This window comes from Caretta caretta, chromosome 1 (assembly GCF_965140235.1).
Source record: "Caretta caretta isolate rCarCar2 chromosome 1, rCarCar1.hap1, whole genome shotgun sequence".
In the NCBI taxonomy this organism is placed as follows: Eukaryota; Metazoa; Chordata; order Testudines; family Cheloniidae; genus Caretta; species Caretta caretta.
Window position 1 is genome coordinate 33,907,333 of NC_134206.1, and position 72,089 is coordinate 33,979,421.

The 72,089-nt window shown below is 42.3% G+C and overlaps 2 protein-coding genes across 2 annotated transcripts; both read right to left on the bottom strand.

Annotated features, from left to right (window-relative positions):
• Positions 1-20,940: 20,940 nt before the first annotated feature.
• On the bottom strand, positions 20,941-29,683 carry LOC142071620 (stromelysin-1-like). The gene is made up of 10 exons (XM_075127027.1): positions 29,540-29,683; positions 28,233-28,477; positions 27,972-28,120; positions 26,836-26,961; positions 26,182-26,343; positions 25,838-25,994; positions 23,988-24,121; positions 23,252-23,411; positions 21,691-21,791; positions 20,941-21,194 (listed from the first exon to the last, which is right to left on the bottom strand). Exons 1-10 carry the CDS (start codon positions 29,636-29,638, stop codon positions 21,094-21,096), a joined length of 1,434 nt encoding a protein of 477 aa, XP_074983128.1. The 5' UTR covers positions 29,639-29,683; the 3' UTR covers positions 20,941-21,093.
• A 4,711-nt stretch (positions 29,684-34,394) lies between these two features.
• On the bottom strand, positions 34,395-43,486 carry LOC125633993 (stromelysin-1). Its single transcript, XM_048844090.2, has 10 exons — positions 43,373-43,486; positions 42,970-43,214; positions 42,503-42,651; positions 42,283-42,408; positions 39,755-39,916; positions 38,761-38,905; positions 37,551-37,684; positions 36,787-36,946; positions 34,924-35,027; positions 34,395-34,733 (listed from the first exon to the last, which is right to left on the bottom strand). Exons 1-10 carry the CDS (start codon positions 43,478-43,480, stop codon positions 34,630-34,632), a joined length of 1,437 nt encoding a protein of 478 aa, XP_048700047.2. The 5' UTR covers positions 43,481-43,486; the 3' UTR covers positions 34,395-34,629.
• Positions 43,487-72,089: the final 28,603 nt, after the last annotated feature.

Below are 72,089 nucleotides of genomic sequence, written 5' to 3' on the forward strand. Positions count from 1 at the left end.
TGTGCTTCCCTTAGTGCCTGGCTAAGATTGGGACTTCCAAGATGGCAGAAGGAGAGGGGAGCCTGCGACTGTGCTGAAAGTGGAGTTAGAAAGTGCTAAATGAAATTCAACTAATCATTAAGAAACATATTGTAGATAGCTGAGTAAATAAAATTACTTAACCAATATGTGTTTTACTCACTTAATAGTACTGTTCTCACAGGAAGAAGAACATCCATATTTTACAATGTATTTTTAAAAAATTATAACCCTCATGCTTCAGGACATATGGCAGTCCCTAGCTGTCTGAAATTAGGAAGAAATTTATCTTATGTGCAACTTATTCCATAAATGAGACATGAATCACTACTTTGATTTGATGTAGTAATTCCTACGTCTTATGTTTATAAGTAGAACTGGTAGAATACTGCAAATTCAGTGAGTGTTCCCTCAAATGCTGAATGACTGTTCATTTTCACTAAGGCCGGTTGAAAACTTCCATCTAAACTATTTTTCAATGGAAAACTGGCCTTTCAATTACATAACATTTTTAATGGAAAGCGATTTTTGACAGAAAGTGGCTCTTGGCTACAAATTCAGTTTTTCTGACCAAAAAAAAAAAAAAAAAAAGAGAAAAGAAGAAATTTGCATTGGGAAAAAGCTCCTATTTTGCAATCAGCTCTAATTTCAACCATTTGTTATTTATTATTTGCTAGCATTAGTGTGAAAGGGTTTCACTCCTATCCGGGAGGAACGGCTACTCTTTTTATGAATACTCATAGCGCATGCAAAGAAAAGTATGCATGTAAACAAGAATGTTAACTATTTATTCATCATCTGTTATTCATTACTCTCTCATTTTAGAAATTACAAATGCAGTTTTGAGGGCAACTATATCACAGAAACATCATCTGCAGCCCAGTATTGTAGAATTAGGCTCTGGGCAACTAGGTTTGCCTGAATTAGCTACTTTTGTTGCTTTTCTGTGGAATCTTCTTCTCCTATTGCTTTATGTCTGTCCAGTGCTTAAATCCCATCACTGTTCTGCTCTCCAACTGAATCAAGTTTAAGCTACTTGTTCTTCTTTTCATGGCTCTGAACATCTTTGTTTCACCTTATGACGGGTTCTGTCACAGAGCTCCCCTTGGGACAGTCACCTGATGTGCTGAGACTAACTCTGAGCTCATTTTCTCTGCCAATTTGGGCCTCCAGAATCCTGCCTTGTTGAGCCAGACATGCAAGCTTGCTGCAACACAGATCCAGGGTCTGAACCATACCCCCAAAACTGCAGACTTAACTGAAAACAATTTAAGGAGTGCTCCTTACTCCACCCAAATACCCAGCTCCCAGTGGGATCCAAACCCCAAATAAATCCCTTTGACTCTGTATAAAGCTTATACAGGATAAACTCATAAATTGTTCACCCTCTATAACACTGATAGAGAGATATGCACAGCTGTTTGATCCCACAGGTATTAATCACTTACTCCAGGTTATTAATAAACAAAAGTGATTTTATTAAGTATAGAAAGTAGGATTTAAGTGGTTCCAAGTAATAACAGACAGAACAAGGTAAGTTACTAAGTAAAATAAATCAAAATACGCAAGGTTAACTTAATACACAGTAAGGATCTAGTTACAAATACCAACTTCTCACCCTAGATGTTATCTCAGGTACAGTCCTTTTCGGACCAATGTTGTAGTTTATGGCCTGGGTCCAGCAATCACTCACACCCCCGTAATTACAGTCCTTTGTTCCAGTTTCTCTCAGGCATCTTTTTGGGGTGGAGAGGCCATCTCTTGAGCCAGCTGAAGACAAAATGGAGAGGCTTTCAGGGCCTTTTATATTCTCTCTTGTGGGTGGAAACCCCACTGTTCGTCTGTGCAAAATCACAGCAACAAGATGGAGTTTGTAGCCACCTGGGCAAGTCACATGTCCATGAATGATTCAGCTTTTTGCAGGCCAACACCATTGTTTACATGTTAATTTGAACATTCCCAGGAAAGCTCAGATGTGGATTGGCATCTCCTAAAGTCCATTGTTAGTTAAGTACTCCCAATTACTTAAATAATCCTTTCACAATATATAGGCCAAACCTTCCCTATGTGTTTTCTACAGCAAACACTTTAAATACAAGCATAGAGCCAACACTCATAACTTCAGATATAAAAATGATAGATGCATACAAGTATGCATACATGCATACAAAGCCCTGGCTGGGATGATTTAACTGGGAATTGGTCCTGCTTTGAGCAGGGGGTTGGACTAGATGACCTTCTGGGGTCCCTTCCAACCCTTATATTCTATGATTCTATGATTCTATGATTCTAAGTAGGATGAATATATTCAGTAGATCATAACCTTTGCAAATATATGTTACATGGCATATCTAACGTAAAGCATATTCCAGTTATGTCATATTTCCACTCAGAAGCATATTTCCATAAACAGTGCAATGTCACACACCTTAATTGGAAAATGAATGTGTAATATGTAGGTGACTATACAGCATCAAGCTCTCCACTTATGTTGCCATTTTGTTTTCAAGTTTTAAAATGTGGATTCTCTTAGGAATTAATTCTGGGCTGTAAATCTTCCTGAGTTTAGAAGGAGTAATGCAGCTCCACTGTAGGACAAAAAGGATGCCATGAAGTTCAGAGAAGCAGAGCTCAGCAGATGGCCATGGAGAGAAATCTGGGTCTTGGGTGGGCTGGGAAGGGGAGAGGTTTGAGTATGACTAATGGATTGATGAGAGAGGGGGTATATTGGCTCCACAGAAATTTTCCAGTGTGCCATGGATGGTAATGCAGCCTATGGCAATGTGGCTGCTCCATTCTCTGCTTTATACCTTAAGTCTCCATGTAAGTTCCCTGTGCACAGTCCATTTACTCAGCTTGTGCTTGGGAGCAGAGTGTAGCTCTTGAGAAGTGGCAATGATCACAAGACACAGGAAGTGGTAGCACAAATATAAAATACTTTATGGGTAATCGAAAGTCCAGCCTATAATAATACAATAATTTACATTATGACAGTATTATAACATTCTGTAGTTATTCAGACAGAACTCCCAGAGGATCAGGCCAGAGAACAGTACAATTTTTTTGATTTTTTAAGATGTATTAATAGATTAATAACACTGCATATAAAACAATTGCAACACGCAAGAAGGAAATCAATGGAATTAATTAGCAATTAAACCAGCTATTGCTTTTCATGACACTGACAACTCTCTTGATGTTAGGATCAAACTGGAACTGTCTTGTTCCTTGGAAGAAATAGATATATCCTAGAAATAAAAATAAATTGAATGTTATATTTTATAGGTGAAATGTTTTCCAACAAATATTTCTATAAAGCAAAATATAACATTGACAGTACCTACATATTCATTTGTGTTAATTTCTGATCTTAGTACAGTAGTGAAAATATGAATAATGATTGTCTTTTAAAGATTTCTTCAACCTAGAGAAGCACAAATATTCTAGCATAGTAAACTGTTTTTAAAGGTTTGTTTTACTTACTACCATGCTGGAAAGCAGCATCAATTTTTTTGCTAATTCCTCGGAAGTCATTGATTATCTTCTTTGGATAACCCTGATCCATGGACCGACTGTTTTCATCGTATCTGAACAGAAGAAATATATTTATAATGTATGGTAAATAAATGACATTTAAAAAGTCGAAAACAAACCCTGACACATAAATGAGTCTATTCTTGGTAGAAAATCCATTAAGAATGAGCTAAACTAACTGAACTCTTAAAATCCTTGCTATTATGTTTTCAGGTTTGCGTGCATATGAGAGAGTCTAGAGGTGGAAATTCTGGCCCCATTAAACTCAGTGGCAAAACTTCCATTGAGCTTTCACCTCAGGAGTGTGTGTGTGCACGTGTATAGGAGTTTTGGCTGAATGGGCAGGGACAGGCAGGAACTGCATGTGTGGTAAAGATAAGCTAGAGACTGAGCTGGTGAGTTTGCTGGGCAGTTTTGCAAGGCTGCCCCAAAGGAATAAAACTCTTCTTGCCTATATACAGCTTTGGCCACCACATCCTAGCCAATCAGTGTTTCCTGGGAAAGTGGAGCTCCAGCATGGGGAAGCAGAAGCCCTGTATGTGTAACTCTGAAATCATATTTGTCTTAATGTCAACTGCTCAACAGATATATAATTTATTAATTAAAAGTCATCTGTATCTTTGAGGGGTTTACTGTTATATTATGCAGGGGTGGCACCAGCTCCCAGTGGAGGGGCTGAGGTGAGCCAAACAGAAAATTGCCTCAAGGCCCTGCCCCCTCCGTGGCACTGCCCTGGGGCCTGGTCAGAGGCTGGAAGCCAGAGCTGGGCAGTGCAGGGTGCTGGCTGCTCGCAACTGATAAGAGCTGCCCAGGCAGGGAACCCAGCTCGGGGGCTGGCAGAGCCCTGGGAGAACAGCAACTGTGGGGGGCTGGAAACAGAAGCCCAGGCCAGAGCGGTTCAGTCTGGGCTTCTGTGGGGTAGCCCTGGATCCTCCACCTGCCATGTGCAGCGTGCCCCAGCAGGCAGGGACATGGGCTGGGGACTGCTCTCAGGCACCCCAGTACCCCTCCAGGGCTTACTTCTCCGCTGCTGCTGGAGCTGGGCACCCGGCTAGCAGCTACCACTCTCTCCACTGTGCCTTCAGAGCTGGATGGCTGGAGAGCAGCAGCAGCTACGGGGTGGCTGCCGGGGAATAAAGGCAAATTTTGGAGTGGCAAGCCCCCACTCCCGCCCTTCCAGCGCTGCTCCTGATATTGGGATTCCAAGAGCTCCATTCAACTGAATTCTAAATTGTTTTCAGAGGAGAAGCCAAAGAGCCATTGCAATGTGATGCAGGCATTAGTTCAGCGAGGTAGTTTATTGTAAAAGTTTACTGAGCTCCTATGAAATATAAACAAACCGTAACCACAAACTACTGCATAATCAAACCCATTTGACTGTTCACACCGAAGGAACAAAAATCCAGTATATTAATAGTTCTGTTAGCTTGAAGTTTGAGAGACCCAGGAGTACAATTTCAGAACCTTACATCCTTTGCGTAATTCTTAAAGAACTGACTAGGTTTCTACAGGTTTTGTGTCTCATCCTCTAGAATGTAATTACATCCCTGCCACAGATTTCTACCGGATGATTGGGAAAAACCTATAGAAGAAACGTTAGTGTTTTCTATCAGACTCCCTAGGTTTTAAAACTAACTTCCATCAAACCCTATTCAGTTTTGTGGAATCCAATTTGTTTAATCCCTATTACATGTTATTTTATGTTTCCATATTAACCCTCCAAGCCTAAAGAGAGAAATATACCTTAACTCTGTTGAACATTAAATCTTACCTCCAGTACTTGTCACCTGCAAAGAAGTATGTTTTCCCTGAATTCTTATCACTGAAAGCTGCATTAATTCTCTTAACATTTTTTGGGAAGCCAAAGTCATAGGTGCTTTTTGGGTGGTTATACACGAAGTCATTCCCACTGAGGACCCAATATTTGTTCTCTACAAAGAAAAAATAGAAGTAAAGCTTTCACCAGCAGCTTCTGCTCATACTAAACAACATCTGATCATGACTTCTGGCTTAGTACTTTCATTACAATGATGATAACAAAGCAACTTCATTTTCAACAGACATGTACAGCTGAGATTTCATTCTGCCCTTTACTTCCAGTAAAATAAGGAATGGCACTGATCGTTGTATTTTAAACATAGTGTAAAGCCCAGAGGAGATGTCCTTCATGTTTCTGAATTAGACCTTGGAGCAATGAGTCCAAGAAGAACCCTTCCCGTACACTTATACACTTTATACATTTTGGGAGAAGACTCCTTGAATTCTACAAATTGTTAAGTAATCCACCAAGAATTGTTTACTGGGATGCAGAAGATTAACAATACTTGGGTTGTGTTCAGATACTTTGGTGATGGAGGTGTATACATGTCTAAATAGATGTATATACAGAACCTTAACTATTAATAAGTGCACGTCTTATCTAAATGATCAGGTGATCTTATTTATAAAACCCTGTTCTTTTCTCTTTCTCCCCTCCCCACTTAAGAGTATAGTTACTAGAGCTGGTTGAACTATTTCAAACAGACAGCTATTTTCATCAACAAACGGCCTTTTTTACTAAAACAAAATTTTTCACAAACGAGTGTCAGCATTAGCAACATTTTGGGTAGGGAATGGGGATTGTGGAAAATTTTGTAACCCTTTTGATATTCTTGTCAAAATTTGTAACACAAATAGTATTGAAATACTTCTTAAAATGTTTGCTTACCAAAAGTGGTCTCTTTTGAACACTTCCAAAGAAAAACAGTTTTGAAATTTTTCACTCAAATAGGTTTTCATTTTTTAACCACCTCCAGTAATTACCCTCATCTGTATGTCCTGTCTTCACCTAGATTCTAAGATTCTAAGATCTCTGGAGGTCTCTGGAGGTCTTTTGTTCCCTGTGTTCCCTAAGGTGCCTAACAGACGTTTGGATGTGGCATCAATAATTAACTAATTCACCAATACTCTGCTGAATGCTTTTCAAAACAGCTGCTAGTTATTTGACTTAATACTGACAATTTGTATCTTACTTCAAGGCCAGAAGTGATCTAGTCCGCAGCAGATTAATAGCCGTATGTTATGTCCTATGGTAAAACTAGATTTGAAGGAAAAGTGAAGCCATTTTCATATCTTGCTTTTCAGAACATTTACATTAAATAGATAAGCGACCTTTAATTTCACTATTCACACATTTTGGGGGCTTTTGTAACTTGAACATTTGAGTTGTTTTATGCAGTGTCATCTAAGGAGAATTGCACGTTCTGTGGAGCAAAGTATTCCCAGTAAATTCATATATCAGAAGAACTAACACATTTCGGATTCCATTACCTTTAAAAAGAAAAACTTGATCCCTTTCAACATTTTCATAAGCAGCTTGAATTCCAGATGGCAGATTTGGCCAGAATAAAGAAATGAAATTGAGGTCGACCTCTGTCATCTGAGGATGCTTGTGCCAGAAATACTGGTTTAAATAAAATTGGCATATTATAAATTGTTCCTGCACATGCCATAAATGTAATACAAAGGTGAAGTGTGTCTAATTCTGTCTCCCTTTAGTGTTTGATCCACAGTGAGAAAAAGAGTCTGCTATGACTGATACCTACTAGAGCTAATCTTTTAGCTAATGAGCTACAATGTGGTGGGGTCATGACAAAGTAGAGTTCCAGTGTGTCACATAAACATACCAGTTGCAAAACATGAGTTTGCAGCTGCCCTCTTTTTAACTGAATGTAGAGTGGTAACAAACCTATCATTCCACTGATTACAGCGGCAGAGTAGTTGGAATAGAATCTAGGGGACAGTCCTGATTCACCTTCACCAGCCTTAGCCACTAGACCACTAACATTTAAGTTCCTCTCCTCTGATCAGAGCTGCGTATAGCAGAATCTGGGTCAGAGTTCCCATTGAAAAGAATTAGAATTCCTTAGAAACTACAGTAATGGTTGGCTGACAGCTTGTGCCTCACGCTCTCAAAGAAACTGCGGAATCACCTGATCAAGATCCTCTACAGCAAACAGGGAAAGATTAAGAATGAGCTCTCAAAAATGGATACTCTCATAAAGAACCAACCTTCCACACAAACTTCCTCGTGGCTGGATTTTACTAAAACTAGACAAGCCATTTACAACGCACACTTTGCTTCTCTACAAAAGAAAAAAGACACTAAACTTTCTAAACTACTACATGCTACAAGGGGCCACAGCACTGGTTCCCTCACCCCACCTAGCAATATTGTTAACCTATCCAACTATACTCTCAGCCCAGCAGAAGCAGCTGTTCTATCTCGGGGCCTCTCCTTCTGCCCCTCCACCCCCACGAACATGATACAGTTCTGTGGTGACCTAGAATCCTATTTTCGACGTCTCCGTCTCAAGGAATATTTCCAAAATACCTCTGAACAACATACTAATCCACAGAGGTCTCCCTGCCAACACTACAGAAAGAGGGATTCTAGATGGACTCCTCCTGAAGGTCGAAACAGCAGACTAGACTTCTACATAGAGTGCTTCCGCCGACGTGCACGGGCTGAAATTGTGGAAAAGCAGCATCACTTGCCCCATAACCTCAGCCATGCGGAACGCAATGCCATCCACAGCCTCAGAAACAACTCTGACATCATAATCAAAAAGGCTGACAAAGGAGGTGCTGTTGTCATCATGAATAGGTCGGAATATGAACAAGAGGCTGCTCGGCAGCTCTCCAACATGAGTTTCTACAAGCCATTACCCTATGATCCCACTGAGAGTTACCAAAAGCAACTACAGCATTTGCTCAAGAAACTTCCTGAAAAAGCACAAGATCAAATCCGCACAGACACACCCCTGGAACCCCGACCTGGGATATTCTATCTACTACCCAAGATCCACAAACCTGGAAATCCTGGGCGCCCCATCATCTCAGGCATTGGCACCCTGACAGCAGGATTGTCTGGCTATGTAGACTCCCTCCTCAGGCCCTACGCTACCAGCACTCCCAGCTACCTTCGAGACACCACTGACTTCCTGAGGAAACTTCAATCCATCGGTGATCTTCCTGATAACACCATCCTGGCTACTATGGATGTAGAAGCCCTCTACACCAACATTCCACACAAAGATGGACTACAAGCCGTCAAGAACACTATCCCCGATAATGTCACGGCTAACCTGGTGGCTGAACTTTGTGACTTTGTCCTTACCCATAACTATTTCACATTTGGGGACAATGTATACCTTCAGATCAGCGGCACTGCTATGGGTACCCGCATGGCCCCACAGTATGCCAACATTTTTATGGCTGATTTAGAACAACGCTTCCTCAGCTCTCGTCCCCTAAAGCCCCTACTCTACTTGCGCTATATTGATGACATCTTCATCATCTGGACCCATGGAAAAGAAGCCCTTGAGGAATTCCACCATGATTTCAACAATTTCCATCCCACCACCAACCTCAGCCTGGTCCAGTCCACACAAGAGATCCACTTCCTGGACACTACAGTGCTAATAAACAATGGCCACATAAACACCACCCTATACCGGAAACCTACTGACCGCTATTCCTACCTGCATGCCTCCAGCTTTCACCCTGACCACACCACACGATCCATCGTCTACAGCCAAGCTCTGCGATACAACCGCATTTGCTCCAACCCCTCAGACAGAGACAAACACCTACAAGATCTCTGTCAAGCTTTCTTACAACTACAATACCCACCTGCAGAAGTAAAGAAACAGATTGATAGAGCCAGAAGAGTTCCCAGAAGTTACCTACTACAGGACAGGCCTAACAAAGAAAATAACAGAACGCCACTAGCCGTCACCTTCAGCCCCCAACTAAAACCCCTCCAACGCATTATTAAGGATCTACAACCTATCCTAAAGGATGACCCAACACTCTCACAAGTCTTGGGAGACAGGCCAGTCCTTGCCTACAGACAGCCCCGCAACCTGAAGCAAATACTCACCAACAACCACATACCACACAACAGAACCACTAACCCAGGAACTTATCCTTGCAACAAAGCCCGTTGCCAATTGTGCCCACATATCTATTCAGGGGACACCATCACAGGGCCTAATAACATCAGCCACACTATCAGAGGCTCGTTCACCTGCACATCCACCAATGTGATATATGCCATCATGTGCCAGCAATGCCCCTCTGCCATGTACATTGGTCAAACTGGACAGTCTCTACGTAAAAGAATAAATGGACACAAATCAGATGTCAAGAATTATAACATTCATAAACCAGTCGGAGAACACTTCAATCTCTCTGGTCACGCAATCACAGACATGAAGGTCGCTATCTTAAAACAAAAAAACTTCAAATCCAGACTCCAGCGAGAAACTGCTGAATTGGAATTCATTTGCAAATTGGATACTATTAATTTAGGCTTAAATAGAGACTGGGAGTGGCTAAGTCATTATGCCAGGTAGCCTGTTTCCTCTTGTTTTTTCCTACCCCCCCCCCCCCAGATGTTCTGGTTTAACTTGGATTTAAACCTGGAGAATGGTCAGTTTAGATGAGCTATTACCAGCAGGAGAGTGAGTTTGTGTGTGTATGGGGGTGGGGGGGATGTGAGAAAACCTGGATCTATGCAGGAAATAGCCCGACTTGATTATGTAAAGAGTTGTCACTTTGGATGGGCTAGCACCAGCAGGAGAGTGAATTTGTGTGGGGGGGTGGAGGGTGAGAAAACCTGGATTTGTGCTGGAAATGGCCCACCTGTTGATCACTTTAGATAAGCTATTACCAGCAGGACAGTGGGGTGGGAGGAGGTATTGTTTCATGATTTCTGTGTGTATATAAAGTCTGCTGCAGTTTCCACGGTAAACATCTGATGAAGTGAGCTGTAGCTCACGAAAGCTCATGCTCAAATAAATTGGTTAGTCTCTAAGGTGCCACAAGTACTCCTTTTCTTTTTGCGAATACAGACTAACACGGCTGTTCCTCTGAAACCAGTACAATGGTTGGTGCCCTATAGCCATCTCACCATTTGATGCAGCCACTTTGGAAACAGCTAAAGCATTTTGTTATGCCTGAGAGAAATGTTAGGTAAAGCTAGGCACCCATCGTCAGAGAATTTGGTCCTCCTTTTGTATGTGATTTTTATTGTTAGTGCTTTGTCATAAATATAAAGGGAAGGGTAAACCCCTTTAAAATCCCTCCTGGCCAGAGGAAAAATCCTCTCACCTGTAAAGGGTTAAGAAGCTAAAGGTAACCTCGCTGGCACCTGACCAAAATGACCAATGAGGAGACAAGATACTTTCAAAAGCTGGGAGGAGGGAGAGAAACAAAAGGGTCTGTGTGTCTGTCTATATGCTGCTTTGCCAGGGATAGAACAGGAATGGAGTCTTAGAACTTTTAGTAAGTAATCTAGCTAGGTATGCGTTAGGTTATGATTTCTTTAAATGGCTGAGAAAAGAATTGTGCTGAATAGAATGACTATTTCTGTCTGTGTGTCTTTTTTGTAACTTAAGGTTTTCCCTAGAGGGATTCTCTATGTTTTGAATCTAATTACCCTGTAAGGTACCTACCATCCTGATTTTACAGGGATGATTCCTTTACTTCTATTTACTTCTATTTCTATTAAAAGTCTTCTTGTAAGAAAACTGAATGCTTTTTCATTGTTCTCAGATCCAAGGGTTTGGGTCTGGTCACCTATGCAAATTGGTGAAGATTTTTACCAAACCTTTCCCAGGAAGTGGGGTGCAAGGGTTGGGAGGATTTTGGGGGGAAAGACGTGTCCAAACTACATTTCCCAGTAAACCCAGTTAGAGTTTGGTTGTGGCAGTGATTATTCCAAGGACAAAAGATAAAATTAATTTGTACCTTGTGGAAGTTTTAACCTAAGCTGGTAAAAGTAAGCTTAGGAGGTTTTCACGCAGGTCCCCACATCTGTACCCTAGAGTTCAGAGTTGGGGAGGAACCTTGACAGTGCTACATTTCTAAATTACTGTTTCCCCTCATGTCTCATGGGAATTAAATGATCAGAAATATTGTTTCCTTTTAAGTACTGCAGTTCAAAGGGGGCAGAGGGGTAAGAAAACCTGGATTTGTGCTGGAAATGGCCCAACTTGATTATCATACACATTGTAAGGAGAGTGATCACCTTAGATAAGCTATTACCAGCAGAAGAGTGGGGTGGGGGGAGGTATTTTTTCATGCTTTGTGTGTATAAAAAGATCTTCTACACTTTCCACAGTATGCATCCGATGAGGTGAGCTGTAGCTCACGAAAGCTTATGCTCAAATAAATTGGTTAGTCTCTAAGGTGCCACAAGTACTCCTTTTCTTTTTTCAGTTCAAAGAAGTAACTCAGAAGTTCTTTGCTGTTATCTGCCCTTAAAGAACAGCAGTTCTCCACGCATGGTAGCGACGGCATCAAAAGTCAATTTTGGATCACAAGTTACTGGCGTTGTGGGTCCGGTTGGTTGAACGGGGTTATCTGACTGTCCTACATGAAGATTAAAGAAAAATTGGCATTATATTATATGGAGAAATACAGCTGAAAACCAACATTATGAAGGACTTGGTGGACACACAAAACCTTCTCCTGAAAAACTGTGGTGGTGGTCATTAATCATAGAATATCAGGGTTGGAAGGGACCTAAGGAGGTCATCTAGTCCAACCCCCTGCTCAAAGCAGGACCGATCCCCAATTAAATCATCCCAGCCAGGGCTTTGTCAAGCCTGACCTTAAAAACTTCTAAGGAAGGAGATTCCACCACCTCCCTAGGTAACGCATTCCAGTGTTTTACCACCCTCCTAGTGAAAAAGTTTTTCCTAATATCCAACCTAAATCTCCCCCACTGCAACTTGAGACCATTACTCCTTGTTCTGTCATCTGCTACCACTGAGAACAGTCTAGATCCATCCTCTTTGGAACCCCCTTTCAGGTAGTTGAAAGCAGCTATCAAATCCCCCCTCACTCTTCTCTTCCGTAGACTAAACATCCCCAGTTCCCTCAGCCTTTCCTCATAACTCATGTGTTCCAGTCCCCTAATCATTTTTGTTGCCCTCCGCTGGACGTTTTCCAATTTTTCCACATCCTTCTTGTAGTATGGGGCCCAAAACTGGACACAGTACTCCAGATGAGGCCTCACCAGTGTCGAATAGAGGGGAACGATCACGTCCCTCGATCTGCTGGCAATGCCCCTACTTATACATCCCAAAATGCCATTGGCCTTCTTGGCAACAAGGGCACACTGTTGACTCATATCCAGCTTCTCGTCCACTGTAACCCCTAGGTCCTTTTCTGAAGAACTGTTGCTGAGCCATTCGGTCCCTAGTCTGTAGCGGTGCATTGGATTCTTCCCTCCTAAGTGCAGGACTCTGCACTTGTCCTTGTAGAACCTCATCAGAGGTTCCCTAATCAAACTAAATCTCTCTGTATCTTTTTGCATTCTAGCCACTGCAGACTAATACATCTTCTGTGAGGTAAACTATGAGAAACTGGCACAGGAAGTTGCAGAAATAGGGAAGCAACAAATGACAGATCTTCTTTTCAGCCAGACATATCTTCAGTCTCAAGATTCATCATCCAAAGAAACACAATTTTTGATTATTCTTGTTTCATCATCAATTTCAGGAACCAACAAACAGTGGTACGTATATCAGACACAACTCCCATGACATGATATGTTCAAAGTTGTCATGCTCAAAGCCAATGGAACTCTGGCATCGACTTCAGTGCCCTTAAATAGCAGCAAACATTGTGCTCGAAATAAAAAAAAAAAAATATTAGGTGGAGGGATAGCTCAGTGGTTTGAGCATTGGCCTGCTAAACCCAGGGTTGTGAGTTCAATCCTTGAGGGGGGCATTTAGGGATCTGGGGCAAAAATTGGGGATTGGTCCTGCTTTGAGCAGGGAGTTGGACTAGATGACCTCCTGAGGTCCCTTCCAACCCTGATACTCTATGAATGTTCTATCTATGCTCTTATTCATCCACTTTGGGCTGAAAAAGCTGTCCTTGTTTATCTAGTCTAGTCCTGTTTATGAAAAAGAGACTTTTCCATAAACACTTCTCCTTCTTGTGTTTTATACAGGCTATTGTATTTTTAGCTTTGCTCAGCTACCCCATGGGTAACAGTGCTTTGCCTTCTTCCTTTCTTTTATCATTTTGTCTTTATTTGGTTTTTGAAGGAAAACTAAACACATTTAAAAACACACATACATGCAGCACAAAGGACAGCCAAATATGAATGAAAAATAATGTCAGTTATTAACTTACAGGGTATTAGCAAATCATGGTGCATCCCAGATTGCATGAAAAGACCCATACATATGAGATTTTGGCACACGATTCCTGGGTAAACATCAGCTCAGGCCAGATTTTAAAATATTATGAACAAAAGGATCATGACCAATGCAAAGGGAGAGAAGGAGACATGAATATTTTCCACAAGGCCCTAAATAGGTGATTTTTTTTCATGCAGTTTTCACAGCTCACTTAAATGTTTCCAGTAGCGCTATAGATTCTGAATATGTCACCCTTACTCACAATGAGCAGCATTTTACCATACAGGTAGTCTCAGTGAAAACTGTTACATTACTAGGGCAGTAAGGTACTGCTGAGGATGAGTAAGAGTAGCAGAGTTGGACCCATAAAGAATAGCTCACGTAACCAGAATAACTAGAGGGGATTTGCATTTTTCATTTCCTAAGCATTCTCCGTTTTCCCACTAATATTACAATCAAGAACCATTTTATATGGTTAACTTTCCACCAGTAACTCTTATTCCATATGCCACATTTATATCCTATTATATCTGCATACCTTTTCATATGAATGACTTTCACAGACTTCGTTTGTCTGCTATATGCAGGATATTACACCATGCTACAAAATGCTACACATGCATATCCGAGGTTGTAGAAAATGTTATATAATAATAATGCAGTATTTCAGAAACAGGGTGTGATGAAAGACTGTGTTATGATGCATACAAACACTGGATGGATTTGTGGTTGCTCATTATGGAACTTGTCTTCCAGCTTGCTCTTGTTCAAGTCCCATTCTCAACTGGGCAGAAAGCAGGGCTGGCCCGAAAACATTTTATGAAATGTTTTGAAGTTTTGAAATAGGTGGAACAAAACAGACCTTTCAAAATTAAAAACAGAACAAAACAAAAGCAAGAGAGAGACCTACTCAAGAACAGCCAATACACTGATATTTAGGCACTCCCCAGTGATGTGGGAGACACAAGTTCAAGTCTGTGCACTACCCAGTTCAGAGCGGGACCTTAAACCCACATCAGAGGTGAGTGCCGCAACCTCTGGACTATTGCCTCTTCTGGAGTGGGGCTTTCTCTCTCTCATTGAAACTAATACATTTCCACACAAAGTTTGTCTTCAATGAATCAGCATTTTCCACTGATTAAAACATTTAATCAAAACATTTATGACCATCCTGAGCAGAATTTCACTTAGTCTGTCCCCAGACAGTTCAGAGTCCCCTCTCCATATTTAACATTGATCTTACCTGAGACATACATTTCCTCATTTACAAAATGGCACCTCTGTTATGCATATCTAGGGCACAGCTCTTTAACTGGACCCATTCTTGCTGCATTAGCTTCTTATTCTTGATACGTTAGGACCCCATCTACATTGGAGCTCAAAATTGTTTGAATCTGCAGGCTACTTTCCTTTGTTCCTTATTTGTAACTGATAAAATCTTTAAATGTTCTAGTGATTTTCATCCCCAAAGGGCTGGACCCAGGGCCTCTTCCTCTCAGGGGATCCTGCCCTCCCCCTCTCCCACCTCCCTAGCCCCCCGACAAAACAAGTCAGGAAAAATTCCTCAAGGGCACCCACGTTGGGGTTTCCTCCTTCTGCGGGTTTTCCTTCATGAGGGGGCAATTTGGCCAGTAGTTTTTCCATTTATACCATTTTTAGTACTATGAAAATTAAGAACAATAATTTGCAATTCAAAGAGCTGGTTTTAACAATTTCAGCATTTGCTGTGGCAAGAGCTATAGTCAGTTATACTTTTCCACCAGTAGGTGGCACTAGCAAGTTCTGTATTTGTTCTAAGAGGACAATTTGTACCTTTATGTGCAAACATCTTGCACTGCCATTTGTACCCTAACGGGGTCTGCTTTTCATCTCTTCTGAAGCAATAAAAAGTAATGTCTTCATGCAAAATAATGTTATGCTGAAACAAGCTCTTTTGCTAATGAGTCACTTTTTTATGCACAAAGTTGAACACAAAAGCCATACACTGTGCTATTGTACATCAGTGTTGTATATCATGCTTTCTTTAACCGCTAGAAAATTCACATTGGGGCCCTGCACATTTTGATACTAACTTGAGAAAAAGGAGGCCTCCCCATGAAATTTGTCTCTTTAAGACTTCATACAAGCTCTTGATGTGTGTTATCGTAAATGAGGTGATAGCTAATGTTGGACATTTTCTTTAACCAAACAGTGTAGATTCTGCTTTAGGAGAATTATCAATCAATCAATCAATCAGATAAAACAAACAAAATGCCCAGTTTCACCACAAAAGTCATGACTTCTGTGACGTCAGCTCAGGACATCAGCAGAGCCAGGAGGCTCATATTCCCTCAATTCAGAGAGGTGAGGAGAGGGCAGGGGAGGAGGGATAAATGCTGAGTTAGTATAATTAGTCAGTTGTATTTAAACAGTAACACTCTGACAGGTGATAGATGGGGCCAGCTCCTGAGTTACATCTCAGTGACTTGCCCAGTCTCAGACGTAACGTCATCAACTGAAATCAGTTGGACTCTATTTTAAGGATAGGCAAAGGAGTGCCACTTTTAGAAGCCAATAAACTGTTTCCTGAGTACAAAAACAATATGGGACAGATTAATCATTCTTGCAGGCACACTGCTCTGTGCCAGCCTGGACTGCTGAATCCCAGGCTGGAATTTACCTGGGAAGGGAAGACTGGTTGGGATCCCCTGGTGCAGTTTCCATCAGAGTCATACACTTTGTTTGCCACTCCGCTTCACAGATATCCCCCGATTTGTATAGATTCCAGGGAATCTACAGGAAATATGAGCCACACTCTTTATCTATTACTCCCTCTGGAATACCCACTGCATCAAAAAGAAGATCACTGCCATCTCTCTGAGATCTGGATAACCTTCTGTGAGCCTGCATCTACACTTACTGATGTGATACCTCCTTTCCTTACGTCCCTAACCCGAAATCATCCCCAAAGAACTACAATAGGGGCCACTTGACTCCTCCCATCCCTCCTCCACTCCATATGACTCTAACCTCCTGACAGCTTCTCCAGTCAACATCTCTGCACCTTTCCCTTCCACATCCTCAAAGCCCTTCCTGAGCTGGTCTGCAAAGCTGAAATTTTATGTGTTGTTTAGGAAAATATAAAGCATTGTAAGATGTTGACATTTAACTTGTTGTCATTAGGCTTCAGAGTTAATCTCTATTGAGCCAAATGACAGCAATATATTATCTTTTAGAGCTACTGCTTCTGCCCATAATTATATTCAGACAGGTCTGCACTGGGTTCCATCTGGAAGGTCTTCTTCACCAGCAGCAAGGCCAGAAAAGGAATTTTAATTACAACTTAAATCCTATAGACAGTGAAGGGGCCACCAAACCATTCATGAACGGCATATTGGCCAATACTGACTCAACCAGACACATTCCTTCTATAGGGGAGAATATACAGTGTGAATCCCTGACCCACTCAGGTCAATGGCAAATCTTCCATTAACTTCAGCGGGGCCAGCATTTCATCCTTAATGGTGAGTACTTTTGAAAATCAAAATGGTTACTCAATTTATGTTCTAGTTTTCTTTTTTCTTGCTTCTATGATGAATGTAGACATAATTTAACATTGCCATGAACAGATGCATTTGATTGTCAGCACAATCGACAAAGGAAAAATACTATTTTATGTTGGGTTTTTAAAATTGTTTTGGTTGTTGCAGTAAATCATCATTGCAAGTTAGTGTTTGAATGGACAAAGGTGCAAAATAAGACCAACCTTTTTAATAGTGCGGGTGTTTTATCCCTGGAACAGTTTACCAAGGAAAGCGGTCAATGCACCCTCCGCTGGAGTCTTTAATTCAATGACTGGATGTCTTTATCAAAGGTATGGCCTACTTCAGCCACAAGTTATTGTGCCTAATAGTGCTCAGTTACGTAGTAGGAAACATAATTCCCTCCACTGCAGCATAAACTGGGTAAAATGTTATGGCCTGTGTTATGCAGGAGGTCAAACTAGATGATCACAGTGGTTTTGCATCCAAGGATCGCATTAGCCCTTTTGGCCAAAACATCCCACTGGGAGCTCATGTTCATTTCCCCAAATCTTTTTTAAAGTCACTGCTTTCTCAGATAAAGTCCTTGGAATATAGACTACATTCTTTGTTCCAACATGTATAGCTTTACATTTAGCCATATTAAAACACATATTGTTTGCTTCCTCCCTGCTTACTAAGCGAGCCAGATCACTCTGAATCAGTGACTCGTTCCCTTGATAATTTACCACTCTCCCAATATTGGTGTCATCTGCAAACTTAATCAGAGATGGTTCTATGTTTTCTTATAGCTCAGTGGTTTGAGCTTTGGCCTGCTAAACCCAGGGTTGTGAGTTCAATTCTTGAGGGGGCCATTGAGGGATCTGGGACAAAAACTGGGGATTGGTCCTGCTTTGAGCGGGGGTTGGACTAGATAACCTCCTGAGGTCCCTTCCAACCGTGTTGTTCTATGATTGATAAAAACAGTTAAATAGCACAGGAGCAAGAACTGATCACTGAAAGACCTCACTAGCAACACACCTGCTCAGTGATAATTCCCCATTTACAATTACATTTTGAGATTTATCAAGCTTTTAATCCATGCCATGTTAATTTTATCATTCTACTTTGTTAATCAAAATGTCATGTGGTGCCAAGTCAAATGCCTTAGAGTTGTCTAGAGAGACAAGGTGGGTGAGGTAATATCTTTTATTGGGTCAACTTCTGTTGGTGAGAGACCCAAGCGTTTGAGTTTACACAGAGCTCTTCTTCGGGTTTGGGAAATGTACTCAGAGTGTAACAGCTAAATACGAGGTGGAACAAATTATTTAATGTAAGTAGTTAACACATATTTGAAGTGACCATTCAAGGTGAAGTGGCCGGTTAACACCTCTGTAGTCATAGGGGGAAAAGGGAGGGGGGAAAAAAAAGCTGCAGGGGGGACACTAGTGTGTTATGGATTGTTGTAATAAACTATAAATCCTATGTGTCTCTATTCAGTCCGTGATTTTTAGTGTCAGCCAAAGTTATGACAGGTTCATTTTTTGAAAATGTTGTGCAGGTTTCCTTTGAGCCGGGTGAGGACTGATAGGTCAGATACAGAGTGATTACCTTGTGAAATGTGTTCACCCACAGGTGATAGGTGTTCTTTGCTTTTATCATTTTCCTGTGTGGGTTCATTCAGGAGTGTAGTGATTTCTTGATTTCACCCATATAGTTGTTATTGGGGCATTTAGTGCACTGGATGAGGTATACCACATGTTGTGATAGGCTTGTGTAGGACCCTGGATCTTAAAATGTGTATTGTGGGGGCGGAGGGGTGTTGATCATTGTAGAAGTGGAGATGTGTCTACAGGTTTTGCATCTGTTGTTCTGGTGCCACGTTGAGCTGGTGTGTCTTGGTCTGTGGGGAGCTTGATGATGAGCTTGGAGAGGTTGGAGGGCTGTTTGAAGGCCAGACGTGGGAGTTCAGGAAAGGTTTCCTTCAGGATGTGGTCTCCATCGAGTATGGGTGGTAACTGTTTGATGATACCCATATGGGTTCCAGGCCTTGTCTACACTGCCACTTTACAGCGCTGAAACTTTCTCACTCAGGGGTGTGAAAAAACACCCCCCTGAGCGATGCAAGTTTCAATGCTGTAAAGTGGCAGTGTAGACAGTGCACGAGCACTGGGCACCGTGCTCCCAGCACGGGTAGCTACTCCCCTCATGGGGGTAGGTTTTTTATAGCGCTGGGACAGCTCTCTCCCAGTGGTGCCATGGCTACACAGCCATGTTAAAGCACTTCTGCGGCAACGCTTTAACGTTGGCAGTGAAGACATACCCCCAGTGTGGGGTGGTTGGTGACAACTAGGGGTGTGCAGTTGGAGAGGCTAAGTATATTACATCAACATAATTACCTTTATCGACCAAATTAGTAATCTCATCAAAATGAGGTATCAAATTAGTTCGATAGTGTCTATTTTCCGTAAACCCATGTTGACTGGCATTAATTCTATTACACTCCTTTAATTCTTTATTAACCTAGTCCCATGTCAGCCGCTCCATCAGCTTGCCTGGGATCAATGTCAGACTGAGAGGACTATGATTATCCAGGTCATCCCATTTATCCTTTTTAAATATTGGCACTTCTTGAGGCTTTCTTTCAGTCTTCTGAAACCGTTAGTGTTCCAAGACTTATTGAAAATCAGCATTCATGGGCCAGTGACCACCTCAACCAGCTCTTTTAAAACTCTTGGATGCAAGTTATCTGGGCCCACTGATTTAAAATGTTTAACTTTAGTAGGTGCTGTTTAACATTCTCCTGAGATACTAGTGTAATGGAAAGAGTGTTATTATATGTTAGGACTACATTATCTGTTTTTTCCCAAATATAGAACATACATTTTGACTGAACACTTCTGCCTTTTCTGCATTCGTATTGATAATTCTACCTATCTAGTAATGGGCCAATACCATTGTTAGGATTTCTTTAGTTCCTAATATATTTTTTAAAACTCCTTATTGTCCTTAAGTTTGCTGATCATAGATCACTTCTTGTTTCCCTTTGCTTCTTTTATCAATTTGCTAGAATTCCTACCTTCTGATTTATATTCATTAGTATCAACGTCCCCTTTTTTCCATTTGTTATATATATGGAATATATATATATATATATAATTTTTATAGCTTCCTTCACTTCCTCTCTAAACCAGGTGGGTTTTTTTTACCAATCGTCCTTCTTCCTCAGTTATGGGATTTGGGGTTTTGGGTATCTAGTAAAGTGTTCTTAATCAACCCCCAATTATCTTTCTCATTTTTGTGATTAAATTCTTCCTCCTAGCTGATCTGGCTCATAACTGTTTTCAGCTTTCTGAAATTGGCCCTTTTAAAGCACAGTATACATATTACTGGTCTGGACTTTATTCTATTTGCATATTATAAATGTGATGAAGTCATCAGCATTTGTACCTAAAATACCATTCATTTTTAGTTCTATGAATCAGTTCCTCTTTATCTGTCAAGATGAAATCTAATATAGAATTCCCATGTTGGGTGCAACACTTTTTGAGTTAGGAAATTATCATCTTTAGCAAGTAAATACATCTATCTGGCAAGTAAATACAAAATATCTATATATGATATATATTTATTTATATATACACAGTCATGCTAAGTAGTGCATTTCTGTTATTTACAGAACTGCAGATTTTACAAAAGCTATAGTTTGAATTGTAGACATACGCTGAAACCTAAAGAATCCTGACTAGATGTTTTAGAAATTAATTAGTGAAAAGTAATCCCTGATGTATTTACAGTATTGTTTACTTCTTTTATACATCTTCCAGGACTTCATGTTCTTAACATGGAAACCAGAAGTTAGTCCTTAGGACACGAGTAACTTTCTTGGCAATAGGATCAAACTCAAACTGCCGTGATCCATGAAAGAAATAGAAGAACCCTAGGAATAAAAGCAAGTTGAATTACTATATTGCACAAATAAATATTAAGCGGTTACAATAAAGGTTGGAAAGGGCTAGAAAAATCTATTTGAGTCACCCACTCCAGCAATTTGCAGAACTGTTTTATCTAAATAATATCCTATCTGACATAGGAAAAAAAAACACCTATTCCTGATCATTATTCTCAACACAGTAACTTTATTGTCTTAGGGCCAGACTGCGATATCCTTATTCATGTTGAGCAATACCTTACTTCACAAGTGATCCCATTGACTTCAGTGGAACTACTTATGGTAGAAGGTACAATACAACATGAGTAAGGGTATCCCAATCTGTCCCTTAGTACCGATCTTTTCATAGCGCTGTCCAAACATTAATTAAGCCAGTATTAATATGCAGAAGTTTCTGGCTCTCAGCAGTGTGCACCCCATTTAACCATGCCTCTTATCACTTCTGAATCATTTATTGCTTCCTTACCTGAGAGTTTCCACTTACTTTTATACTGGAAAACAGCATCAATCTTCCCATTAATTCCTGGAAATTCATCTTTTATCAGCTTTGGCTTCTTGTCCATGGACTGTCTCCTTTCATCATAACTGAGGAAAGTTAAAAACAATAAGAAGACACTTGAAAATAAGCCAAATGGCACGTAAGCCAGCCCCACTCTTTACAGAGAGCCCATTAACAGTGAACTAAGCTCACTGAATACTTAGCTATTCTTAAACCAGATGCATAGGTGACATAAATCAGCACACCTCCCATGACCTCAGTTGAGCTACATCAAATTACACCAGCTAAGGAGCTGGCCCCTTGTGTTAATTACATGTGCATCTTTGAACATCATTACTAATTTACTACTAACTTACTAATTACTAAATTACTACTATCATTACTAATAACCATTACTAATCATTACTAATCTGCAAAAATTATTATTATTTTTTTTTTGCCTAATAGGCAGGATGTAGAGAAGTGAATTATCAGCTATTGTATGGGAAACAGGAGACTATAGACTTACCCTTAAAAATGTATCATTGCAATGTTCGCTGTCCACAACTAGTGTTTATCAGGAGATAATGATAATGATAATGATCCCTGTGGGATCATTGTTATATCACATACATTGAGGTGCTATATGGCTACCATCACTGTGCTACCATCACACAGGCTATAACAAAGTGTTTGCTGTAATATTTTTACTCAACGTAGAAATTAAATCACAACCAACTGTGTTCAAACAAGATGAATGGCTTGACCAAAGCTTTCCAAGCAGTGAGTTTTAGGAGTGGAGGATCAGATTGAATCCTTTACTCACCCGATACAGTTTACAAACTGTAACAAATCTGAAATCTCTGGGAGCTAGGCACCTAAATAGCTTTCAGGATCTGAGCAATCGTCACTTCACAGTGATCACTGTGCTGCACACCATGGCCACTTAGAACTATTCCACAGTGATACAAGTCACATCATTGTGCTCCACATATATAGGTCGCTATTACTTGTGCTAAAAGAGAATCTCCTTTATCTGTTAGAAGTATATGGGTTATGACACATAAAGATGAGCAGTTTTGATTGCATCCAATAGAGACAATGATGAATATGCACACAAGCCAATTCACCACAATATATGGCACATGCTTTGTGGCATAATAATGACATCTCTTGGTAACTGGACAGAGGAATTGGGGATAATAATCTGAACCTTTTTTTAACCCCAAGAAAAGGTTCTGATAAAAGCATTGTGCACACTTATGACTCAGTATAATTAGGAATTATTGTTTGTTTTAAAATGTGCAGTAAAGCTTTAGATATCTTTTTTCTCTATGTAAGTAAAATTTAAGCAAAACTTTATGTATTTTGAAAAGAACTGTTTCACCTGCCTTTCAAGAATATTATTTTTCTACAGGCAGTGGTGACAGTGTAAAAGACTGGCTAGCAAGTATGCTACTAAAGCATCATAAGGCAAATTAAGGGTAGAGTTATTGGTGATGTGGGTTTTGTTTGCTCAGTGGTCCCTATTACCGGAGACTCAAGAATGTTGAACATGAAATCTTACCTCCAATACTTGTTAGATACAAAGAAGTATGTTTCCCCTTTATTTGCATTATAAAGAGCTGCATCAATTTTCTTCACACCCTTTGAGAAGCCCAAGTCATGGATTTTCTTTGGGTATCCAGACAGTATAGTATCTCCTTTGACAACCCAGAATTCATTTCCTATCAAGAAAAGTTGTTGAAAACATTTTGCCTGGAACTTCTGTTGAATTATACAACATTTGTGTAGGGTCTTTAACTGTATACTACAATCAAACCAATCTTTTTATGGACAAATGTAGAGATCAAAACATGCATTCCTTGCTATAAGACAGTCCTTCCTGTGGCTACAGTAAACAATGGACCATCACCTTCTGTTGTATTTTAAACACATCTGGCAAAATCCATCCCTCATGTAACTCTTCTGAATGCTAAGGATGAATTTGGGCGTCTATTTTTAATTTAGACAAGTAGTTTTACAGAAAAAAGTGCCATTTCACATTTCCTTGGATAGAGCTTGATTTGTTTGGAAAATTTAGCTTCGTTAACATTAATCAAATAAGTGACATGCATTTTGATGCCGAGTGTGGTTTTTGTTAGCAATTTAATTGCAAAACAACAGCAGTACACTGGATTAGCGCCGAGTTAATGAAATCCCATTAAAAGAGTACAAGGTTCAATTTCCTTAACTATTTTCAAAGCAGGTAAATTCCATTCGTGTCACATGTAAGAAGAACATAGAGAAACTCAAATTCTTACCTTTAAAAATAAATGTCTCATCTTTGTCCGTAATTTCATAGGCAGCATCCAAGCCAGATGGCAGAGGTGACCAGAATGAAGATATTAAATTAAAGTCAACTTCTCTGCTTGTAGGGTGTTTCCGCCAGAAGTGCCTGATCCAAATACAGTACAACTTGCATATTAAATCATATCTTTATACATAACAATATGTGGGATTCTAACCATGGCAATAAGAGTTTACAACTTCTACAGCCCAGAAAGTATTGTATATTGGCACACATACAAATTCCAATGCCCCCAAATCCTATCTTCTATGCATTTACTTAGCTTTTTGACTATTGAATCACTTAGGGCTAAAACCTGCCTTTACCACTGAGGTTAGAGAGGGTTCCCTGACATGGAACAAATGCAGTTCTGCTACACAAAAGGGAAATGGGACTCAGTTCTGCAGCACACCACTGAGAAAGGGAGGTGGTAGAGTTGGGTGTCACCAGAGGATTCTCACTTCCCCCAGGTGTCTCCCCAATATCTACTCCAGATACTCATGCTAGGCTCTGGGCTGAGAGAGTTTATCTCTGGAAAAATCTCTGGATTTCAGAGAAAGCAGATTTCACAATACTTACTTGCCTGCTCTCCCGGCATTAGTATATTTTGAATGTGAGAATACAATATTATAAACTCCTTTAGACTGTGAAGTCTTTAGGCAGGAGCAATCTACACCTTTGTACAACGCTGAACAAATGATAAAATATAACAATAGTAATTGGTTTCATTATCCAAAATCATTGTTGCAAAGGGTGTGCATGTAGACTTGGTGTTTGGGATGGCAAATGTTCAAAGTTTACAAGGTTGCAGTTAAAGATGGGTAAATGGCTAACTTTAGAGTTCCAAGTAGTGGGTTCAGAGGCCAAAACTGAGTTCTCCTGAATTCTGAATGTTGGAACCTGTTCTAATATAAAACTTATCCATGTCTTTTAAGGCACCCTTTCTAACTCTCTCTCTCTGTCTTCTCTGCATCCTGTCCCTCTTCCTCTCCCTCCCTTTTCTTAATGCAACCAGATCTCTCTCTTTACCCACCAATACTTACCTCTTTCCTTTTCCCAACCCCCCTTCCCTACCATATCATATCCCAGGTCTCCACTAGGACCTCCTTTTACCCCACTTTCCTCTTTTGGGGTCCTCAGAATCCATAGTCTATTCTCTTTAACACGTTGAGAGCACCAAGTTTTAGTGATTTTCCATGGAGGAATGCTTCAGATTTGGCACACTTACTGCTAATCTCTGGTCAGTTGTTTCAATCAATGAATTGTCCTGGGAATACTGCAGCACCCAAGTAGCCAAGTAAAACTTGCCAGTGTTAGATGTCATGATAGAGTCCAGCATATAGAGGTCACAATGAAGAAGTCAGAATTTGTCAACAGTTACCACAGTGTTATCTACATTTGACAAGTTTTCTCCTATGATTAGAATGGGAAATAAGTGTGGCAAGTGTGTGTTGTTGTTGTTGTTATTATTAGAATTTATCATTTGCATTGTCGTAGTACCAAGGACCCCACCTATGGACCCTGTTGTCCTAGGTACTGCATAAATATCCAGAAGAGAGAGAGCGCCCTGACCCAAAGAGCTTACAGTCTAAGGAAATATCCCTTAATGATCACCTCTGTGCTGAGGTAAGTAGCAGGTCGGTTGGCACTTGGGAAGAGAGATTGGTGATATTTATCTGAACCTTCTTTGAGCATAATAAAAGGTATTGGTTTGATTAACATGCTGGACAAAATTCTGAATATTTCTTATTTTTCCAAACTGTTGTGCCATTAAAGGAAGATTTAAGCAAAAGATGTGATGCTGCTCTAAGACAGTCAGCTTACTTGTCTTTAAAGAACATTATTTCTCCACGGAAAGTGGTGACAGCATCGAAAGTCAGTTTAGGGCCACAGGTGTTTGGTGGTAGAGGTTCTGTTGGCTCCATGGGTTCTATGGAGACCGTAGATTCTGTTGGATCTTCAGGGGGGTTAGATGAAGGTCCTAAGGAAAACAATTTAGAGAAGAAAATAAAACTAGTATTTGATATTATAAAATTCAGATAACTTCAGTGGATCTGTCATTTTTTTTCAAGCTATAGTTAATACAACCATTCAACATGGATTTCATTAAAAGTTATTTGAACTTGTGAGAGGCTATAAACATTGAGCAATTAATAATGTTTGATTACCATAGAGGTATTGAATGCCATTAATATCATCCTGATGAAGACGGAAAGTCTTGGAATCAAAGTATCTGTAAACTGGGTACATCAGTGAATCAGGGTGTCTAGAATGGAAGAGTCCCAGTGAATGGCCAAACTCATGCGCAGCCACGAAAAACAAGTTGGAACCTAAAACCAGCAAACAAAATGTATAAAAGAAAGTTACGTCTTTTCATGTTCTTGCCCATCAATGTGAAATACAAGCCAGCCAATTGCACTCAATACAATAGAGGTTTTTAGTGCTTATAGTAAACTCAGATATAGTTGAAATACAACTAAGTACAATGAAAATACATTGAAGCACATCAAAAGTGCAAAGGTGCGGTGCTTATAGGCCTGATCCAGCACCCAACAACTTCAGCAGAGATCAATGTGGGTGACGGAGTCCAGATGTTGTGATGCCTTTGGAAAACTGGGGCCTGAGGAAGCTAATTATGTGGGATGGTTTTCAAAAGTGCTGAGATCCTAACTTTGTTGGGCACTGTTGGTTGTTCAACACTTCTGAAAATCAGCCACTCACTTAGGCATCTAACTATGGATGTAGGAGTCAAACTTTAGGTGCCTAGTTTTGAAAATCCTACCAAGCCCAGGTAAGTAATATTAAGAGTTGGTTTTACGTACCCTGTGAGCCTTTGGTCCAGTCTTCATCCTCATCAAAGTGAGCATCTCCACCAAGACCATTGCCAGGTGCATAGGCATGAGCAACAGTCCCACCAGGACCATCAAAGGGATTGAAATCATTGTGAACTAAGAATGGAATAAGGTGCAATAGAACTCTTTGTTAGTTTGCAACACTCCAAATTCCTCTTACATGCAATTTTGACAACCCCATTATTTGTTAATTTTTACTGATAAGCAGAAATTTTTGACTTTCTAGTAGATCTGCAGACACTAAACAATTGGAAGTGAAACAAAAATCTGTCAAAATGGAAGTGAGATCATGAAGCAGTGGGAACTGGGCAAAGATTGGAGATGGGCATGAATGCAGGTACAATGGCTTGGTGGGAGGAGAAATGCAGAGGAAAGGAAGGTAAATAAAAATAATGGCAAGCTGTTGTACAACTTGTATTTATAAAGTCGAACCACAAGACAAGCATGTGAGAAACCAAAAGAATCACGTGACCTTTTATTGTTCCCTCCACCATCCTCCGCTACTTTCTGTTCTCTTTACCCACTGCATCATGTCTAATGATGATCCTGCTACCTCCTATGCACATAGAAGAGAGCTTTGGCGGGAGAAATCTCCCTGAGGAGCCATCCACATCAGCCCAGTAGGGGGTGGAGTTTACCCTCCTCCACCACAAAAAAGCCCTCGAAGGGGAGCCAGCCCCAAGCACTGAGCTCTGTGGCCCCTATCTAGCAAAGCACTTCAACCTGTGCTTAACTATAAGCATGTGAGTAGTCCCAGTGACTTACATGGAACTACAGCCATGAGTAAAGCTATGAGTAAGACCCACAAGCCCAGATTCTGTGCAGATGTCTGCCCAGGCTGAATATTATACACTATGCACAGTCCTGTTGAACTACACACAGTGTGTAAAGTTATGTACAGATACAAATCTTTGCAGTATCACAGCCTTAGATTGTAAACTCTTTGGGGTTGGGACTGTGTTTTTGTGTGTGATTGTATAATGCCGAGAACAATGAGATCCCCATCCTAATACAAATGATAATAATGAATAATAATTTCAGGACAAATCTTTCACAGACCTCTGGATGGTAATATTTACAATGATTCTATATATATATATATATACCTCTGGCTGCAAAGGAGATCAATATATCTGCATCACCTCTGTCAACCCGGGTAAATGTCAATGGGGTCACTTTGCTCCAGACTGTGAAAGCTTTCTTGATGGCTGCATCTACATCAACTCGGGCCATGTCTGGTGTATAGTTCAAAATCCTTTCAAATTTAATATAGAGAAACAGCTGAGTTCTTTACAATATTTACCCTCTACTTGGAGCAACTTGTCTCCCTTTAATGCAAGAAAACCCCTCTATTACTGACTAGTTACCTGTATGTTAGATTTCTTTTCCCCCATTTTGGTTGTCCTGCAAAGGTGGAGAAATCAGCAATATCAGGGACTCCACACCGGGGTTTCTGCATCACCTCCAAAGTGTTAGAATCCAATTTCCCAGTCACCTCCAATCCAATGAATTCCTGCATTTCTTTGATTTTGTTGACCATAGGACTATCACTTTTCCATCTTAAAACAGGCTTCCCATCTGTCTTAAAGCTGTAGTAATTTTCCAGGTACTTCTGATGAAACAGATAGCTATTAAGACACTAGATTCTTTTTTAGATCTTGCAAAATAATATTAAATATTATGACATGAGATCTACCCTGGGCTTCTGCTGCTTGTTCCCTCTGTGTCTCAGGAACTCACTTTGTTTAGAAACTTTGTAAAACTGAAATTAGTTACCATTTTCCATTTATATTAATACCTTGATGTTATATTGTTCTGTGATAATGTGGCGACAAGAGTTCTGCATGAACATTTTGCAAAAGTACAATAGGATTAATGCTCAGAACACATTCAGAATAAACATTTGCCCTGTAAATGGAACATTTTGTGACAAAACACCTTAGGCTCACTATCTGTTCCAGCACTCCAGGCAGTATTTAAAGACAGACAAAAAACAGATTTTTGAAGAACATGATTGAAAGCATGATTTTCCAATAGCATTACATGTTATCATGTGCAATGTTTTGGACAAAATGAAGATCCTGATCTTACAACCACTTATGCATGAGACTATCTTTACTCCCCCAAGAAGCCACAAGTGAGCCAATAAGATTACTTGTGTGTAAAGTTATTCAGATATTTAAGTGTTTGCAGTATCAGGTCCTCAACTGGTGCACTGTAATTTTAAAATGCTTCCCGCAAAAAGTGCAAACCAAAATAATAATAAGATGCTTCCCCTGGCAAATTTCTAAGGTTCATGATGACAGGGCTGAATTATTCTTCAGAAATATTGCCTCACTTTGAGCATTGCACATCCGTTAAAACAGCACCCAAGGCAAGCAGTTTCCAAGCTTTCGAAACCAAGCACCCTCTTCAGGAAAATGAAACAAGTCATATCCACCCTTCCACCCCACCATTTTAGAAGGGCAGCCTTGGGGAACCTTTCACAGCCAGTATGGCACACCCCTCGGGGGGGGGGGGGGCATGCTTCTATTCTTTGGGAAATACTGAACCAGACTATTCACGCCATCAGCATGTATAGGGTCAGATCCTCAGCTGGTGTAAATCAGCATAGCTCCATTAACTTCAATTAACTCCAGCTCAGGATCTGGTCCTTTGTGTCTGCAATCATTACCTGAACAAGCTTCGTATCTTCTTCTGCTTTCCTTTTTGGATGTATAGGAAAAGCACAAGATGCTGCACATAGTAACAGCAGAAACGGAAGATTCTTCATTCTTTTGCTTTATGTCTTGTCTTTATGAAGATCTCAATCTCCACCCGCTACATACAAGTCTCTCACATATCCCTGTTTATATAGTACTTGAGTGCTTCATAAAGCCGGGGTAGCCTGACTCACAGTTTAGAACAGCCTCCAATTAGCAACAGAAGATATGCAAATAACTGGTTTAGGCATGAAAAGCTTGACAGATTTCATGTAAACTGTCTCCCATCCCACTCCGCCCCTTTGCAAATTTTGCAATTGGACAAGATGATTAATGCTCAGGAAATAGGTTGATATTCCTTTCCTTTAGAAACTCACTGTTATCTTTAATAAGGTTCTTAGCTCTGTTGGAACCACCCATGACTCTCTCTGCCCATTGCTCCTGCCTGTACTACCAAGCAACAATCCCATGCAGCAATTAAAACTTGATTCTCAGGCCTGGTTAAGCTAAACTGAATGCAGGAATAGGGGATGGGGTAAAGGACTGTTGCACCACAATCTTAATTCTGGAGACAGTGAAGGAAGAGAACAATAAAAGCTAGAACAGTCCGTAGGAGCTGGTCTATCTTACACTGTGCTGAATATGGTACAGAATAGCAGGAATGTACTGTGCTCTGACTAACCAATTTATTTGAGCATAAGCTTTCGTGAGCTACAGCTCACTTCATCGGATGCATCTGGTGAAGTGAGCTGTAGCTCACGAAAGCTTATGCTCAAATAAATTGGTTAGTCTCTAAGGTGCCACAAGTACTCCTTTTCTTTTTGTGAATACAGACTAACACGGCTGTTACTCTGAAACCTGTGCTCTGACTATATCTCCTCCTTCAACATGTCCCCCCATAATCCACCACCACACCCCTGGTGCTCCCTTACACTGGGGGCTGTTAGGGGAGTGATATGGGAATGTCCTGCTGGCTCTATTTTACCAGAATCTCCCTTATGCCAGGGTGATTCCCAAGTGGCCAGTTCTGCCTCCTTTGTGGCCCTGTTATACCAGCAAAGCCCGAGTACTGAGCCACCACAGAGCCCAGAATCCAGGCCTAGCTCTTATGCTTTGGATAATATGTTCCCCACTATTGGTCAGGAAACTTTCTCTCTGCTTCATATGGCGCATGCACCAATCAGCAGCAGCATCCTGGATATTGGGCATGAGGCCTTAGAAAGTCCCCCCAAAATTCATAAGCTCAAATTCTTCACTAATGGTTTCACACCATCGTCTCCACTTCAGGGTGGAGAATTATCTTTTCTTTCATTCTCCATCACAAGGGGCACAGTCTGCCACAGGAAGCAGGCAGAGGGACCTCCATTCAAAATATAGTGAGAGATGGCAATAGCAGAGATTTCTGAAAGGAGAGGTACATACATTACAGAGACATTTGCTGAATTATTTCCCTTTGGGACACATCAATGGAAACCAGCAGAAAGGAGCCCCAGGAGATAGATGTCATGATGAAGTCTCAAGTATCTGCTTTCTCCCCCCTGGATGGTTGGTTGGTCTTGTTGAAACAGGACACAGGATGGAGATTCAGGAGGAAGCAGACACTTGGTCATGGGGCCTAAATTTTCCATACTCATCATTGTTTGTATTTGAGTGCTCATCCACAGGGGCACTGGGAAGGTTTTAGTGAGGTTGTTGTGGTTCTTCGATTGGCAGGACTCAGCAACATTGTCAAGTGTGCCCTGTTACTAACTTTTGCCCTCTTATTCTGTTCCCTCTTTTCTCCCCATTTTTTGGTGCTGTCGATCACCCACTAAAATCATTCACTTTTCTTAGTATATCATCCCATGTAGAAACTTTCATAGCCGCAGAGATGTTTTTTGAGGCCTTGCCCATGAAGAGATCGAACCTAGAAATGATCTCCATAATGAGAATCTCTTGTTCTTCCACAGAGATTTGACTTGCTGATTGCTACACTCTCCTTTCTCAAAGCCTCTCTCTCAGGAATGTCTCATACCATTGTCTGGCCCTTGCTATGCCAGGGTTGATACCCCCACCAGCAGCATTCCCTTGGCCAGAGCCCCTAGTAGCAACACCAGAAGAAGACATCATCCTCCCGTGGGCACAATGCTGAGTAGGAGTCTCAAAATTTGACCCTTTTCAACTGTGTCCATGCATGGAAGTTGCCAATCAGCATATGTAAATGCTATTTTAAATTGTACAAATACAAACCTGAAAGGAAGAAGATAAGACTGGGGGTGACACACAGCTTGCCCGTGAGGTAATGAGTAAGGTTTGTTCTGAAAATGCTTCACACACCCAGCCCTGTTCTGGCCTCAGTGTACTCTGGCAGCAATTTGAGCGCCACAGGTTAACGTACAAGATTGAGGACACACACACGAGGAGCTTCTGAGCTGTAAAACTGCAGCTCTGGCTGTGCCAGTGTTGAGTGGCGTCTAACCGAGAGATGTTTACATCTCCCGTCTGGCTGCGTAGTTTACTGCCAAACCCTGAGGCTAGTGTGTGTGTATATATGGAGCCATAGGTATTTATGATGTTGCTGAGGATGCCAGCCGCAGAGGGAGAGGCATGTACCCCTCTTCTGACAGCTGCATAATGACAGCTCATATGAATCAGATAGGTTTCAGAGTAGCAGCCGTGTTAGTCTGTATCCATAAAAAGAAAAGGAGGACTTGTGGCACCTTAGAGACGAACAAATTTATTAGAGCATAAGCTTTCTTGAGCTACAGCTCACTTGAAAGCTTATGCTCTAATAAATTTGTTCATCGCTAAGGTGCCACAAGTCCTCCTTTTCTTTTTATGAATCAGATAGTCTTTGTTTAATGGCAGGGCTTGCTGTCTTGCTTGTGCCTTCTGTGTGGCTCCTGGTGGGTCTCCCTTCCTTTCCAGCCTAGGGTGTGTGTTCCTCCCAGAAGCCTAATCTACCATAATTTCCTCTTCGACAATAAGGATGCTGGATCCACTAACATCCCTTTGTGCAGGAATCACTTCCAGGTCAGACTCAATTCATTTGAAAATCTCCATGCATGTGTGTCTATCTAGAGAGGGGACTAAACACTGCCAGGCGGGGCAATGGTGGAGCTGAATTTCCAAATCCTCTGAACATTCATCTCCTATTCAGGCCATGCGAGAGCAATCTTTTCTCCAGCAGGGAGGTCCACACTGCACCTCCTCTGGAAATTGCCTGCTAGGAGCATTATAACTTGTGTTTCTCTTTCCTATGAAGCAACACACTGGCCACTGCTACATACGGGACTATACTGAACAATGATCTGATTGTTGATGGAAAATCTCGACTGTGTATACGCATTTGTGACAGTAATAAGCAATGAGATACATTCTCACAGTGTGTGTTTATTCAGGGCCTGATACTACTCTGAATGCAGTCATTAGGTTTGCACATAACTTTTGACATCAGTGAGAGCAGGGTTAGGCTCACACGCCATAGCTGAGATTTTCAAATGTGATTGGTGATCGTGGGTGCCTCGGATTTTGGGTGCTCAATTTAAGACACCATAAAGGGACCTGATTTGGGTAAGTGCTCAGTGCTCTATCTGTGAACAATTTCCACCTGGTGCTGACATAGCTATATCCAGTTCCAGTCACCAACAATAGAATCATAGAATCATAGGTCTGGAAGGAACCTCAAGAGGTCATCTAGTCCAGTCCTCTGCACTCAAGGCAGGACTAAGTATTATCTAGACCATCCCTGACAGGTGTTTGTCTAACCTGTTCTTAAAAATCTCCAATGACGGAGATTCCACAACCTCCCGAGGCAATTTTATTGCAGTGCTTAACCACCCTGACAGTTAGGAATTTTGTCCTAATGTCCAATCTAAACCACCCTGGCTGTAATTTAAGCCCATTGCTTCTTATCCTATCCACAGAGGTTAACGAGAACAATTTATGTCCCTCCTCCGTGTGACAACCTTTTATGAACTAGAAAACTGTCCCCTCTCAATCTTTTCTTTTCCTGACTAAACAAACCAAGTTTTTTCAGTCTTGCCTCATACCTCAGACTGACCTGAGCTGCATTTAGATTTGAGGCTTGAAGGATATAGCCCATTGTCACTCCCTTGAGCCACCAAATCTCCTGCCTTTGCCATCCTACACCCCCCATCTTTAGCAATGCCATTATCTAAGGTTATGTCAGTCCCTTCTGCTTCATTACAAAAGACACAAAGAAATTATAACAGTTCAGGTAGTGTGTGATGATGGGATCAGTTGTTTAGAATAATAGTGTAATGAACAGGGGTGTGACTGCCCTTTACTGGATGGAATCAGAACTACTCAACTGCGTGTCATAGGCCCTGTGCAAAATAGCTCACGTAGTCGAGATGTGCTTTCAGAGTAAACATACTTGTGTGCTATCACCAGAGCACAGTGAACTTCCACATGGCCACAGTGTCCAGCATAATGCATGACAAGGTCTTAGATGGCTTATAGGAGTCTTAGAACTATCAACTCTTATGAAGCAAGGAGTGAACGTGTAGTGCTGTGCTTCTATCTTCTTCTTCTTCTAATATCTATCCCCTTCCCTTAAGATCATTTCCCCTTGTTTCTACCCTGGAGCTGCCCATTTACTTCTGCCTCCTGCTCTGCCTCTCCTCTACAGTGAATGGAGTCTCTTAAAGTCATCATATTGCCTGAAAGGCTAAGCTGGGAGTTCAGACTGCAGTGCAATTAAATTAAATTAAGTGGCCCCTTCTCTCGTACTGCTGACCAGAAAGACCATGAGTCTGGACCAAAAGAAACAAAGACTGTTATATACACAAACATAAAATATCTTTATTGCTCAGTGACAAATAGATTAATAAATAGCCTAAATACAATATGAAGATAAGTTAAAACTATATATATTAAATTTAACATTTTTCTGTTATTTAAACTAATATTTATCTGGGATCGCAGCTCTTCTGTGACTCCGACATAAAGTAAAAGATGAATAACACTGATTAAAAACAAAAAATCTATGAAACGCCATCTCTAATGCATACAAAATTGGGTTCTGCTTCTTTTGCACCGTCACCTTGTGTGTCTGCTCTTATTTGCAACCAAACCAACTATTGCTCTTCATTTCACGAATAACTTTCTTGGACTTGGTGTCTATTTCATACTGCTTTGATCCGTGGAAAAAATAGAAATGTCCTAGAAATAGAAACAAAATGAATAATTACTTTGTACAAATGAATATTCATTCTCTTTCCACAAACACTGCTGCAAATTAAAATGTGTACACCTAAAGAAAAACCCTTACTAATTTCTGTAATGATTCTTGAGTCTATGGAAATGCAAATTTTCCAGTATATTCAACTATCAAAGTATTTTTTTTATTTACCTTTTTCCTGAAAGGCAGCATCGACCTTATTGCCAATTCTTGGAAAGTCAACTGATATGCGTCTTGGATAACCCTTTTCCATGGATTCGGTGACTTCATCATAACTGAGTGAAGAAAGGAAATGAAAATAATACATGAACATGTGATATTTAATATTGAGTCCAACTGACCTTTACAACAAGTAGGTCCTGCCCTTAGCTAAAACTCACTAACCATGAGCTACTGTAACTCATTGAATTGTTTAAATCCATACTATATGAATACTTTCACCTTGACTAATCGATGCACAGTCGTCCTTAGCTAGTCTGACTAAATAGTTTGTTTTTCCAACTTGAAAGCTGTAGGAGGAGTGGTGTGGGGTCCAAGTGGGCAACATCTGGGCCCTCATCCTGCAAAGACATTTCTGTACATGACTTGCTTTATGAGTTGTCAATGGGACTAGTCACCTGAGTGAAGCTAAGCATATGCATAAGACTTTGCAAGTGAGCCCTTAGTTATGTGATAACTTCTTCACCCAAGAAGAAATAGGGGTGCTTTGGGGGGGGAGTGGTTACAAAACCCGTCTATTTGTAGAACTATTTTCTTAATTTAATTTTAGAAACTGCTTGAGTGCAGTTCCCCACTGCACGGGACAGCAGCAGTGCTGTAAAGGCCAGCCTTGCCCCAGCCCTGATCGGGTAGGGGTTGAAACAAGAGGAGGAGCTGGTCTTTCCACCCTCACACAGCTACTGGTGGCTATAGAGCTGATAGGAAATCCCACCTGCTACTGTAACACCGACAGGCCCTGGTCATAGGGATCAAACCTGAGACCTCTGGAGCTAAATGCATTAGCCTCTACTGCATGAGCTAAAAGCCACGTGGCCATTAGCTAAGGCTGTAGAGCAAACTCATTAATCTCTCTCTAGGTGGTCTCGGTGCCACTAGAGGGGACAGAGCACCACCCCCAGGAGGTGTGTGGGTTACATACTTCCCCTAGCTGAGGAAGCGCATCCCGAGCTTCAGAGACTTCCCAGTTGAAATCCCGGATGAGCCCCCACTTGTAATACTGACAGACCCTGGTCGTCAGCGGGCGGGGTTGAACCTGGGATCTCTGGAGCTAAATGCATGAGCCTCTACTCCATGAGCTAAAAGCCATGTGGCCATTAGCTAAGGCTGTAGAGCAAACTCATTGATCTCTCTCTATGTGGTCTCGGTGCCACTCAGTGGGACATGGGAGGGGCTGTGGGATGCCAGATCCAGGGGGTGCTCACCTTGGGGGGCTCGCAGCAAGTGATGACCTCTCCCTACTGTTCCTAGGCAGAGGCACAGTTGGTGGCTCTGTGTGCTGCCTTCTCCTGCAGGTGCCACCCCCGCAGCTCCCATTGGCTGCAGTTCCCAGCCAATGGAAGCTGCGGAGCCAGTGCTCGGGATGGGGCGGGGGCAGAGCATGGAGCTGCCTAGCTGCATCTATACCTAGGAACAGCAAGGACAGGTCACTGCCTGTGGGGAGCCGCCTGAGGTGAGCGCCCCCTGGATCCGGCACCCCGCACCCTCTCCCACATCCAAACTCCTTCCCTCTTTGTTAACCAGAATTTTTCACTTACCAGCACCCCCCCATTCCCACGACATGACGGATAAAAAGGCTTTTACTGTACTAGCAACGAATGGAAAATGTTCTGTAACTCAAGTGTTTTAAGGAAAAGGAAGAGCTGAGTTCTATCTCTGTTGTCACTGACATTCATCTTAACAGTTGGGGTGTGCAATATACCAGTCATGAACTCATACTCAAGGTAGCCACACATTTGTCATAATTCCAAATGTAAAAGGGTTAATGAGGCTTTAAAGAAGCTGCATGGATTATTTGCTGGGAGAATATAATCTTACCTCCAATACTTGGCACCTACAAAGAAGTACGTTTTTTTGGCATTCTCATCATAAACAGCGGCATCAATTTCCTTAACATATCTTGGAAAGCCCAGGGCATGGATGTTCCTAGGAAAACCTGGCTGTACAGAGTATCCACTGACAACCCAGTATTGGTTGCCTGTCAAGAAAAACAAGATAGAAAAGCTCATTAGGGACTTCTGATGAGAGAAAACAGTATTTAATTACAGTCTTGGAGCTTCCCCAAGGAAACTTTTACCTTCCCTATGGGGTGAATTCCATTAGATAGCATTGAATTCCTGTAAAGAACACTCCTTCCTGCAAGGAATGTTTAAGGTTTCAGGACAATGGATTTTTTGCTTTATAAATTCATTACAGTAGTTAAAAAAACATTTCCCCCCACCATGGGAACTGGGACTGCTCAGCACCTCTGAAAATCAGGCCACTTAGTTAGGTGCCTAAATATGAATTTAGCTGACTAAATGAAAGCACTCCATTTTAAACACTTTAGCTCAAATATATAACTGATCCTCTCCTCTACCTTAAGCACATCAGTTAACTTCACTCTCAGTTTTCCTGATTATGAAATGGGCATAATATCTTATGTCACAGGACTGTTGTGAGGTTTAATTAGTTAATGACTGTGAAACTGAACTTTGAAGGTGAAAAGTTATGTCAGTGCTAGGTGGTGGTGTTGTTATTAATAATAATTGCTTCTTCATTTCCACATGTAAGAAGAATGTCTAGAAATTCAATAGAAATACCTTTAAAAAGAAACACTTGATCCTTCTTGTCAATTTCATAAGCGGCTTGAAAGCCAGATGGTAGAGTTGGCCAGAAGGAAGAAATTAAATCCTGCTCAATACCTGGGAAATAAGGACTCTTGCGCCAGATGTACCTGATTGAAAAGACAAGTTGCTTGTTTATATAATTATATGTTACCATTAATTCATGAGATCATCAACAGGGAAATTTAATAAAAATTCCTACTACATGAGCTGTACATTTGTTCACTAGCTGCTGGCGGTGGGACATGCCCCCAACCCACAGATCAGGTCCACTTGGAGATGCAATGCCCGTTTGGTAGTGCCCTCTTCAGTGCTACAGAGAAATCCTGTCCCATTTATTTGCACTGGGGTTCTTCCACCCGGCCCTTTTACCTCCCCCTTTCCCTCCCATTCCTTTGGTCCCCAGTAAGGCACAGGGAAGAGCTGGGTCAGGAGGAATCCTTTTGCCCACCATGTAAATGCAGCCATCTCTTCGGTGCAATGTGTCAGCTCTTTGGTAGTGCACAGCAACACTAAACTGCACTTTTTAGGAGGGAAATTTAAGAGTAATTTCTTCAGTTGAACCTTCAGGGGGCATTTATGTAGGCAGAATGTCATTCCCTGCGTTGGTATTTGCTCAAAACCCTGGGGATGCCGCTTTTATTCCATCTTCCAAGAAGTGCATTGGGATCTTTAAATGACCCATTAAAGAGTTAAGTATCAGATGTCATTGAAAAGATGGCACCTCTAACAGTAGAAAGTTGCCAAGCACTGCAGCTGGGGCCTGGGTTCAATGCTCTCTGGAGGCTAGGAATGCCACCTACTGAATCACCAACAACACTTTCTATAGCCCCATAGTTTTCCCTTTCGATCTGCCATCCATAGCCTGACACCAGTCTGTCAAGAACAATGCTTCGTGTGATATGGCTGCAGGCCAAAGTGCTCTGATTGCTCTGATTGCACAATTGCCATGGAAATGTAACAGACCGTGCACAGGATGACTAAGGATGATTTAAAATATTATTATTTACTCACCCTCAGGAAGCCCAGTTACTTCGCCCAGGTTGCATGGGCAAGTAGAAATTTGTGAGGTTGTGTTGACTATACATTTGGAAGGAAACCCCCTTCTTGAACTAATTGTCAAAGCATTGCCATTACAAGTGTAATCTAAGCAAAACTTGATGTTGACAAAACAGAAATAATTTACCTGTCTTTAAACAATATTATTTCCCCACGGAGAGTGGTGATGGCATCAAAAGTCATGTGAGGGTCACAGCTGTCTGTTGCTGATGTTTCTGTTGGTGTTTCTGTGGATGGTATGGAGGCTGGTGGCTCGGTAGAGGTTGGGGGTCCTTAGGGAAGAGGTTAAAAGCAGAATTGGAAGGTCAGTTAGTATTGCTGTTATAGAGCTTGGAGAACAGCATTACTGGGCCAAATTCTCAGTGGGTTTGAAACAGTGTTTTCCCATTCTATCAAGGTAATTATATATATGGCCACCACAGCCATATTATCTGAGCTCTTCACAGTCTTTAATGTATTTATCCTCACAACACCCCTGTGGGGTAGGACAATGCTATTATCCCCTTTTTACAGATGAAGGAACTGAGAGGATAAGTGACACAGACGCTCTATGGCAAAGCAAGAAATTGAAGCCGGGTTTCTGGAGTCCTAGCTTAGTGCCCTCACCAATGCCTCTCTGAACTCCTCCTTGACATTAATGGAGCTGTGCCAATTCACATCTGCTCAGGAGCTGGCACAAGACCGTCACAAAGTTTCATACAGAAACATATTTAAACCTTTCAGATTAGTGATGCCCAGGAAGCACTCACCTCTACAGGGAGGAGGGTGCCAAATATGCATGAAGAAGGGGTCACACTATGTGCTTCTCATCACATGTAGCCAGCTGATCTGGCTCATGCAGATGGAGATAGAGTGAGCCATGGCCTTACCTGCTTCTCATCCCTTTCGCTATGATTAGCAACCAAGAGGACACAAGAGGGATCACAGTCCCTGTGTAAAGGTAAGAGCAAGGACTGCAATTACAGCCAGCCCCTGTACACTGCTCTCAGCGTGGAGGTTCCTTATCCCCTTCACACCCCACACAGGTAGGCCACAGTGTGGCTCTTGGTTACACATTCTCATCAAATTATTTGTAACCTGTATGAGAGAGACTTTAAAAAAAAGTGATGTTTTCTCCTTACCATATAGGGTCTGAATGCCATCAACATCATCCTGAGGAAGCCTGTAGTTTCTGGTCTCCATCTGCAGATAGGTTGGATACATCAAGGAGCCAAGGACATTTGAATGACCAAGACCCAATGAGTGGCCAAACTCATGAGCAGCAACAAGGAACAAGTTGAATCCTAAAAATATAAAAAGCATAGCATTCATGTAAATTAAATACATGTCCCCGTAGAACAACAGGAAAGGACAGGTGAGGTTCCAGAGGAGTGGAGAAGGGCAAACATAGTAGCTATCTTTAAAAAAGGGAAACAAAGGGCATGTCTACACTACACTGTAAACCTCGCTCTGTGGGACCTGGGACTGAGAACGCAATGTCTCCAAGCCCATGCTTAAGCATCCATTCTGCATTGTAAACCTAGGTTCACAATTGCTGGACCCAGGTCTCACAGCCATATTAGCGCATCCATATGGCACTACACACACCTTCTGACTCTGGTCTGCAGCTTGAGCTGTGTCCATACTACAAAATGACAGAGCTTGGATCCAGGTCACAGTGGAACTCAGGCTCTGAACCACCACCACCCCGTCTCCTCCCGCCTCCTCCCCCCCGCCACACACAGCAGAGTCCTAGGACCCAGGTCCTTAGTGCTTGCTGATCTAGATCAGACTGATTTGTGCGTGGACAGAAGTGGGGCTTGGGTGCAAATCTGAATAAGAGCCTGGGCTTAGTGTGCAGTATTGACGTACGCAAAGAGGACCCGGGGAATTACAGATCAGTCAGTCAAACTTTGAGTTAGGTACTCAAAAAATTCTTAAACAATCACTTTGTAAGCACCTAGAGAATAAGAAGGTTATAAGGTATAGCCAACATGGATTTGTGAAGAAGAAATCATGCCAAACCAACATCATTTCCTTCTTTGACAGAATTACTGGCCTAATGTATAGGAAGCAGTGATATGTCTTGATTTTAGTAAGACTTTTGACATAGTCCCACATGACATTCACATCAACAAACTAGGGAAATCTGGTCTCGATGAAATTACAATAAGGTGGGTGCACAATTGGTTGAAAAGCCATACTCAAAAGTAGTTACAAATAGTTCACTGTCAAACTGGGAGGATGCATCTAGTGGGGTTTGTCCTGAGTCTGGTACAATTCAATATTTTCATTAATGATTTGGACAATGGAGTGGAGAGTGTGCTTTTAAAATTTCCAGATAACATCAAGCTGGGATGAGAGACAAGCACTTTGGAGGAAAGATTAGAATTCAAAATGACCTTGACATATTGGAGAACTGGTTTAAAATCACCAAGATGAAATTCAATAAAGACAAGTGCAAATTACTACACTTAGGAAGGAAAAATTAAATGAACAACTGCAAAATGGTGGATAACTGGCTAGGCAGTAGTACTGCAGAAAAGGTTCTGGGGTTATGTTGGATCACAGACAGAACATCAGCCAGCAATGTGATGTAGTTGCGAAAAAGGCTCATATGATTCTAAGGTGTATTTACAGGAGTGTCATATGTAAGACACAAGAGGGAACTGTGCTTCTTGTGAGGCATCAGCTGGAGTACTGTGTCCAGTTTTGGGTGCCACAGTTTAAGAAAGATGTGGACAAATCAGAAAGCATCCAGAGCAGAGAAACCAAAATGATAACAGGTTTACAAAACATGACCTGTGAGGAAAGGTTAAAAAAAGCTGGGCATGTTTAGTCTTGAGAAAAGACTGTGAAAAGAATTCGTTTTGGACTATGTAGAGGCCTGGTTATTACTTTTTTTTTCCTTCAAAGAAGCAAATCTGAGGCCAGCCACCATGAAAGCATCTGTTCATACTGCAGAAATATCCCTCCTTACATATAACCAAGGTTTTGTTAATTTTGATGAGTTCAGAGGCCAGAAGAGGCTATTATGATTGTCTCGACTGACTTTCTGAATAACACAGGCCATGGAATTTCACTCCGTAATTCCTGCATTGAATCCTATAGCTTGTGATCCCATAATATATCCCACGATAATGCACACTAGACAGAAGTACTTAACATGCACCACAAATACACTCATCCACTGAACACACATCATTTTCCCTGCACAAGGTTGTTAAAAGTTATCATCACTTTAATACTTTTTTTTTATTTAAAAAGTGGTGAGTTCAGTATTTTACAACTGCTAAGAGCCTCACCCTGAGGGCACAGTTTCATGCCATATTGTCTAACTCAGTAATGACTATTGTCTAACTCAGTCAAACCAGTCCACCTCCAGAGTAATTCCAGTCACTCCACGGGACCACAGTTGTAGTCAGTGCACTGACTTCAGTGGCATTACTATGGATTGTCATGGGTGTCATTGAGATCAGAATCTGAACCACTGATTTCAAGGAGAACTCCGCTGAGAAGTACAGCAGGTTCCCACCCTGTATATGTAGTTATTGCTAAGCTGCATTACTTTTGCGCCCCCATCTCTTTCCAGTGTAAAAATGAGCAAATAGCTCTTAAAATCAAATACTGCACAGTGGAGAATGCTAGTGAAATAGTAAGGGATTCCTACCTTTCAAATCTTTTGTCCAGTATTCATCCTCATCAAAGTGGGCATCTCCACCAATACCTTCGCCAGGTGCATAGGCATGAGCGAGAGTTCCACCCACTCCATCAAAGGAATAGAAGTCACCATGAACTAGAAAAGGATGCATAAAAAGTATGATTCTTCTCAATTGGGACTGTAAATAAATGTGTCAATACTTATCATTGACACATGGGGATTTTCTTACATCCAGCCACAAAGGAGATCATTATATCTGCTTCGCCTTCGTAAACTCTGGTGAATTTCAGTGGGGTCACGCTGCTCCAGACGTTCCAAGCCTTCTCAATCGCTTCATCTACATCAGCAGGTGCCATGTCTGGTGTATAGTTCAAAATCCTTTAAATACATAATAAGGAAATAAAGATAGGCAATTAAAAATGCAACTGACAGGACATGTACTTCAAGTTAAATATTTTGCTTCCTTGTTGTCTGTATATTACTATTTGTATCTCTTGTCTTTTTAGGCAATATGCTCCTTGATACACAACATATGTCTATCTCTGTGTTTGTTTAGTACCTACTACAATAGGGCTGTGATCCTGATTCAGGCTCCTAGGTGCTACCATAATGATAAGAATAAATAATAATAAACATAGAAAACTAATTCCTTCTGTAATTCCCAGTGGCACTCAAGGAAACACACTGAAATATTACCTATATTTCAGATCTGTTTTTGTCCATCTAGGAGACAGTGGAAAGGTGCTGAACTGGCCGACATCAGGTATTCCACACCTGGGCTGCTTCATCACCTCCAGAGTATTGGAATCCAGTTCCCCAGTCACTTTCAGCCCAAAGAATGCCTGCATTTCTTGGATTTTGTCACTTACGGTTTTTCTGTTCTTCATTTTAAAGATAGGGTCCGCCTCTGTTTTAAGTTTATAGTACTTTTCCAGATATTTCTGATGGGAAAAAACACCCACATTTTATGACATTCATGTTTCTTTTAGAATGTATAGAATAATCTTAATAGTTATACAGTTATTCCTGTGATCTTAATATAATAAAAGACTAATTCTTCCTATCAGCTTTAATCATATATACTGTCTACAACCATTACCTCAGCAAATTGCATGTCTTCTTCATTTTTCTTCTCCATTTCTGGAACTACTGGAAAAGCATAAGAAAATGCTACACAGAGTAAGATCTGGAATGCAAGATTCTTCATTTTCAACGTCACTTCTTTATCCTACCACTAGTTTAACAAAACCTCTCAGTCTCTAGCTTTTCTGTGCATGTCTCCTCCGTGACCCAGTATATATATCACTTGGGCGCTCTATAAAGTCAACAGTGGCATGACTCACAGTTTATAACATCCTCTGATTTTCCACAAAACATACACAATGTGACTTTTAACTGAAGTGTGATACACTACAGGTGACCTCGTCTGAAACCCCCTGATTTTGCAATGTTGTCAGAGGCTGTCCGGGATACTTTCCTATTCCTTTCCTTCCCATTTTTCCCCCTTTCCTTCCTAAATTAGGCCAACATTTTCAAACTTGAGTTCAGCACCAAAAGTCATATCTAGGCATCTGCATAAAAGTAGTCTGATTTTTCAGAGATGCTAAAAGGCTGCAGTGTGAGAAAAAACATTATTTTAGCAAATGTTAGACTTGTCTTAATCAATTAAATTGTTCCAATTTGTTGTCAGTAGTTTTCTTGTTTTATAAGCTAAAATTGTAATATGAAATTGTTTTGCTTTAAAATCATTTTGTTTTGTTACAAGTCTTGTCTGCTTGTTAAAAAATTGTTTAACTGTTCCCTTTGCTGTTCCCTTTAATTGTTCGTTAGAACATTGTTTAGCCTTTCTTTGTGTGAGTGAGGATATAAGTGTGCGTGTAAATAAGAAGAGATGCCAGCAGCAGATGGGCATAATCACCAAAGAGGGAGTGAAGAAATGAAAACGCCAGTATTATCTTGTCCTCATGGCCAAAAAATGCAGATTAACAACCCTAAAGTACAAAGGTATCCACCCAAAAACAAGAACAAAATGCCATATAAGAAGATGAAAGATGGTTATGTATACAACCAGTTCTGTGATAAACAATGCAAGCATGACACAGGAAGACCCATAGACTTGCCTGAGAACTAACTACTATAAAAGATGTGCGAGAACCACAGGGCTTTGAGTTCATCGGACGCGTCCAATTTGAGGCCTGGATCCCTCCTTGTGTTCAGTCTAGCTGGCCACTAGGCTGACTCAAGCAACAATAAAGACTGGTAACTCTAATACTAGCTGCAGAACCTTTGTGGGGTGTGTGTGTGTATGTATATGCATGTACTGATTTTGATACTTGTTTAGCGTTTTAAATAAACGTGGCGTATTGCCTTGTCCCCTGGAAAAGATTCTATGAGTTTTGATAAGAATAACAGCAGTTCCCACGAAGGTGCATAAGAGCAGGATTTTCTCCTGTGCACAGTACAATATCTGCAGAAGTTGTTCCTTGACCTCCTTATGCCCTACAAGATTGACCCAGGCCTGAGGACAGGGCCTCTGTGCATCTTGAAAAGTCAGTAGGCTCCCTTCCCTCAATCTCAGTTGTTGCCATTGATTTCAGCAATAGAGGCTGCCACGCCAGTTAAGCTGTGTGTGCGTACATGGCCCTTAGCATACAGTCTGGGGCAGATGTGCCTGGAGTCTGGGGGAGAGGAATCCTCTCTCGGGGTATCCCTACACAGCATTTTGGAGCAAGCCTCCCTGCCTGCATCAGCTGACTCGAGCTAGCAGGCCTTGCAATAGCGCTCTGAAACAGCGGTATAGGGAGCACTTTGAAATTGCAGCTCAGGGATCCGAAGCCCGCCCCTCTACCTAGGCCGAAGATCCCGAGTTCCAGTCCAAGCTGCCACTTCAAAGCACTGTCTGTACAGCAATTTTTAGAGCGTGAGCATGAGCCCCACTAGTCCGAGACTCTTGATCAGGTTGGGTGGCTTGCTCCATAATGCTATGTAAACATACCCTACGGGGGCTTCAGCTAACCCAAAGGCTGGAGTAGACTCTGCTGCCCCCTTTTGTGGCAACAGTGAATTTTTGGCTCTGTCTCCTGGCCCACCCATATCCCCCCCACACACATACCCCTCGCACACAGTGACATGTAAGGGGCCTCAGTAGAGCACCCCAGAACCACACTGGACCTCTGCCCAGGGAGTCTCCACGTCTATGGAGGAAGGGACAAGATTTGCCCTCTGATGACCTGAGTGAACAAATCTAAGTGTGCTCAGTATCTGGTTTTTAAATGTGCCTAACTAGGTCAAATCAAGACCAGTTTCCTTTGGAACAAGGCCTTGCACTGTTCCTCAAGCCAGATGTCAGCTTGCAGATCTCAGCCACTGTGGTACTAGGATTCTTTTTAAAAGGCTGTAAGAAATTTGCTGTTGCTGAAAAAGTGTTTTCTTTCTTTCTTTCTTTCTTTCTTTCTTTCTTTCTTTCTTTCTTTCTTTCTTTCTTTCTTTCTTTCTTTTCTCCCCCCCTCACATTCAAAAATGACTAACTTGTTTTTCAGAGCAAATTTCCACTCCCACCCTCTCCTTCCCAAACCAAGTTTGTGCACAAACCAATCATGGGAAATGTCAGCTTCCAAAAGTGAACGATGATGCAAGCAACTAACGACAGGACTAAAATGGAAATAGTTGTGCAACCTTAACTCTGGAGCAACATGATTCATGATAATAATTACAGGTTTCAGAGGAACAGCCGTGTTAGTCTGTATTCGCAAAAAGAAAAGGAGTACTTGTGGCACCTTAGAGACTAACCAATTTATTTGAGCATGAGCTTTCGTGAGCCACAGCTCACTTCATCAGATGTGTACCGTGGAAACTGCAGCAGACTTTATATACACACAGAGAATATGAAACAATACCTCCTCCCACCCCACTGTCCTGCTGGTAATAGGTATTGTTTCATATTCTCTGTGTGTATATAAAGTCTGCTGCAGTTTCCACGGTACACATCTGATGAAGTGAGCTGTGGCTCACGAAAGCTCATGCTCAAATAAATTGGTTAGTCTCTAAGGTGCCACAAGTACTCCTTTTCTTTTTATGATAATAATTATATCGCCTCTGGAAGGAGCAAGCATAGCTAATAGTGGGTGTTGCCACAGTAGGCTCTGGTATGAGTATCCATATCATAATCTTATCCCAGTTTGATTGCTAATACATGGGCCCTACCATAGAACTTTATGAGGGAGAATAGGACTTTGACCTCACCTTTTTCCTGCCTCTCCACAATGCTTGAAATGCTGTATCTCATTCAATGGCATTTGACACATGGGACTATAATGTTCTTATTTGTAAACTTCAGTCCATAGGATTGCCAACTGAACATGTTAGTAACTAAAAAATTACAGACCAGATTGTGCCTGGCTCTCGCCCAGGGCTCTCAGAAGGGTGAGGCAGGTGAATGAACAAGTTCAGTTTCCAAGCCCTGCAGATTTACAAGCTTACAGATAATGATTTTATGGTTCTGCATATCATTTGTGATGAACTGAGAATCGGCATGATGTGAAGGCCCAGATATGCAAGCCAGGTCAAATTTACAGCCACAGAGGTGAGTTCTGCAGATTGTCAGAGAACAGTTCACACATTTCTAAGTAATGGTACAAGAACTATGACAGGGGTATCCAGGAGACATTGTGACTCAAATCATTCCTCTGAGGCAGTGGTTTTCAAACTTTTTTTCTGGTGACACAGTTGAAGAAAATTGTTGATGCCTTCAAACCAATGGAACTGGGGGTGAGGGGTTTGGGGTGTGGGAGGGGCTCATGGCTGGGGAAGAGGTTTGGGGTGCAGGGGTGGGGGCTACGGATGTGTGGGGGTGAGGGCTGTAGGAATCAGGGGTTCAGGCTGTGGGAGGGGGCTCCGGGCAGGTGGTTGGGGTGCAAGAGGGGGGTCAGGGTTCTGGGCTGTGGGTGCAGGCTCTGGGGTGGGGCCAAGAATGAGGGGTTTGGGATGCAGGAAGGGGAGGCCGGGTTTGGGGGAGGCTCAGGGCTGGGACAGGGGATTGGGCCGCCATGACCCAGTCCCTTCCATTCTGCGACCCAGTATTGGGTCACAACCCGCAGTTTGAAAACCCCTGCTCTGAAGCACAGTTCCTTCTTTGCTTCCCCCTTGCTCTGAGGGTAGACAGGGAGAGATAAGTAATCTGCTACTGGCCTATACCAGTAACACCATTACAATCGACTGCACTGCCTGGTGAATGTGTGTGTGTGTGTGTGTAGGGGTGGGGGGAAGCCCAGGAGCTTTATCTATTTGTCCTGCTGACTGCAGACCAATGAAAACAATGAAGACAAACTAATCCAGTGCAAAATTGGAAAAAGCAGTCTGAAATTTTGTTTCTAGTGCACAGAAATTTTCAAGTTTCTGAAAAATGGCTACTCATTTGGTAAAGGTTCCATAAAATTCAAACACAGATACATCTTAATAAAACAGTCTGATGTCAAAGAGACTACAGCTGGAAAAATCATCCACTGTAAATAAATTACCTGATGAATTTAACACTTTTTCTGTGTGTTTGAGAATTTTGTGTGAACTAATTCTGATTTCTGCAAATATCTTAGTTATTCACAAATACGACCCAAAGAGATGGAATTAACATGTCCCAGGCTATGGCTTGCTTGCAAACCCTTCATTTCAACTATCCATTCCTTGTCATGTGAGACTGGTCCGCTGTCACATGGCATAATTTCAGCTTCCTAATTGGTTGTCTGCAACTTTAAAAAAGGAATAAAAAGTAACAACTTTGAATAACAAACAGTGAATAATGAATAATGAAAAGAGGACAGTCTTGGACACACATGTGAATGTGTACATTTGTATGAAGAACAGACATTCATATGAACAAAAGCTGCTCATGTGAATGTTCCTGAATAGCAATTACTTATGTAAGAGTCTAAATGAACTGAAAAGGAGTACTTGTGGCACCTTAGAGACTAACCAATTTAAATAATAAATTTAAATAAATTGGTTAGTCTCTAAGGTGCCACAAGTACTCCTTTTCTTTTTGCGAATACAAACTAACACGGCTGTTACTCTGAAACCTGTCATAAATGAACTGAATGAATGCTTCCCTGACAGCTAGCTGGGTCGGGGAGAGATAGAGCAGTGTTTTGCTCAAAGTAATCAACTTTGGCTTGTGTTGGGTTACAAATCACTTTAGTACTAAATGCAGGGGTAGTGAAATGCTGTATGTTGTAATGCCAATGTTGTAATTATTATAGGAATACAGGGAAGCAGGACTGTGCTAACCTTGTCCCAAATAAGGGGGCCACCCTTTGCTGAAAGGACCTCATTTAGCCAGGGGCATGAATGCCAGAGCCCTGTAAAGGTAAGAGGGGTGGGGACAGGTGTCTTAGTTATGAGGATTGCAAACCCGCCCCAAGGGTTCCCCCTGGAATCATAGAATATTAGGGTTGGAAGAGACCTCAGGAGGTGATCTAGTTTAATCCCCTGCTCGAAGCAGGACCAATACCCTGGTCTGGTTTAACCTGTTCCTCCTCACTCTTCAAAGAAAGAGCTAACTAGGCTTAATTAGGAGTCTCTTTTGTTATTTTAAATGCTCAGTCACAGCTGAAATCACTTGAGATGGGGCAGTGTTTCTGCCCAGCCTGAAAAGAGCTGAAAATCATTAAGAGACTGATGTACACAGCTCACAGCAGAAAGGCAGGTGGTGAATGAATGGCTGAAGAGGCACAGCGAGTGGCCAGCAGGGTGGCTGGAGGAGAGGCATAGGGAGTAAGGTGTCTCCTTTCCTCCACCCAGGGTGGGAGGTGAACTCTGCAGCTGTACCTCTGAACTCTAGCTCCGCACTGACCAAGGTCTCTCTCACCAACAGAAGTTGTTCCAATAAAAGGTACTAAGTTACCCACCTTGTCTCTCTAATTTCTTAGATAGTCATCATTAAAAAAAGTTGAAGAATGAGTGAAGATTTTGTTTCTCCACCCACACAGAGCTAGGATGAAGAACAAATCCATGACTTTTAGCTTCTATTATTGCACACGCTTTAAAGTAGCCAAAGAATATTTGTTAGGGTGATTTTTGTGGCTGAAGAAAGCTGACTCACTTTATGTCTGTATTTTTGTTGGTACTGTGACTATCCCAAAATTCAGCCTCAAATTAGTATTGGTCTGAATTCCAGCCAAAACTCAAACTCCCAGCTTTAGGGAAATACATTTTTCAGCACCTGTTTGAATCTGAATAGTAAGGAAGCAGCACAGCTTAGTCCCTGTGATAACTGCACCATGGGTCTTTTCCTGATGTCAAGTTCAGCCTGGTTTGGGTGAGGAAAGGAGGCTCTGTTCTCTTTTGGTCTCTCCTCACATCACCAACTATTTCTTCTCCCCTTCTCCTTATGGTTTATTAATGACAGCTCCCCTATTGTGCTGTTCCCCTGTCCCATTCAGGCACTTCTTCCCTTCTCACGGTTACTGCCATCCCACTTTCTTCCCCAGTGTCAGATTGCTCCCTACTTGTGAGCCAGGCAGACTGAAAGGAAGCTGTGTGGGAGGGGAAAGAGACTATTTGAAATGGAAAGATGGCCTGTGTCAAGGTTCCTTCCCGACTCTGAACTCTAGGATACAGATGTGGGGACCTGCATGAAAGACCCCCTAAGCTTATTCTTACCAGCTTACGTTAAAAATTCCCCAAGGTACAAACTTTGCCTTGTCCTTGAACCCTATGCTGCCACCACCAAGTGTCTTACACAAAGACCAGGGAAAAAGACCACTTGGAGACGTCTTCCCCCAAAATATCCCCCAAGCCCTACACCCCCTTTCCTGGGGAAGGCTTGATAAGAATCCTCACTGATGTGTACAGGTGAACACAGCCCAAACCCTTGGATCTTAAGAACAATGAAAAATCAATCAGGTTCTTAAAAGAAGAATTTTAATGGAAGGAAAGGTAAAAGAATCACCTCTGTAAAATCAAGATGGTAAATACCTTACAGGGTAATCAGATTCAAAACATAGAGAATCCTTCTAGGCAAAACCTTAAGTTACAAAAAGACACAAAACCACAAATATACATTCCATCCAGCACAGATTATTTTACCAGCCATTAAACAAAAGGAAATCTAACACATTTCTAGCTAGATTACTTACTAACTAACAGTTGTAAGGCTGCATTCCTGATCTGTTCCCAGCAAAAGCATCACACAGACAGACGAACCCTTTGTTCCCCCCACTCCACAAGCATTTACGGACAGGAACTGCTTCAATGATAGCTGGAGCCTCACAATTCCATTCTAATAGTAAATAGTGATATTAATGTTTTGTATTTTTTCAAATTCCACTGGGCATATAGGCCAGGTTCCATTGTAATGAAACATAGAAAAATGATCCACTTGACTATCAGTGGCTGATCTCAATTATTAGGGATGAATTCCCAGCATTGTCTTGTAAAGTCAGTTTCCTCTCCTCAAGTGACATCAACAGCAACAAAGATTAAAGCCGTTCCATATTTGTATTTAGTGGACATGTATAAACAAATTACTTTAGCCACATTTCATTTCCCAGCAGGAATGTTTAATCAGGAGGCTTTTTTCCCCCAAATATGTGATCTTAAGTAGTTTTATAATTTGTTGTGATTATGTCATGACTCTTAAAACCAGAGATAGGCATAAGCAAAACACACCACAAGTTTGAGCAATGCGGGAAGGAAATCTAGATCCAAATTTTGAAACTTGAGGCCTTCTCAAGAGAGATTTTCTGTAAAAAGATCCTGTCATTCATTTCAGAAGATCAGTTTATTGCAGCTAGGTATTCACTTTAGGAACCACCCGGAGTAATGGGTGGTGCAGAAAAGCAACAGGTGTCACCTCTGAGACACAATTCATTTGCTGCTTTCTTCTTGCTCTGCTGGCCTCTTCTAGTTTCAAATTGTGACACCCTCCCACCAAACCACTTCAACTTCTCTGGCCACCAGCTGTGGGGTGCGACCAAGTCACTACCCCTCTTCTCCAGCAGATGCAGGGAGTAAGTAAACATGCAGCACTCATTTAATCTTAGAAAATTATCTGTCCCATTGGTCTTATACAGGACATTTCTTATTTTGGGTATTCAGGGAATCTTACCAGGGACCTCGTGTCACCGTGCCTCAGTGGATCACAACTGAGAACACCAAATTCAGGACAAACTGCTGAGAAATAGGGCAGACACACTCCAAAACTGGTGGGTAGTCTTCCATAAAATATACTACCAAACCAGCAACAAAAGTAAACTTCTGTCTCAACACTTTGGCTAACAAGAAGTCAGAAATGCAGCCTCCTTAGGTATTCCAGTCCTGGATTCAACACTAGACTTAATGATGAGTGGTTATTTAAAACCAATTTAATTAAACAAAGGGTTCTTGTGATCCCAAAGGACCAACCACAAACCCAGGTCAATATATAACTCAGATCTTACCCAATAATCACGCTGTTGCCAATCCTTTAGTATCTAATATCTAAAGGTTTATTTATAAGAGAAAACAAAGAGGTGACCGTCCATTAGGTGGGGATGGGCTTCTTCCATGGCCCATTGCGTTCATTGATGGGCCGTCAACTTAAACATTCCCTTCACAATGTGCTGGCTAGACTGTATGTAAATACCTTGTGGGTGTTACCAGGACCAAACATATTTGAAATACAGTTACATAATTAATATTCATAACTCCAGATACAAAAATGATACATGCATACAAATAGGACAATCACATACATCAAACCATAACTTTTCCATTGACACCTTACAAGGCATACTTTGTACAAGATTTATTGCAATTGTATAACAGTGGTAGATCCAATGAGCTACATGGTCATATTTTACTCTTGTAACGTCACACCTTGCTCTTAGATTCATATTGTTTAATGCAAAACTGGTAACTGATACAATTCCCACCATCTGTGATTTAATCATCGATATGGCCTTTAACTCAATGACCTCTGAGTACTGGTCCATGACTGAAGCGCCTAGGTGCTATCACGATATACATACCTAATAACGATCAGTGGATGGTGAGTTGCACCCTTGTCCTTGGGGCTAGTGACAGGAAGTGGAGGAAGCATTGGGCCCACTTGTTCCTGTAAGGGGGTGCTAATATCAGCAATAATCGTTGACATTAATGCTTCTCTTTAGGTGGCTATTTCCCTGAAATGAGCAGCAGTTAGGGCATTATTCAGGACGCCATTACTGGATGCTGGCAATTTTGCCAGTTATTGCCCTGTTTTTAATCTTCCTAACTGGGGGAAGAGTACTGCGTATTGATAACAATAGTTGTCAGCTGAAGCCCTCAGATTTCCTTGAGCCCTTTCAGTCGTATTGCAGCTCTGGGTATGGGACAGAGACCATATTGGTCTTGTTGTTTGTAGTTCTCCATGTGGTGGTCCACATTCACCCTTAGAGAACTGTCAGTAACCTCTTATACCACTGACCATGGATAACTCACCCACAGTCCCCACCTTGTAAACAGGACCTCTTTAGAGTGCTGCTGTCCTTTTACCTCTGACAAGGGTCCGAGGGCTGCTTTAGGCTGTGGTTCTATTTTAAAGGCTCTGTTTTGTGAAATGCTGCAATGGTCTGTTTTGTATATGAGAGCACCAGGGGAAACAGTGAGACATTCTGGGCCGGGCTGTCGTCAGCACACAGAAGTGGTGGCGCACAGCTCCATACCTTGTCTCCATCATACTTGGATAGTGCACTGTCTGTGCTTCCCTTAGTGCCTGGCTAAGATTGGGACTTCCAAGATGGCAGAAGGAGAGGGGAGCCTGCGACTGTGCTGAAAGTGGAGTGGTAATTGGGATTGTTTGAATTTTCTGCAGTCTCCATCCTCACCAAAGGATATTTTCAAAACCTGCCCATACTGAATTCAATGACATCCAGCAATTCTTCCTATTTAGATGCTGTAAGAATCACCAGTGGATCGTGGCTCTGAAGCTGCCACTCCACTGGACAGGAATGCCTCTGCCACGTGTGCATACCCTGTGCTCCAGCCAGCCCTCAACCAGCTGAGAAATCCCCTAGCACAGGGGTTTTCAACCTTTTTCTTTCTGAGGCAACCCACAACATGCTATAAAAACTCCAGGGCCCAGTGGGGAAGGGGGAGCTCTGGGTTGCAGGGGTGGCGTAGTTTGACTTCTATTTTGGGTGGGCAGGGCTCAGCAGGGCTCAAGCTAGCTCTGCATGGCAGGGTCCGGGAAGGGAGCACCACCTCCACCCCCGACTCACCTCAGCAGGCCACTCACCTGTCTGGGTTGTAGCGGGGCGGCGCAATCAAAAGTTATAACTCAAAGGTAGGGGGCTCAACTCAAAAAGTTTGAAAACAGCTCAGGGTGCAGGGAGAGGGGTACCTCAGGACTGTGTGTGGGCAGGGGGGTAGCTCAGGGTACAGGGAGGGGATAGTTAGGGGCTGTGTGCGGGCAGAGGGGTAGCTCAGTGCAGGGAGAGGGGGTAGCTAGGCGCTGTGTTCCGGGAGGGCTCCCCTGCGGTCCCTGTTCCCCAAGGGCTCTGCCAGCTGGGTCCCCCAACCCGGGTGGCTCTTACCGACTGTGTGAGCAAAGAGGGCTGGGAGCTGAGGAGCAGCTTCAATTCCCTGCACCAGCAGCAGCAGCAAGAGAGGAGGGAACGCCGTGGCTGCCTGCTCCATGGCACCAGCCAGAGCAGCAGCTGCCCCGCACTGCCTGGCTCTGGCTTCCTGCCTCTGACCTGGCCATGGGATGGGGAGAGAAGGAGTTGGAGAGGGGTGTGTGAAGCTTCCCCGGGACTGCCTGCTCTTGCACTGTTGCTTGGGGTGAGGGGGGAAACACCCCCTGGCCCCCCAACTCTGCCTATGGGCTCAGGAATTCAGCCCAGCTGCTCTCAACTGCAGCCCCATGGGGGGCACCGGAGATCAGGGCTTCAACCCCACGGAGGGGTCGGGTGCCAGAGATCAGGGCTTCAACCCTGTAGCTCCAACCCCAAGGCTCCTGGCTTTAGCCCCACGGGAGGTGGTGGGGTTTGGATCTGGGTTTTAGCCATGGGGCCTTACAGCCCCCCTGAAAGGGTTTGCGCACCCCCAGGGGTCCGCGGACCCCCTGTTGAGAACCACTGCGCTAGCAAAGGGGAATCCTCAGCTAAAGTGGTTCTGCCTGCCAGCATAGAAGAATCCTTGGCTGCTGCCTTGGGGCTGCTCTAAGTTCCCATTGCCACACTGCAACAGCATAAAAGGGATGTAGGAGGACTGAGTGTCTGGTCTATTGTCTTTATAATAATACTAAAAAGTAAACTATTCTAGAGCATCAAACCGAAGTGGTGATGTGGACAAATGCCTCTGTTGGGAAACAAAATTTGCTCAAATTGTTCAGCTAACATTATTGGCATTGATATGACTTGAGGAGAGGAAAATAACTTAACAAGTGAGTGCTGGAAATTACATCTCAGAGAACAGCAAAAGCACCAGATGATAGCAAAGAAGATTGTTTACAATGTTTTGGCTATTTATCACTGGTTGATTATACTCATCTAAAAAAAAAAGTTCTGCACTCATGCAAAATGGACTTTGGCCAACATTTCAAACTTGTGTGGCCTGATTTTCAAAGATGCTTTAATGTAACAAGAGTGTTCTCTGTCCGGTTATTTGTTAATAGCTAGGTAATAGAAAATGTGCGGCTCTTTACATCAGGTAATTAGCGTGTAGCACCACTGAAAATCAGGCCAGAGTTTAGTAACCTGCCTGATATTAGGACTCCAGTTGGAACAGTTCCAAGCTGAGTTTGATTAAATACTAAAAAATAGTAATTTCATAGTCATTGTCATTTCTGTGCATGACTGGCATATATTCCTCATATAAGCTTGACCCTATGCCTACTGCAGGTAAAGGAAAAGTGCCCATTGATGTCAATGGTATAGGATGAGGCCAATAGTAAGGCATAAATCTAAGTGTTTCTGTTATTTTTCCATTTTAGAAATGGCAGGAACTTGATTTAATCTGATTACTTGAAACACCAAATGCTATTAAGAAATATCAAGTTTGTCACATTCATGATACAAAGAATGACACATTTTCAAACTAAAAGACAGTTAAAAATATGCCTGATATAGTCATTTGATTTCTTATTTATTATAAAAATTATGGATAGTGTCAACAAATGAAGAACCAAATCTTGTCCATTTTACATTCATGACTTAGAGGTGTATGATGTGTATAACAAAGGGCAGAATTTGATCCTTAATATTAAATGAAACAATCTTTTTACACTGACAGTGGTTTCTGGGAATCTGACCTAAATTAGTGTTACAATGGTTATTCAATATGACTTTGACAAACAGTGGCTTCCACCTAATCACAAGAGTACAAGCAAGCCTCATCAGGATATTGCATCACTTCAGGTTTGTAAGGCCTGATCACAGTCTCATCCTTCTTTCTCCTAGCTGCAAAAGCCCATTTGGATGACTCTTCACACATTAGAGACCAATTAATTTGCTCTCAGAGATATGTAGACTAATTTGTGATAGCAGACTATAAATCTAAGGCAAACTATTGAGGTTAGTCATGGAGATTAGTATCCTGAAACAACAAACATTTACTGAGTTCACAATGACTGATCCAGTTACCCAGGAAGTAAAGTATTTTATTTTATGAATCAAGCATTATTGTTCTCAATACTTACAAACTTTGTATTCTTACCTGTTCCTCTTTTAATAAAGCATGTACAGGCATGCAGAAAAAGCTTTCTTACTCTGTCTATGATATATATGTATTTTAGCAATAATAATTTTTTTGCTTAACTTCCTCTTTAGTGACAATTGTTAAGGCTTAAAAATAAGTCATTTTTACATTTGCCTCTTGGATCGTGACAAATAAGATGTGTCTTTACTTGTTTGTTTTCATTTATTCCATTTGCTTATAAATCAAAGAGAGAAAATATAAAAAAATTACTATGAAATAAAAAAAATAGACTCTTTGGAGGAAAAGACTTGTTCATGTAACATACATGTGTCTTACAGAACTGTCAGTGGGCCCGGGGAATGCACTGTACCATTATAAGTTATTGGGCTCAATACAGTGGTAAATGGGTGAAATTCTATGACCTGTGTTACAGACCACCGAACCAAACTAGAGAACAGGATGAGTTAATCCTTAAGCACCTGTGTGTAATGTATACAAAGAAGCATTGTATTGGTATGGGGGACTTCCGCTAGGGAGACAATTGCTGGAGATGTCGTGCAGCCAGTAGTAAATCATCATTAGAGTTTCTAAAAGTTAGAGATGATACTTTTCTAACACAAAAGATATTGAACCAAACTCTCCTTTGAACCTCATTATGAGGGATAAAGATGGATTAATCACTGGACTAGAAATTGGTGGTTGCCTAAGGACCAGTGATCATGATCCAATTGCATTCAATATGGGCAGAGGACAGTCCTAACTAGTAATATATATACTTGGTGCTTCAAAAGGACTAATTTCCAAAAGCTGAGGAAAATTGTTAGCAAAATTAATTGGAAGAAAAAATGTAGACAGAAAATATGTGAATGAAAATTGGGAGTTCTTTAAGAAGATTGTATTAGGTAGCCAAAAAACCACAATTCCATAATCAAGAGAGAGGACAATTTTGGCCCAACTTGCAACAGGGGTGAAGTGAAGGCAGTAATTAGAAATAAAAAAGCAATATATAACAAATGGTAAAAAGGACAAATAGATAGCAATCAATATAAATTAGAAGTTAAGAAGTGAAGAAAATTTGTAAGAGAAGCAAAAGACATCAGGGAAAGATAGATGGCTGGAGGGCTAAGGTCAATAAGAATTTTTTAAAAAGTATATTACAACAAAAGAAACCCTAGCAGTGATATAATCCCATTACTAGATTTAGATGGTAAAATTGTTAATGATAATGCAGAAGAGGCAGAAATAGTCAATAAATATTTCTGTTCTGAATTTGGAAACAAGCAGGATGATATGTTTGTATCTTGTGAAGTTAATGAAATCCATTCCAGTCCATTAGAAACTAAAGGGGATGATAAACAACATTTGCTAGAGATAAACATTTATAAATCAACAGTTCTGGGTAACTTTCATCCAAGAATCCTCCAACAGCTGGTAAAGAAGATCTCTAGCATGCTGACCTTCATTTTTAAGAAATTTTGGAATACTGAGGACTTTTCAGAAGACTAGAAGAGCCATAATGTTATGCTAATATTCAAAAAGGGAAAGCAAATCCCCTGCTAAAACTCATTACCTGTGTAATGCCTGTGAGTTGCAAGTTGATCAAAATAAAGAAAGAACCACAAATAGTAATAATAGCTTGCTTTCCTCTCCTCTTGATTTGCCAGTGCATCCTGTCCTCCTCTATATTTGCATTTTAGAATATGAGCTCTTCAGAGCAGGGAACTGTCTTTCGGTTTTCATTTTGCATAGGACCAAACACATCTTCAGCATTTAACAAATTAATAACTACCAGCAACAATAATAATAAGTGGTCACCTACCCCTCAGACTTAATTTGCTGAGTGGTAATAAATGTAAAAGACCAGAAGGAATAGATGGTAGCCTGCTTTCTCACATTTTTATTTCACTTTTTCAATATGTTTGTGTTTCTTGATTTAGTCACTAACTTTGGATAAGACTCAAGGCTTCTTTTCATGACAGGGGTAAGTCGACCTAAGTTACATGACTCCAGTTATGTAAATAATGTAGCTGGAGTTGACTTAGCTTCGGTCGACTTACCCCGGGTGTCTTCATGGCGCTGAGTTGATGGGCGATACTCTCCGGTCAACTTTCCTTACTCTTCTCAGAGAGCTAGAATACTGGGGTCGACCGGAGAGTGCTCTGCCATCGATTTAGTGGGTCTTCACTATACCTGCTAAATTGGTCCCTGCTGCATCGATTGTGGAGACCAGCCCATAGTGGACATCAGCCCTCGGGAAATGGACATCAAAGCACAGATCTAGAGTGAGGTGGGAATATCCTCACAAGAGCTAATATTGTATTATTAATTGTCTTATGGGGATATTGCAACTGCCTTGGAACATCCACATTTGGGCCTGTCATAGACAAGGGTGATGATCTGAGAAATCTGTCATTGTACAGCTTATGAATACTCATTAATTTTATGAAATTGCAGTTCTATTGAATGCCTCAGTACATAATACTCAAACATGGACTGACATTGTCCCTGACATGCATCACCCACCCTATTTGGAAAAAAACTAGAGAACAATTAAAAAGACATTGTTAACTTTAATGACTGTGCTCTCGCCGAACAATGGGTATGCTAAGGTGGGTGCCTGAACCAGAAATCCAATTTGACCAAGTTTATCTGCAAAGAGGGGGAAGTGGAGACTGGAAAATCCCCAAACAGAAGGTCAAAGGGGGAAATGTGACAGAGAGGGAGTTTAAAAAGACAAATTAAGTTTAGGCAGGAGAGAGGAACAAAAGAGCATACTTTGGTTGCAGTGTGAACCTTTTCTGACTGAGGGACCAGCCAAGTTTTAAAATGCTGGCTGGAGGGGAGAAACCAGAGCAGCAGGTGAGAGAGAGAGACTCAATGATTTGGAGCAGAAACCATGTGCAAAAGTGAATATCCTAGAGGATTCTGACCAAATTCCAAAGAACACTCAAGGGTGGTGAAACAAACCGAGGCAGGGGATGGCATACTGATGTTTTACTGTTTTTACCTAGTTCTGTATATTTCTTGTGCTGTCTAAAGTAAACAGTAACTGTGTTAGGAACCTTTACAAAGCTTGTGTGTTATGTGCTCCAACCATCATATATCTTGAAGAGGTAGACTGTAAACCAGATTGTGTATGGGTTGGAGCCCTGGAAAATGATGTGCTTAAGCAACTGCGGTGTTTTGGAGGTCAGTACTTGTCTTGGGGCCTAGAGCGGCTGGGCTGTGGGGTCCTACTTGTGTGAAGGGATCGAAGACAGAGAGCCTATACTCAGGAAGTGTGATAGAGAGGTCAAAGAAAAAAGTGCAGGAGTCTACTCAGACCCAGGGATGCTTAAGAGCACATGGGTCCAGCATGGCGGGACCTAAAGACAACAGCCTGATGAGTGTCCAGCCAGGGCTGTGGCAACAGGATACTGGAGTAAACAGAGCATTGGTCTGTTCCAATAATGTTCATGTCCCTGTATCTGCTTTTCCTTTTACCCTGTGCATATACCTTATATTTATGTGCTTTGAGATCTACTGATGAAAAGTGCTATGTAACAGCTAGTTATTATTATGACTTCTTTCAGATGACATAAAAATCTTATAAGAAGAAAAGTGTCTGTCTCCCACATATGTTCTGGAAAAATACACAATTTGAGCCATGCAAATAATTCTTTGACATATTCATGGGATAGTTTATTCAGTACATTTCATAACATTTTCTAATAAAATATTCAATAATATATTTTTTAATTATTTGCCCAGTGCTGGCAAAGGAAAAATTAATTCACAGTGAATTTTTACCAAATATTTACAAATAAGTTTTCTCTGCATCATTTGTGCATTTCCTCCCCTTCATATGAATATTTAAGGCCAGATTTGCCTCTTACCCTGGTGTAAAATTAGGAGCAGCTCTACTGAAGTCAATGGAGTTACACTTATATAAAACCAGTTTAAGGGAGAGAAGAATCTGGCTCTTCAGTCCCACTAGCATCAATCGGAAATTCATTTTTGCAAGAGGGAAGAACAGATTCTTAAAAATGAGAGAGAGAAAATATATTCAACTATAATCGCAATAATTCCTGAGCAAATAATGAAAAATATTGTTAGCCATTTGAAAAATATCATGCAATTGGTCAAAAGTCATTTACTGAATGTGTTCAGATTAGTTATGCAAGATGACTAAAATGTTGTGTGAGGATTCTTCATTAATTGTCTCTCTCTTTCTCACACACACACACACAGAGTGAAAACTGTTTGGTGGCATCTCTGTATTTTTCTTTTCTCAGCCAATGAAGTTTCCTCTCCCAGGAAAGTTTTAACTTAAGGTTTTGCCTAGAGGAATTCTCTATGTTATGAATCTAATTACCCTGTAAGGTATTTACCATCCTGATATTACAGAGGTGATTCTTTTACTTTTCCTTCAATTAAAATTCTTCTTTTAAGAACCTGATTGCTTTTTCATTGTTCTTAAGATCCGAGGGTTTGGGTCTGTGTTCACCTATGAAAATTGGTGAGGATTTTTATCAAGCCTTCCCCAGGAAAGGGGGTGTAGGGTTTGGGGAGGATTTTGGGGGGAAAGACGTTTCCAAGCGGGCTCTTTCCTGGTTATATATCTGTTAGACGCTTGGTGGTGGTAGCGAGAAAGTACAAGGACAAAAGGTAAAATAGTTTGTACCTTGGGGAAGTTTTAACCTAAGCTGGTAAAAATAAGCTTAGGGGGTTTTCATGCAGGTCCCCACATCTGTACCCTAGAATTCAGAGTGGGGAAGGAACCTTGACATGGTGGCAGAGCGGTGGGATTAACTTGAAATCCTTTTGAGATCAATTTGAGATTTTTTGAACCAGAAGCACAGATTTTAAAAGGAATTTTTTTTTCCTTTGGGCTGCTGGAAAGCAGGTTTTCGGCTGAAAGCAGTTAGATTTTTTTTTGTCTCTGCTTGGGGGCCAGAGCAGAGACAAAAAGGGAATTGTCTTTTGTGAGCTGGAGTTTTCTCTACCTAAAGGCAGCGTAGTTAACTTCCTGCAGGGAAATTCACAAGTCTTCACATACCTGAAATTGTTTTTTACCTAAGAGCAACTAGAGGGGTTTTCTGCCTATTTACCTGGAGACAAAGGTGTTAGGGTTTTGGGGTTTTTTTAAGGATTTTTCTGTAGGCTGACAATCACTATCAGAAAACATAGGTATCCGGATAGCACAGCAAAATTTTACAAGCCAAGGTTTTTTTTTGTTTTCTTTCTAACTCGTGGGTGTAAAGTTAGTTAAAAACAGAGAGGTTAGGATGACAGACTGCACTGTTCAACAGAAGCTGGAATTAGCTAGATTTGAGGCTGAGGAAAGACAAAAGGAACATGAAAGACTGGTACAGATGGAGATGGATGCACAAGTGGCCAAAGAAAAAAGAAATGGAGGCTGCCCACAGGAGAGAAATGGAAGCAAGGGAAAAAGAAACGTAGGCAAGGGACAAAGAACTGGAGGAGAAGGAAAAGGAGAGGAAGCATGCACCGGAGATGGAGAAGGCAAAGGTTCAGCAGAATATACCAACAAACACGAGCAATCCTTCTCCAGGTACCACTTCCCATCCCAGAAAGTTCCCCACCTACAAGGCAGACGATGATACCAAGGCCTTATTAGAAAACTTCGAAACGGCCTGCCTTGGGTACAGCATCTCTACAGACCAATACATGGTAGAGCTGAGGCCGCAGCACAGCGGACTCTTAGCTGAGGTGGCGGCTGAAATGCCTAAGGAACACATGAACCAGTATGAACTGTTTAAAACCAAGGTGAGAGTCAGAATGGGGCTAATACCCGAGCATTCCCGTCGGCGGTTCAGAGCCCTAAGGTGGAAACCAGACATGTCATTTACCCGACATGCCTACCACATTGTGAAACATTGGAATGCCTGGATATCGGGAGCAAGTGTTAAATCTCCAGAAGAGTTGCCCTTCCTAATGCAAATGGAGCAGTTCTTAGAGGGTGTTCCTGAGGAAATAGAAAGATACATCCTAGATGGGAAGCCCAAAACTGTAATTGAGGCGGGGGAGATTGGAGCCAAATGGGTGGAGGTGGCAGAAAAGAAAAAAACTGGTCGTAGTTGGAGTGGATACCAGAAGGGACAACCTCAGACCACACCCTACTACCGGGGGCAGCCCAAGGCCCCAACTACCCCCCCAAGTAACCCTCCAGACATCTTATCGTCCCGCCACACTGTTCTCCAGCAACCCACCTCGCCCCAGTGACCCGTCAGCTGGACAATATTTTAAATGTAATGAGCTGGGGCATGTAAAGGCCAACTGCCCCAAGAACCCCAACAGATTACAGTTCATTGCACCGGGATCACACCAGAGGTCCACAGGCCCAGATACCTCCCAGATACCCTTGGAGCGGAGGGAAACTGTGAGTGTGGGCGGGAAGAAGGTCACCGCGTGGAGGGACACTGGAGCACAAGAGTCGGCTATCCATGCTTCCTTAGTGGACCCCAATTTAATCAACCCAGAGATCCAAGTGATGATTAAACCCTTCAAGTCAAACTCTTTTAATTTGCCTACGGCCAAGTTGCCTGTCCAGTACAAGGGCTGGTCAGGAACGTGGACTTTTGCAGTCTATGATGATTATCCCATCCCCATGCTGTTGGGGGAAGACTTGGCCAATCAGATGAAGCTAGCCGAGAGGGTGGGAATGGTCACCCGCAGCCAGGCTAAACAAGCTGTCACTCCTCGCTCTATTCTGGAAACTTCTACCAGGACCCGGTCAGAGGTGATGGAATCAGACCCCAGGCCAACATCTGCAACAGAAGTAGTGGATGCAGTCACAGAGACCCAGACAGAGCCAGTCCCAGAACTGAAACTGGGGAAACAACCAGCACTGGACCCATTGCCAGCACTGAATCCAGTACTTGCAACCCAACACAAGAAGGCCCCACCGAACCTGAACTGGCAGCAGCCGATAACCCTACACAAGAGGCTCAGCCAGAGCCTGAACCCCAACATAGTGCACCAGCAGAGAGCGGTTCACAGTCATCGGAAACAGCCCCATCCCCTACATCGCTTCCAGAGGGACCAATCATAGGTCCACAATCCCATGAGGAACTGATGTCTCCAGCATCAAGGGAACAGTTCCAGACCGAACAGGAAGCAGATGAAAGCCTCAGGAAAGCTTGGACAGTGGCACGGAGCAACCCACCACCTCTCAGCTCTTCTAATCGATCCAGGTTTGTTGTAGAGAGAGGAATTTTATACAAGGAAACTCTTTTTGGTGGACACCAGGAAGACTGGCATCCTCCGAGACAGTTGGTAGTTCCAACTAAGTACTGGGTCAAGCTCTTGAGTTTAGCCCACGATCATCCTAGTGGCCATGCTGTGGTGAACAGGACCAAAGACCGTTTGGGGAGATCATTCAACTGGGAGGGAATGGGCAAGGATGTTTCTACCTATGTCCGGTCTTGTGAGGTATGCCAAAAAGTGGGAAAACCCCAAGACCAGGTCAAAGCCCCTCTGCAGCCACTCCCCATCATTGAAGTTCCATTTCAGCGAGTAGCTGTGGATATTCTAGGTCCTTTTCCAAAAAAGACACCCAGAGGAAAGCAGTACATACTGACTTTCATGGATTTTGCCACCCGATGGCTGGAAACAGTAGCTCTAAGCAACACAAGGGCTAAAAGTGTGTGCCAGGCACTAGCAGACATTTTTGCCAGGGTTGGCCCTCCAACATCCTCACAGATGCAGGAACTAATTTTTTGGCAGGAACTATGGAAAGCCTTTGGGAAGCTCATGGGGTAAATCACTTGGTTGCCACCCCTTACCATCAAACAAATGGCATGGTGGAGAAGTTTAATGGAACTTTGAGGGCCATGATACATAAATTCGTAAATGAGCATTCCAGTGATTGGGACCCAGTGTTGCAGCAGTTGCTCTTTGCCTACTGAGCTGTACCACATCCCAGTTTAGGGTTTTCACCATTTGAACTTGTATATGGCCGCAAGGTTAAGGGGCCATTACAGTTGGTGAAGCAGCAATGGGAGGGATTTACACCTTCTCCAGGAACTAACATTCTGGACTTTGTAACCAACCTACAAAACACCCTCCGAACCTCTCTGGCCCTTGCTAAAGAAAACCTACAGGATACTCAAAAAGAGCAAAAAGCCTGGTAAGATAAACATGCCAGAGAGCGTGCCTTCAAACTAGGAAACCAGGTCATGGTCTTAAAGGCACTCCAGGCCCATAAAATGGAAGCGTTGTGGGAAGGGCCATTCACGGGCCAGGAATGCCTGGGAGCTGTTAATTATCTCATAGCATTCCCCACCTCCAACCGAAAGCCTAAGGTGTACCATATTAATTCTCTAAAGCCCTTTTATTCCAGAGAATTAAAGGTTTGTCAGTTTACAGCCCAGGGAGGAGATGATGCTGAGTGGCCTGAAGGTGTCTACTACAAAGGGAAAAGTGCTGGTGGTGTGGAAGAGGTGAACCTCTCCATGAGCCTTGGGTGAATGCAGCAACAGCAGATCTAGGAGCTGTGCACTAGCTACGTGCCGACATTCTCAGCCACCCGAGGACTGACTGAACGGGCATACCACTCCATTGACACAGGTAATGCTCACCCGGTTAAAGTCCAACCTTACCGGGTGTCTCCTCAAGCTAAAACTGCTATAGAATGGGAGATCCAGGATATGCTACAGATGCGTGTAATCCACCCCTCTGGCAGTGCATGGGCATCTCCAGTGGTTCTAGTTCCCAAACCAGATGAGGAGATACGTTTTGGCTTGGACTACCATAAGCTAAATGCTGTAACTCGCCCAGACAACTATCCAATGGCATGCACAGATGAACTATTAGAGAAACTGGGATGGGCCCAGTTCATCTCTACCTTGGACTTAACCAAGGGGTACTGGCAGGTACCACTAGATGAATCCGCCAAGGAAAGGTCAGCCTTCACCACACATGTCAGGCTGTATGAATTTAATGTACTCCCTTTCGGGCTGCGGAATGCACCTGCCACCTTCCAAAGACTTGTAGATGGTCTCCTAGCGGGATTAGGAGAATATGCAGTCGCCTACCTTGACGATGTGGCCATATTTTCAGATTCCTGGGCAGAACACTTGGAACATCTACAAAAAGTCTTCGAGCACATAAGGGAGGCAGGACTAACCTGTTAAGGCTAAGAAGTGTCAAATAGGCCTAAACAGAGTGACTTACCTTGGACACCAGGTGGGTCAAGGAACTATCAACCCCCTACAGGCCAAAGTGGATGCTATCCAAAAGTGGCCTGTCCCAAAGTCAAAGAAACAGGTTCAATCCTTCTTAGGCTTGGCCAATTATTACAGGCGATTTGTACCGCAATACAGCCAAATTGCCGCCCCACTGACAGACCTAACCAAAAAGAAACAGCCAAATGCCGTTCAGTGGACTGAAGAGTGTCAGAAGGCCTTTAACCATTTTAAAGCGACACTTATGTCTGACCCTGTACTAAGAGTCCCAGACTTTGACAAACCATTCCTAGTAACCACAGATGCGTCCAAGTGTGGTGTGGGAGCAGTTTTAATGCAAGAAGGACCGGATCAAGAATTCCACCCTGTAGTGTTTCTCAGCAAGAAGCTGTCTGAGAGGGAAAGCAACTGGTCAGTCAGTGAAAAAGAATGTTACACCATTGTCTAAGCTCAGGAAAAGCTACGCCCATATGTTTAGGGATGGCATTTCTACCTGCAAACTGACCATGCTGCACTACAGTGGTTTCATACTGCAGCAGGAAATAACAAAAAACTTATTCGGTGGAGTTTAGCTCTCCAAGATTTTGATTTCGACATCCAACACATCTCAGGAGCTTTTAACAAAGTGGCTGATGCACTCTCCCATGAAAGTTTCCCAGAATCAACTGGTTAAAATCATTCTTGAGATGTGGAAAATATTGTTAGTCTTTATACAATTGGTAGTATATTTCGAGGTGCATGTGTCTTATTAACTCTGTTTTCTCCTAGAGCTCCAGGAAGAAATCACAGTCGGCGTTTCACCCTACCTGTGATTTGGGAGGCATGTGATAAATATAAAGGGAAGGGTAAACACCTTTAAAATCCCTCCTGGCCAGAGGAAAAACCCTTTCACCTGTAAAGGGTTAAGAAGCTAGGATAACCTCGCTGGCACCTGACTAAAATGACAATGAGGAGATAAGATACTTTAAAAGCTGGAGAGGGGGAGAAACAAAGGCTCTCTCTGTCAGTGTGATGCTTTTGCCGGGAACAGAAAGGAATGGAGTCTTAGAACTTAATAAGTAATCTAGCTGGAGATGTGTTAGATTCTGTTTGTTTAAATGGCTGAGAAAATAAGCTGTGCTGAATGGAATGGATATTCCTGTTTTTATGTCTTTTTGTAACTTAAGGTTTTGCCTAGAGGGATTCTCCATGTTTTTAATCTAATTACCCTGTAAGGTACTTACCATCCTGATTTTACAGAGGTGATTCTTTTTCTTCTATTAAACTTCTTCTTTTAAAGGACCTGATTGCTTTTTCATTGTTCTTAAGATCCAAGGGTTTGGGTCTGTGTTCACCTATGCAAATTGGTGAGGATTTTTATCAAGCCTTCCCCAGGAAAGGGGGTGTAGGGTTTGGGGAGGATTTTGGGGGGAAAGACATTTCCAAGCAGGTTTCAGAGTAACAGCCGTGTTAGTCTGTATTCGCAAAAAGAAAAGGAGTACTTGTGGCACCTTAGAGACTAACCAATTTATTTGAGCATAAGCTTTCGTGAGCTACAGCTCACTTCATCGGATGCATACTGTGGAAAGTGTAGAAGATCTTTTTAAACACACAAAGCATGAAAAAATACCTCCCCTCATCGCACTCTCCTGCTGGTAATAGCTTATCTAAAGTGATCACTCTCCTTACAATGACAGGTTTCAGAGGAACAGCCGTGTTAGTCTGTATTCGCAAAAAGAAAAGGAGTACTTGTGGCACCTTAGAGACTAACCAATTTATTTGAGCATGAGCTTTCGTGAGCCACAGCTCACTTCATCAGATGTGACACATCTGATGAAGTGAGCTGTGGCTCACGAAAGCTCATGCTCAAATAAATTGGTTAGTCTCTAAGGTGCCACAAGTACTCCTTTTCTCCTTACAATGTGTATGATAATCAAGTTGGGCCATTTCCAGCACAAATCCAGGGTTTAACAAGAACGTCTGGGGGGGGGTAGGGAAAAACAAGGGGAAATAGGTTACCTTGAATAATGACTTAGCCACTCCCAGTCTCTATTCAAGCCTAAGTTAATTGTATCCAATTTGCAAATGAATTCCAATTCAACAGTCTCTCGCTGGAGTCTGGTTTTGAAGTTTTTTTGTTGTAATATTGCAACTTTCATGTCTGTAATCGCGTGACCAGAGAGATTGAAGTGTTCTCCGGCTGGTTTATGAATGTTATAATTCTTGACATCTGATTTGTGTCCATTTATTCTTTTACGTAGAGACTGTCCGGTTTGACCCATGTACATGGCAGAGGGGCATTGCTGGCACATATCACATTGATGGATGTGCAGGTGAACGAGCCTCTGATAGTGTGGCTGATGTGATTAGGCCCTGTGATGGTGTCCCCTGAATAGATATGTGGGCACAGTTGGCAACGGGCTTTGTTGCAAGGATAGGTTCCTGGGTTATTGGTTCTGTTGTGTGGTTGCTGGTGAGTATTTGCTTCAGGTTGGGTGGCTGTCTGTAGGCAAGGTCTAGCCTGTCTCCCAAGATTTGTGAGAGTGTTCCCTCAACCCACCCAGCAATATTGTTAACCTATCCAACTATACCCTTAGCCCAGCAGAAGCAGCTGTCCTATCTCAGGGCCTCTCCTTCTGCCCCTCCACCCCCACGAACATGATACAGTTCTGTGGTGACCTAGAATCCTATTTTCGACGTCTCCGACTCAAGGAATATTTCCAACACAGCTCTGAACAACATACTAATCCACAGAGACCTCCCTACCAACACCTCAAAAAGAAGGATTCTAGGTGGACTCCTCCTGAAGGTCGAGACAGCAGACTGGACTTCTACATAGAGTGCTTCCGCCGATGTGCACGGGCTGAAATTGTGGAAAAGCATCATCAGTTGCCCCGCAACCTCAGCCATGCAGAACACAATGCCATCCACAGCCTCAGAAACAACTCTGACATCATAATCAAAAAGGCTGACAAAGGAGGTGCTGTTGTCATCATGAATAGGTTGGAATATGAACAAGAGGCTGCTCGGCAGCTCTCCAACACCAGTTTCTACAAGCCATTACCCTCTGATCCCACTGAGAGTTACCAAAAGAAACTACAGCATTTGCTCAAGAAACTCCCTGAAAAAGCACAAGATCAAATCCGCACAGACACACCCCTGGAACCCCGACCTGAGATATTCTATCTACTACCCAAGATCCATAAACCTGGAAATCCTGGGATCCCCATCATCTCAGGCATTGGCACCCTGACAGCAGGACTGTCTGGCTATGTAGACTCCCTCCTCAGGCCCTATGCTACCAGCACTCCCAGCTACCTTCGAGACACCACTGACTTCCTGAGGAAACTACAGTCCATCGGTGATCTTCCTGAAAACACCATCCTGGCCACTATGGATGTAGAAGCCCTCTACACCAACATTCCACACAAAGATGGACTACAAGCCGTCAAGAACACTATCCCCGATAATGTCACGGCTAACCTGGTGGCTGAACTTTGTGACTTTGTCCTTACCCATAACTATTTTACATTTGGGGACAATGTATACCTTCAAATCAGCGGCACTGCTATGGGTACCCGCATGGCCCCACAGTATGAGAACATTTTTATGGCTGACTTAGAACAACGCTTCCTCAGTTCTCATCCCCTAACGCCCCTACTCTACTTGCGCTATATTGATGACATCTTCATCATCTGGACCCATGGAAAAGAAGCCCTTGAGGAATTCCACCATGATTTCAACAATTTCCATCCCATCATCAACCTCAGCCTGGTCCAGTCCACACAAGAGATCCACTTCCTGGACACTACAGTGCTAATAAACGATGGTCACATAAACACCACCCTATACCGGAAACCTACTGACCGCTATTCCTACCTACATGCCTCCAGCTTTCACCCTGACCACACCACACGATCCATTGTCTACACCCAAGCTCTGCGATACAACCGCATTTGCTCCAACCCCTCAGACAGAGACAAACACCTATAAGATCTCTATCACGCATTCTTACAACTACAATACCCACCTGCGGAAGTGAAGAAACAGATTGATAGAGCCAGAAGAGTTTTCAGAAGTCACCTACTCCAGGACAGGCCTAACAAAGAAAATAACAGAACGCCACTAGCCGTCACCTTCAGCCCCCAACTAAAACCTCTCCAATGCATTATTAAGGATCTACAACCTATCCTGAAGGATGACCCAACACTCTCACAAATCTTGGGAGACAGGCCTTAGGTACTTTAAATAGAATAAGTACAAATTAATGACCACAAAACATACACAATTAAAACCGCAATTCAAATCAATATAAAACCATAAATAAAATCAATTACACCAGAGGCTTCCCTGAAATCTCTAGAGTCTAACAATCACTTCCCATCAGAGCAACTGGGGTACTCAGAAAGGTGTCTGTGATTCTACCTATGAAAGGTTTCAAAGTTAAGAGCAGGCCTGCCGACATGGGGTGGGGGGGGGGCAAAGGGGGTGATTACCCAGGGGCCCAGGAGATTTAAAAGAGCCTGGGGGCCCCCAGCTCCTGTCGCGGTAGCAGTGGTGGTGGCCGGGAGCCCTGAGCCCTTTTAAATCACGCGGGCAGGCTGCAGGGCTCCTAGGCGCGTGTGGGGTGGTACCAGCAGCAGCAATCCCTTTCTAGGGGCCCACTGACTGTTCTGCCCTGGGGCCCGGAATTGTTGTCGGTGGGCCTGGTTAAGAGGAAAACCTTAAACTCAGTCTAGGCCCACACAGGCAGCTCCACAGCTCTGTGTGGCAGTGGGTGAACAGCATGAGCCTCTCAGGGCAGCAAGTACAATGGGTGTTTATTTTTCTGTGTGGGGAGTTTGAATCCCATTTACCTTAAACCTTTTAAAAAAATTAATAACAATTCTGGGGTTGGTGTGGCGAAAGGGGCTCTGAGGAAAGCCTCTTTATGGGTGAAGTTAGCAAGTGGAGGAGATTCCTCCTTCTCACTAGCAGAACCAGCCTGGTGAAGCAAGTAACTGGAAGTCCCTCTTCTGTGATCAGAACTGCTGTAGGGGGTGGAGTTCGGCAGTTGAAACCATGTTCCCCCTCAGTAACTCTTAGTCTCAGGCCAGCACAGCAGGACCATGGCTCTAATACTGAGAGCCATCTGCATGGTCCTAACATGATAACAATTCCACAGCCCCCTCTTATTAAAAGACATGGAGGCAAGTATGATGGGCTGTTGTGGAAGCTACAAATACAGTACAGTGTAAAGAATTCCAGCATAGGGACTGGCAAACATGGAAAAATCTGGTTACATGCGTAGAGATTAGAGCAACCCAGGGCACCGTGGTTGGGGATGAATGCCAGACTTATCTTTATTTCCTGTTCACACAGACTCATACCTCCTTACTATATATATGCCCTCAAGTGGCCACCCTGAAGAGTGCCTCGAAAGGTCCAAAACTAACACCAGACCATGTGCCTTTCCTGCACAACATATGTACAAATGTAACTGATCCACACATGGTAGTGGGAGGTTCATTATTAGGAATATAAAGGTAAACTGAAGGGGCCAGGCAAATGGAGAAAAGACAGCATGACCACTTTTAATGGAAATTGAATGCAGAGGGCACAGTCGGCCTTACATCAGTATATTATATGCAGCAGTTGTCAGTGTGACTATGACAACAATATGTTGGGTACATTCATCAAGAGATGTTATCAAAAGAAAATTCCCCAGTGTAGTAACTGTTAACAGATGCCAATGGTTGGACTAACTTGTCTATGTTAGTGCCTCCTCCCAGGAGGCATTCCCAGAAAGAGATTGTCTAAGTTAAGGCATGTTTCTGCAAAATTAGTTTGATTCAGTGGTCCGTAGCCAGATTACTTGTATCTGGAGCTAATAACTCTTTAAGATCATCGACGTGACACATGACTCATATGTTTTTGGTTCATTTAGCAGAATGATTAAATGATTAAGACCTGCTTGGGGCTCTAGTATTTAGCAAAGACCGTTGGCAGGAATGTGCTTTTCCTTACAGCAGTCATGTCCCCACCTTCCACACATGGCAGAGTTATGCAGAGGGACACTAAGCAAAGAGACAGGAAACACAGCTGGGACAAGGGAATACTCGGGCAATACCATGGTCTTCTCTCATAGATAGAAAAGGAGTACTAGTGGCACCTTAGAGACTAACCAATTTAGAAGTAATAACTAGACAGCTGATACATGCAGTGTACTGCAAGAGAGAAAACTTTCTGAGCGTAGTTGATCAGATGCCTCCGATGAAGTGAGCTGTAGCTCACAAAAGTTTATGCTCAAATAAATTGGTTAGTCTCTAAGGTGCCACTAGTACTCCTTTTCTTTTTGCGAATACAGACTAACACGGCAGCTACTCTGAAACCTCTCACAGATAGTTTAGCATGTGTCTCTATTGAACAGAGCCATGCTAGGAATCAGCTCAGTGGTGTGGGCTCCATTATAGGTCTTCTGAGCCTCAGCTGTGTTAGGGGTGAGGAGGAACTGGGGTACTGCTTAGCAGCCATGCCTGGAAGTGTTAAGCGTTTTCAAAGTATATACCTCCTGGGCAGTACAGGGAGACATACCTTTGCTAAACCTTTGACAGCAATGTCAGTTCACAGCTAGGGCATGGAAATGATCCCTGCCCAGACAGGTCCCTCTGTGACCATTAGCAGCACAGCCAACAACACTAGCTGCCACTCGATCTTCTGAGCTCCCCTGTCCAATGACCAAGTGAAGCTGCCCTTTACACAGAGATACAATAAGGAAGGATTTGCTACAGCTTCTCCCCCTGGAAGGCGGTTAAACTGCAGCTCGTATAAATTGGTCTCCACTCCAGCATCAGAGTCATCAGCCCCCACAAAGCAGCTGCCATGTGACACTGTCATGTAAATTATGCAGCCTTCCACAGACCTAAAACATGCTTGAGGAAATTCTTGAGCCCCCACCCCCATATTTAAAGCTCTTCCCCCAGCCTTTCCATAAGAGCTATTAATCTTAAGAAGGCTGAT

Bases quoted from the DNA above. Each gene is read 5' to 3' on its own strand.
- LOC125633993 (XM_048844090.2), bottom strand. From the start codon at position 43,480: ATGAAGAATCTTGCATTCCAGATCTTACTCTGTGTAGCATTTTCTTAT. The intron at 42,652-42,969 runs GTAATATTTCAG...ATGTATTTAAAG, and splicing joins AAAACAGATCTGAAATATAG to GATTTTGAACTATACACCAG. The intron at 38,906-39,754 runs GTAAGGAGAAAA...CTCTTCCCTAAG, and splicing joins TGGCATTCAGACCCTATATG to GACCCCCAACCTCTACCGAG.
- LOC142071620 (XM_075127027.1), bottom strand. From the start codon at position 29,638: ATGAAGAATCTTCCGTTTCTGCTGTTACTATGTGCAGCATCTTGTGCT. The intron at 26,962-27,971 runs GTATATATATAT...TTCCATTCTTAG, and splicing joins GATCTCCTTTGCAGCCAGAG to TTCACAATGATTTCAATCCC. The intron at 23,412-23,987 runs GTAAGAATTTGA...TTTTCTTGATAG, and splicing joins TGAGACATTTATTTTTAAAG to GAAATGAATTCTGGGTTGTC.